Genomic DNA, 71,855 nt, shown 5'->3' with positions numbered 1-71,855 from the left:
AGATAACCCAGTCTTTGTTGATGTTCTAGCCACTGCTCCACACTGTCTTTCAATGATGATTCATTTTATCCTCTCTCCATGTGAACGGCAGGGCTCTGGGTTCTTTCCAGCATCAGGGCACTGAGTCTTAGCTGGCTCCTCTCAGTGCTTGTAGACTCACCATCTGAGTGTCTGGCTCCCTCCATTGTGAGCTTGGGCTGTGCTGCCCTGGCTCATCCCTGACTCTGTGCCTGTACATCACCAGCAAACAACATGTCACTCGTCATATAGTATGTGCTTGTTAAATTCTTGCTGATTGAGCAAACATATACTGTAAAATTTGTGGGACCATTGCCTATGGCTTATGGGCATGCAGTCAAAAAGTCATCTACCATTCTAAAGTCCAAGGCAGAACTAATTATCTTTCTCCCCAACCCTCTATTCCCACCCTCATCATGACTGCTGAAGGCACTTTCATCCTCCGAGTCCCCCAAGATGGCAGCCTCAGGGTCATCCTTGTCTTCCCCCTGGTATTCACCCCACATCTTTATTCTGTTGTCAATACTTGTCATTTCTACCTTTTCTACATCTCCTGCAGTCGCCTTCTCATTGATCTTTGTGCCTCAAGTCTCTCCCCACTACATTCCATCCTTCACACAAGTTCTACCCAGTTAATTCTGAGTAGCTAGGTGTGAGGGGTGATGACTACTTGTCAGTGGGTTCTATTTGGGATTCTTCTTCAAGTTTGGCTTTTCTGTGTGGTAATTGAGGCACCTTCTAAATCTCAAAATCTATGATTCTATAAAAGGAAGAGTGAGCCTGGGCAGTCCTGTTTATAGAGAAGTGCCCTTGTGGAAGGTCTGGTGTCCCAGGATATTCCTTGATGGTTTCCCCTATGGGTCTATACTTGTGATCCCTTACTTTTTGTACATCCTAGAATAGTCTCCTCAACCAGTGCATGTTTCATGTTGCCTGAGTTCTGTGTCAGAGGTCCGAGAAGAGGGAGAACTGGCCTAGAAAAGAGAGAATGTTTCTGGGAAGGCTAATTAGAATAAAGGTTTTAACAGAACCTTCAGAGCTCTTCCCTATTTATTATCCAGGGTATGCCTTTGTTAGATAGAGTTCATCAGACTTTTCCATTCATTGATCAGAGTAAGTAGACATTTCATGTCCTGAAGAAATTGCCCTTGATTAATTCTTTGAATTTTTATAGGTAGTATCACAGTTAACTTTGCAGTTATTTTAACCATTTAAAAACTGTGAAATATTTCTTTCCTAATAGCTCCTCTAAGACAAAGGCTGACCAGATATCCTTCTTCTATTGTATCCCTCACATTAGCTATCTTGGACTTGGGTGCAACATTAGTGATAAAGAAATATTGGAATGCAACAGGCAGACTTCAGCAAAACCTGGAAAGACTTATTTGAACTGATGCTGAATGAAATGAGCAGAACCAGGACAACATTGTCCATAGTAACAGCCACAGTGTGCATTGACTGATTTTGATAGACTTAGCTCTTCTTAGTAATGTAAGAACCTAAAACAGTCCCAAAGGACTCATGATGGAAAATGCCATCCACATCTAGAGAAAGAAATATGGAGAAAGAAATATGCAAGGCAAAGCAGACTATTTCCTTTCTTTGTTATTTTTTGCTTTCTTTCTCATGGTTTCTCCCATTCATTATAATTCTTCTCTACAACATGACTAATGTGAAAATATGTTTAATAGAGACCAATATGAAGATCACATGCCATCTTGGGGAGGGAGGGAGAAAATTCAAAGCTTATGGAAGTGAATGTTGAAAACTAAAAATAAGTAAATTTACCAATTTAAAAAAATATTGGGTTAATGTATGATAACAAGGCTCAGGGAGAGTCAGTGACCTAAACCAAGACTTCGAGTTCATGGAGTTTGTTTCTATACTTCTTCAGACTGAAATTTTCTCACCTCAAGTTACAAATTCAGTATTACTTTGGGGAGAGTGATGGATTCTTCATGCAAAGTAGGGAAAGAGGAAGAGGTGGATGGTTAGAGGGGGAGGAAGTAGAATAGTTTAAGGTTTATTTCTACTCCTATATTCTCCCCCCTGCTAAAATACATAGAAAAGTCCTTATGATAATCAAAGAAATTACTTTGTTTCTTCAATTTCAATTGTTCCCTTTACTAATGTGGAATCTCAGAAACAGAACCAAACACTGGCCAAATATTAGTGTTGAATAAAAATGTGGGCAAGTGACAACTAGGGGAAAGATTCCCAAGTTTATTAATGTGTTGGGAGAATAACAAGGTGAGACATACATTTTGATCCTTGCCACACAAGCTCCAAAATTCCTACAGAATCACTGAATTAAAAATATGAGAAAGAGGGGTGGCCATGTAGCACAATGAGTAAGATCACTGGCCCCAGAGTTGGGATGACCTGGGATCGAATCCGGGCTCAGATACTTAGCACCACACCCAGAAATAACTGGCCGTGTAACCTTGAGCTAGTTACTTAACCCCAGTTGCTTTAAAAAAAAATATGAGAAAGAATCTTGAACAGCTTAGAAGAAAAGAGAATAGTATATTTATCTCAATTATATAAAACCAATTCCTTTTAAATTGTTAGACATTACAGGAGATTAAAAGCTGGGGAGCTTACTGTATAAAATTACAAACTTTTTCAAAACAACCAATAATTATCACTATCAGATTTGAAAAAGGTGCATCAAATCTAAAAGATAAATGCTGAACATAAAAAATTTATAAGGATCATAGCTGAATATTTGTGTCTAATACCTAATTACCACTGTAAAACTCTAGGATGGGTGAACAGTTTGCATACAAGAACCCTAAGAAAGCATAGCAATATGTTGATCACAACTATTCTTTAATAATGAAGGGTTTGTGGTTTGATTTGTGGGGGGGAATTTCACTGACCCAGAGCACCATGTCTCAGTGAATTAATATGTAATTTACTTGTGCAACTGGACAACCTGGTAGTGAATCTTTATGAATTGAGTGAGGTTGGTTTTGGGACAACAGCCATCTCATCCCACAAATATACTTTCTCGAGCTTGGGAGGACCTGCCAGTGTTTCTGCTCTACTGGCAAAGCTTGGAGAAGCCTAGGTCACCAATGCTACAATGGGGCATCAGTAGAGGACATTAGTGGAGGGGGACAACAGCAGCAAAGGAAAAAATGCAAACCTAGATAAAAAACATGAAAAGTACTTTGTAGGAATTTTTCATTTAATCTTGCACGTATATTTTATTTCCCCCTCCCCAATGGAAAGTAAGAATCTTGAAGACAAGGAATTTCCTTTTTTCTATTCATTTTCCAGATACCTAGTGCATAGTAGGAATGTAATAAATAACAATTTTAATAATAGCTAGTACTTATTAAACACTTCAAAGTTTTTAAAGCACTTCAAAAACAGATGATTTTATCCTCACAATAACCTGGGAGGCAGGTGCCATTGTTACCTCCATGTCACAATGAAAGAAAATGTGGCAAAAGTGTCAGGGGCTGGATTTGAACTCAGTTGTTCTTGACTCCAGGACTAATGCTCTGTCAATTGAGCTACATGGGGGCCTTTAAAATGCTTGTGGAATGGAATTGAATCAATAATAAACTAATGCGTTGTTATAGGCATATTATAGAAATGGATTTCTAATTAATCATAAATGGTGGTAAGTGCAGGTTTGTGCTTGCTATTTAAAATGAAATGCAAGTGATGTTTCAAAATGAGATATTTATAACCCATTTCTTTACAAAGTATTCTCCCTTGGCCCCCGAGAAAAGACAGAAATCTTTGTGGTAGAGAGAGATCATTCAGGGACAGCATTAAGAGTAATGTTCAGGGAACCCCAAAGACGATGATTGACTTGTCTAGAGTCTTGCCCTTGGTATGTTCCTCTAGGGCAGAGGAGTAGGAGAAGCAGCAGAAAGAAAAGCTCCTTCTAGCTGACCTGTTGAACCTGTCAACAAAGTAACCTTTAGTGGAAGAAAAGAATTTCTTACTCATAGATAAAACCATATGTTCTTGCTGCTTCCCAAAAAAGTTAATTTTAATAGATTTTCACCCTTCCATCCCATCCCATGCCCTTCCCCACTCTCTTCTATATTGTAGTTCATACATTCTTCCAAACAATTATAGAAATTTCCAGAGGATGCACAGTCTGTTGAAGTACTTGAGAAGCCATTTCATTTGGCTTTCTGTCTCCAAGTAGGGCCACCTCCGACCTCAGAACCTGAGCTCCTAAATCTGAGCAGGCTTCCTCTGGCTTGGAGACCCGCTAGACTTATATGCTTTTCCTGTCACTGAGGGCAATACCCGATAAACTCTCCCTTAAACACTTTCCTAAAAGGGTCCTTTGCCCCCAAATTTCTCATAACAATGATAACAAAAACAATAATAATGGAAGACAGAAGGATAGTGATTTGGCCCAAGACCATTTCTCTCTGAGCCCCATTAGAAAAGATGAGAATAACAAGAAAACCACCCAGGATGGAACCATCAGAATCTCTCTCTTTTGCATGAACAGACAAATGATAAATCTATATACTGGAAGTGCAGACTTCAAAATATTCTTTGAAACTGTAATGGGAATGTAAATTTTAAAGATCTTCCCTGCCCCTAGGCTAAAGTGCACCTGGAGCCTGGGGAGGGAGGCTTGTTTTCAGTAGATACTTTTTGATTGGCCAGTGGGTCCAGAAGGTTGTTACATTCTCTGAGCCAGGAGAAGGCTATATAAGCCCTGATGTGTAGCTTTGTTTTGGGACTCACTTTGAGAAGTGTTCTGTGATTTGATCTGGATTTTGGGAAGCCGTTGACCAGAGCCCCCCGGCTTTGAAAAACAGAGATGTTGAAACCCAGATGTTGATTTGGTATGGATGTAATGGTTGGACAGTTTGGAAAGCTGTCTACTTGATCTGTTTCTGTCTTGATAATTCTTCCTGTATACTTTGAAGTTCAGGGTGCTGACCTTTTTCCCCTGAACGAGGTAAACGATATATGTTTGACTGATTAAAGTAAGCTTGTTAACCCATTTTGAGTTGCTTTCCTTTAACAAAGCAGATCTAAGAACCTGTGTTGGCAGACACCCTGAGGATGCTTGGGGTGCTTGCCGCTGCAGAAAGTCAACCAAGAAATGTTAATAGAATGATCATAGCAAGACCACAGATCAAATGATTGGTCATAATTGCCTGGAAGTAACATTGATGAATAAAATTTTAAATAATCTCTTTAATAGAAGTCAATGTGCCACACCATAGCTTCTGAGCTATATGGAGTGAGAAGCATGAAAATATAGAGACCTAGGTGAGGAAGTAGAAATTTTGTGAGACCACGATCAGGTGCCTGTCATTTCTGACATGTTGTTTGTTATTGGAGTCATATAAGTATTCACTCAGTGAACCTCCCAGGGATGAGCTGACACCCTGATAACTTCATTCAACTGTGAGATGTAGTTATTTTAGTCACTTGTGTACTTCCACAGAGTGCTCAGTATAAAAGAATAATCTTTTCTTGCTGATGATAGTTCCCAACATTATTTATATAAAATCTTCAATGAAGAAGACAAGAAAAAATAACAACATTCCCTTAAGTCAAAAGGGAAGTCTCTCCACTGATGCAGAGGACAGTCTCCCTGCCCTTGTAGATGGACTTTTAAAGAATTGCTCAGGCCAGGGGAAATCATCACCGGGTCTCTTGCTGATGAGACATTCTACCTTTATCTAGAATGGAAATTAAAGAACAGAAGCACAGCATGCTATGGGGCCATACTTGGGACTTTTTAACTGGGTCGAATCAGGCAGAGCTTTCACCCATCTTCAATAATTTCTAGGAACTTCAGGTCACCTCCAGATCCCAGTGTGACATGAGAACAGGACTTTTAAAGAAAAATAATATTAGTTGCCTTTATGTAGAACCTTATGGTCCCATATAAGTATAATAAGGCTCAGTTAGTGCATGATGTCAATCACACCATGGCTTGAGGTGTAAGCTCTACATAGGATAGTTTATTAACACCAAGATGTACTCATCCAGAAACTGAAGACTCCCCCGGGTCTTTGTACTAATGGAATATTAGGACTTGAAGGGACCAGAGGGACCATCTACTTCAACCCTTATGTGCCCTGGATTTCTCTTGAAAAAACTCCTGCCAAGCAGTTATGCAACTTCTTCTCTGAGACCTCTGTCATGCCGAACTCACTGTTTCCTGAGTCAACCCACTTCTCTTTTGAATAGCTCCAATTTTAGAAGATTTCCTTATGAGGAACCGAAATGTGCACCTCTGTAACTTTGACCCTTTGCTCCTACTCCTTTCTGGAGACAAGAACAGATCCTGTTTCTGTGTGTTATGCACATAAACAATATCAAGTCCTACTTAAACCTTCTTTCCTCTAGGATAAACACCTCTGATTTTTCTTAGTGATGCAATCTTTAGCATTTTCATTGCTACTTCTTAATAAAAGAAATAATAGAATAAAATTTGTATTCCTTGCTACCGCAAGGAATGGTGAGCTGAGCTGAGAGCAGGAATGATGAGCTGCCTGCATCGGGACCTGGGCAGGAGACAGGAGCAGCTGCCACCTGCGGGAGGAGAAGGAATCCAGGAGTTCAGAATTCAGCCACAGGAAAAGATAAGAACTGAACAGCAAAGCAGGGGCACTGAGTGTGTTTCCTGGCTGCATCCCACAGTTTGGGACCCAGAGGGAGGATGGACTTGTGACTATGGTGGGTGGGATGAAGTGCCTTGGATCCCCAGGCACCCCACCTTGTTGGTTTTGTTGCCCAGCCCCCTCTCTGTGCTTGGAGGCAGAGGCTGGAGCTGTGTGAGAGGAAGGATACCCCTCCCCCCTCCCCCAGAGAACTTTATTTGAACTCTTGTTTTGAATTGAGGTAATAATGCTATGTACTTTGTGTTTGTTTAAGGCCCAGTGGCCACTTTGGTAACTTTAGTTCTGTACCTTGAAAATGTGACCTAAGAGATGTTTAGTGCTAATTCAAAAGTAAATTGTCTATGCTATGGGCATGAAAGATCTTGGGGCCGAATGTAATGGGAATGCAAATTTGGAAGATCTTCCCTGCCCCTAGGCTAAAGTGCACCTGAAGCCTGGGATGGGAGGCTTGTTTTTCAGTAAATACTTCTTGATTGGCCAGTGAGTCAATAAGGTTGTTACATTTTCTGAGCCAGGAGAAGGCTATATAAGCCCTGATGTGTACCTTTGTTTTGGAGGCTCACTTTGAGAAGTGTTATGTGATTTGATCTGTATTCTGGGAAGCTGTTGTCCAGGGCCCCCCCGGCTTTGAAAAACCCAGATGTTGATTGAGTATGGATGTAATAGTTGTACAGTTTGAAATCTGTCTACTTGATCTGTTTCTGTCTTGATAATTCTGCCTGTATACTTTGAAGTTCAGGGTGCTGACCTTTTTCCCCTGAACAAGGTAAACGATATATGTCTGACTGATTAAAGTAAGCTTGTTAACCCATTTTGAGTTGCTTTCCTTTATCAAAGCAGATCCAAGAACCTGTATGGGCAGCAAACCCTGAGGACGTGCTTGGGGTGCTTGCTGCTACACCAACCCAGTCCATGCCAGCCAACAAGAATCATCAGACTCTAGTTGGCTTCATTCTTTGATGCTTCCTCAACATTTTCTATGACACCTGGCTAATTATCATCCTCTTTGTCAATGTCTTCAGGCTTGGGTGCTTTACTATGCCACACTTGCCTTGGGAACTGTTCAGCTAACTCTGTAAAACTTGTTAAACTGTCAACTCCAAATTGACTTAATATTCTAGGAAGCATTTCTGTTATTGGCTTTGCTTCTGCATGGCAAGTGATTGCAAAGGTGTTGATGGAGAGAGAAGCCTGGACTTTGGCATTGAAATGAATAATCACCCCATCATTTTAAATCATGCTCATCTCTTCAATAGCAGTAATATTATTCATAGTCAACTTTTTGAGAGAAATCTGAACTTTCTTCTCTTCTGCTGTGGCTGTTCTGTGCACCATCTTGTCTTTTCTGCATGTGGTGCCCTTGCCTCCTATCTGGACCTGAGCCTGAAACTTGACCAATTTCCTCTTGATTCATGCTGCTGGTGGATATGGAATTGAGGTGGGGGCTTCTTCTGTTGGCAACATGCAGCAAATATAATTATAATTTCAAATGATATGAAAATGTTTCTGTTATCTCTATGAAGATAAAAAGGTGTTAGAACATGGAGATAAGGCACAAAATGGTTAAGAAACAGCGAAAGCCTATGTAAGATGGTGAATAGAGAGCTTCTTAGTATCTTAATCAAATTAAGTTACCAGACTTATATTAAAAATATCCCAACACACCTTGAATACTTATTGCCAATCCACTGGCAGTGATCTCTGAAAAATAATGGTCAATGAGAGAGGACTGCAGGTCTGGAAATGGACATATGAACCAATTTTTAAAGGGAAGGTCATGGATACTTTGTACCAATGTAATGCGAATGTAAATTTTAAAGATCTTCCCTGCCCCTAGGCTAAAGTGCACCAGAAGCCTGGGGAGGGAGGCTTGTTTTTCAGTAGATACTTTTTGATTGGCCAGTGGGTCCAGAAGGTTGTTACATTCTCTGAGCCAGGAGAAGGCTATATAAGCCCTGATGTGTAGCTTTGTTTTGGGACTCACTTTGAGAAGTGTTCTGTGATTTCATCTGAATTCTGGGAAGCCATTGTTGAGAGTCCCCTGGCTTTGAAAAACCCAGAATGTGGAAACCCAGATGTTGACTGGGTATGGATGTAATGGTTGGACAGTTTGAAAATCTGTCTACTTGATGTTTCTGTCTTGATAATTATGCCTGTATACTTTGAGGTTCAGGGTGCTGACCTTTTCTCCTGAACAAGGTAAAAGATATATGTCTGACTGATTAAAGTAAGCTTGTTAACCCATTTTGAGTTGCTTTCCTTTAACAAAGCAGATCCAAGAACCTGTGGTAGCTGCAAACCCTGAGGACGCTTGGGGTGCTTGCTGCTACAACCATAAGCCAATGAACTGAACTTGAACTACCAACACAATTCTATCAAACATTACTAAAGTGCCTCCTCGCCTCTCCCCCCTTTATTCTGTACCACCCAAGCTATCCTGGGTGTAGGAAAATCACAGTGAGGAACTCTCTCTACCAGTGAAGATTTGAACTCTACATTTATATCTTAGAGAGCTTCATGGGAATCTGAGAGTGACTTGTTCAGGATCATGCAGACAGTATGAGACTTTTTTTTTGAGACATAAATATTTGTTTTATTTCCTAATGGGGGCAGAGTGAGAATCAGTAGAACTATTATCCAATTTGCTCTCTACTGTACACACCCACCCACTTTCTCATACACCCACACACAACACATTTGTGAACACACAAAAACCCTCAAAGCTGAACCAATACTTCTTATTTTGACCAAAAGAGTAGATCCTGGGAGTAGTTCAAAGAGCAAAATTAACTGACAGAAAAATGCTGAACAAACAATATCATTATTATACAAAATATTTATATTGCTGAAGTATTAACATGAGATGTTCTTACATGGGATACTTGAATCCAGATCTTCCTAACTTCAAGACAGGGCCTCCTCTGTTAACTATAAGAAGCTACCTCTTACTTTGATAATGACAGGTATTTAATATATATTTGTGGTAATTAGTTGAAAGGGATTAGTGACTGATTTGTGAGCATCTAGCAAGGGCAGATTGATCACTAAGAGCCACCATGGTTTGTGATGAGTTGGATGAAACCATATATGGCATGTTCAACAAATATAGAGATCATTCAAAGCCAGGAAGGATAGCTAATGCCATTGGATGACTATAAATAAAGCAAATGACCCAATCAGATGCCAAAAGATGTTCAAAGGGCAGAGCAACAGGCAGAATATGATAAGATGAAATTTCATAGGAGTTTTGCATGTTGTGTCACTCAATAGAAGGAAAGTTTAATGAGAGCAGGGAATATTTTTTCTTCTGTTTGTGTTACAAGTATCTAGCAATACACTAATCAGTCCTTGACAAATGTTTGTATAATTGGATTGGATCAGATTTTAATACAAGTAAATGTTTTCTCATAGTTGAATAAAAAATGGTAATAAGTATAAGACATTAATATGTACATACACACAATGTTTTCTGGAGAAAAAAAGACAGGGCATTTAGTAGAGAGAAAGTCCAATATAGGTCAACAATGTGACTTGGCCAGGGAGACAGAGAAAAAGGCCAAAGTAGTCTCCAACTGTACTATAATTAATTAATTGTTGATCAATAATCATATTATATCCACAATTAATAAAAATAATTGACAACATATACATAGCACTCCAAAGTTTGACTGGCCATTTATACGCTTCATATTACTGTGAGATAAGTGCTATTATTATTCCCCTTTTACAGATGAACATACTGAGTCTTGGAGAAGTTGACTTGCCCAGTACATTATTGAGAAGTTTTTTGATCAGGTATACTTTGGACTCCATAGCATCTGTGTCCCACTTTGACCCTGAGATTCTGGAATTCTCTTCTCAAACATTTTCACGCAACCAGTTACTGAGGTTGCTATAACAGCATCTCCTGGTCTCTCGAGGGCTCCCCATCCAATATCTTTCTGTCATCTCTCTCTTATTACATGCATACCTGCCTTCCTCTTCCTCCATGCTATGAAGGCCCCAGCACAGCTTAGCAGTAGGATGACAGCCAATACAATGCCCAGTGCCAGGTCCCAAGGCTTCTCCATTGTGGGCTTTTCAGGGACTATAGGGAGAAAGGATAGAATGTAAGTGTGGGTACATTCAATGGAAGAAGGAGGAAAGGAATGGAACTACACTCTGGGGATGTGATGAGAGTGTCTGGCTGAAGCACTTGCCTGGATACACAGCAGGGGTCTTCAGCGCAATGTGTTCCACCACACAGGTATAACCTCTACCTGAGTCGTCTGGTGAGAGCTCTAAGGTAACTTGGAGGTAGAAGGTGTTATCCATATTGGGCAGGATGCCACTGGAAGTCTCCTTTCCCCATATACCAAGCTTCCCATCCTTCTCCCAACGCAGCAGGATGGACTGAGGGTAGAAGTCTCTGGCTGTGCAAGAGAGAATGATGCTGCCTCCTTGGTTGACATGGCGAGATACAGTCACCTCAGGGGGCGCTGGGAGCAGAGATCAAGAAAGAAGGCATCATGTCACTATCTAAGTGAATGTTTCGTGCTTCCCTAGTTTCTACCTTTATTGACGTCCCTGGTCTCCACAATGTAGCATCCATTTTCCTATTGGACCCAATGGATCCATCAGTCCCTTGAGAGTAGCATGATACTTTATACCCATTTGTATCTCCTTGCACACCCAGGAGAGTGCTAGATAAACACTAGTTACAGAGTCAGCATCTGATGTCATTGATGACCACATCACCAGCAGCTTTCTAAACCATCTTCAAGTAGTTTGATCTGCTATGATGGATTAAGAATAGAGTCTTCTACAACAGGTCAATATTCCACATGATCCATGATTTCATCAGTGTGGGTCCTTCTAATGGTGAACATATCAAACAGTTTATGTTTACTAGGTTATCTTTCATGAGTTTCTTTTACTGCCCTCTTAAACCCCAACAAAATAAAAAACATTATTTTGTGCCCAAATTCCTGGTCATGATGTTCTAAATTTGTCTAGATGACTCACTAGACAGCACACACAAAGCCCATCATTCTTGGGGCTATACATAAAGTTTTTCCAGCTTGGCAGGACACAGCAGAATTCTATTCAACTTCCATAGCCTTTGAGCTCCTAGGATATCACTCGTGCCTTTATGAGGCAGGTGGGAGGAGATGAACTTAAACAAAAGAAATAAAGAAAGATGGAAAGAAAGACAGAAAGAAGAAGGAAAGAAAGAGAATAAAGAAAAGGGGTGTAATGGGAATGTAAATTTTTAAGATCTTCCCTGCCCCTAGGCTAAAGTGCACCTGGAGCCTGGGGTGGGAGGCTTGGTTTTCAATAGATACGTTTTGATTGGCCAGTGGGTCCAGAAGCTTGTTACATTCTCTGAGCCAGGAGAAGGCTATATAAACCCTGATTTGAGACTTTGCTTTGGGGCTCACTTTGAGAAGTGTTCTGTGATTTGATCAGATGAGACTCCGGGAAGCCGTTTTTGAGAGCCCCCCAGCTTTGAAAAACCCAGATGTTGATTTGGTATGGATGCAATGGTTGGACAGTTTGGAAACCTGTCTACTTGATCTGTTTCTCTGTCTTGATAATTCTGTCTGTATACTCTGAAATTTGGGGTGCTGGCATTTTTTCCCTGAACTAGGTAAACGATATATGTCTGACTGATTAAAGTAAGCTTGTTAACCCATTTTGAGTTGCTTTCCTTTAACAAAGCAGATCCAAGAACCTGTGGTGGCAGCCACCCTGGGGACACTGGGGTGCTTGCTGCTACAAGGGGGAAAAGAGGAAAAGGGAAGAAAAGGGACAGAAAGAAATGAAAGGAGGTAAGAAAGAAGAAAAAGTAGAAAGGTAAAAGGAAGAAGGACAAAGAGATGGAAGGAAAGGAAGGTAAGTAGGAAAGAAAGAAGGATGGCATGTGAAAAAGTAAAAGAAAAAGAAGTAAATGAGAAAAGAAAGGAAGAACACAGAAAGCATGAAAAAGGGAATCTCAAAATTTCTCACATTCTCTGATTTACCCATTGTAAGTTGGAGCTAAGTTCAGAAACTATAGATAAAAGATGTTCCACTAGGGTTCCTGTTGACATACAGAAAGATGGGGGTGAATCCTGGGAGGAGATGGGAAGAAGCAAACACTCACCGTTATCCTTTAAGCTTTTGTACCCAATGATTTTCTTCATCATGTCAACACAATATTTATTCATGTAGCGTTTCCTTATATCTGTCCAGAAGGGGCTATCCAGAACATATTGGTATTTTTTGAATTCAGGCTTTAAATTTTCCCACTGCCCATCTTCTTCTTCTATCCTGTAATATTCCTCTCCATCCCAAATTAAATGGACATGGCTCTTTATCTTTATGTCGTTGTCTATTTCACAGTCTGCAAGGAGTTGCCCTGTGTGGTTTCCTGTGGAAAGACATTGGAGTGGGCTCTTCTGGGACTAGTATAGAGAGGGAGACCAGTAAGTAGGATCACCTACACCCCATCCCTAAACAGAGGGTCTAAACATGGCCATACACCCCCTAGCCTCAGAGTTCAGGTTAGGAGAGAATAGTGAAATTTCTTGGGATGGAAGGAGAGGTGTCATAGAAGAATTATAGAAAGAGATGGTGACCCAGGATGTAGGACCTCCTGAATGAAGCCTAAGGCTCAAGGATGTATTCCTTAATTCCTTTCTCCAGGTTAGTAAATAACAATGGACTGGGACAAGGACATCCATTTCAGTGGTATGATCTCCTGGGGATTCATCTAGTGGACTTGGAAGAGAAATAGACAAGGGATGATGAAAACAGGGTAGATGAATGGGTCTGACTTACTGTTATGGTTAGTGTCATTCTTTGCTAGGTAGTGCATTACCCAGCGGACATGCTGCTCATGGTACACCAATAAATCACGCATCTCAGTGATGTAATTGACTCCCACTGCTTTGGGGGTCCAGGGTATCTTGAAAAAAGTTTGCTGCTGTATAGTGTTGTAGGATACAATTTCAATATCATCAATGAAGCTAATTCCACTTAGTTCCAAGAGAGAGTAGGTTGTGCCCACTGCAGTGAACTGACCCACATGCTTGTGGTGAACTGAATTATTAGAAAAAAGAAAAAAAGAGAACATGGTATTTCAGGTAACCAGAGGACCAGTGTTTCCTCTAATTCATTTCTTTGCCCTTCTTCTGTCCCCCACCATCTGTAAGGGGAACTATACAAATGATTCCAAAATCTAAATTTCTAACTCTCTCTCTCTTCCTCTCTCTTTCTCTCCCAAAGGATCCCAGGTAGGTAGTGTAGTGGATAGAAGAGTGTGATTGTACTTAGGAAATCTGAAGTTGAAATCCAGCAAGACACACTTAAACTGTGCAACCCTGGGCAAGTCACTTAAGCTCTTCAGTTTGCTTTTCAATAAAATTAGCACAATTTTGACACCTAAGTCTCCAAGTTCTTGTGATGATCAGATGAAACATTTGTAAAGAGCTTACCACAGTGCATGGCAGGGAACAGGGGCTTAATATATGCTTATTTGAAAAAAACCCTTTCTTTTGGTCATCTCCAATTATATTGCCTATAGGTAGCTGAAACACAACATGTCAAAAACAGAACTCATTATTTTCCCTCCTAAACCCACTTGTCTACCTAACTTTCCATTTCTGTCAAAAACATAATGAATATTCCAGTGACTCAGGTTTGTAATCTCAGATTCATCCTTGAGTTTTCCCTTTTTCCCTTCTTTCCATAATATCTGACAAGTGGCCAAGTCCTACTGGTTCCACCTCTACAACTTCTCTCAAATTCAATTCTTTCTCTCCATTTACTCAACTGCTCCCCTAGTCCTTACCCTCATCCCCTGTCACCTGGACTTTTCCATTTTCCTCCTAAATGGTTTCCTTTCTTCAGTTCTCTTCCCTCTCCAATCAATCTTCCCTGACCTTCCCATTTTCTTTTTTTTTTTTAATTTTTTTTCCTTCCCATTTTCTTTTTCTAAAGCTCATCACTCTCTTTCTCTAAAGAAATCTAGTTACCCCCTAAGGCCTCTAGGATAAAATACAAACTTTTCCATTTAATAGCATTGAACACCAGTCATAGCCTGGGTCCAGTTTACCTTTGGAGAATTATTTTATAGTTCTCTCCTTAATGCATTTAACATTTCTGACTCCCTGGCCTTCTTACCGTTCTTCACACCCAGCATTCCTTCCCATCGTTTTCCTGAGACTGTCTGTGCAGCCTGGAATGTGACCTCTCCTCACTTCCCCCTTTGAGAATGCCCAACTTTTTCTGAACTACAGCTCTAGCTCCACCTCCCACAAGGTTTTTCCTAATCCCTGCAACTGAGAATGCCCTGCCCTAATCAGAAATTAATTTGTATTTACTTATATATGTAATAATTATTTATTTCCAATCATGCAAATTCTTGTCACACAGTAGGGAATTTATATGGAATAGCAGAAAAAACCTTGGCTTTGGAATCAGAAGAACTAAGTTTGAATCCCTTTTCCAAGACTAAATGTGTGACTTTAAGAAAGTCACATAACCTCTCTGGGTCTCAAGTCCAAGTTTGTAAAATGACCTTTCAGATCCCTTATTATTCTCCTCTATATTCCGTCTTCGTCACTCACACAGCCCTTACCCTAGTTTAGACCCTCATGCCTCTAATGTACAATAGCCTCTCACTGGTCTCCCTACCTCAAGCCTCTTCCCTCTGATTTTCCTAAAGCATTACTATCTCACTCTTCTGCTTAATGAACTCCAACATCTCTCTTTTATCTCCAGTGTAAAGTTCTTTGCTTGGCCTTTAACACCTTTCAGAACATGAATACTTCCTGCCATTCCAGCTGAGAGTCTTACACTTGACTCCCCTGCACTCATTTGTCTACCCAGGAGCAGCTTCCTGACTTCCCCTCACCTGCACTCTACCTTCCCCAAACCCCTTTGTCCCAACTGTTCCCTATGTCTGGAATGATCTCCATCCTTCCCTCCTCACTTCCCAGTATTCCTTTGAGTCTCAGATAAAACGCCATCTTCAGGAAGCCTTTCCTGGTGGCCAGAATTGCCAGAGTTCTCCTTTCTAAAATTACTTTTCATCTACTCTGTATGCATGCTGTAGGCATCTTTTATTTACTTGCTCTCTGCCCCTTTAGAGGGTGAGCTCCTTGGAGGCAGGGAAAAGGTTTTATTTTATTTATCTGTTGGTGTCTTTAGCATTTAGAATATAAGTACAGTGTACAAATTGTTTAGTAAATTGTTTACAAATTGCTTAGTAAATGCTTGTTGACTGAGTTCCTGCCTTTCCTGAAGCCTCTTGCATACAGTGAGTGACTTTCCCCATTAGACCTGAGTCTCCATGTTCTTTCTCTTCTCTACCTGATGTCTTTCCCCCTAGACTTACCTGCCTGGGTCATTCTAAAAGCAAATACCCCGAGAATGAGAAGCCAGGCTGAAGGGAACCATCTCCTTCTCCTCTGACACTCCATGATCTTCAGAAAATGACTACCTGCCTTCTTGTCAACCACACCTCAGCTGGGAGAGGCTTTAGACCCTTTTTCCTGTGTCCCAGGCAATACCTAAAAGGGAACTGAGGCCTCCTTTGAGTCTTTCAAGGTTCCTTTCTCTATCCCCACCCAGGCTGGGGTGGGTACTGCTGAGGCCCTCCCCTCCTCTCATTGTCACCCAAGAGATCTGTTACTAGATCAAAACTTTCCCTGCCTGGAGGATATGAGAGAGGAAGTGAAACAGAGTCTGTGGTGAGGCCAGAGCCCCTCAGAGCACAGTCATCATCAGTACTGTTCAAGAGACCCAGAGATTGGCTGGTTCAATGCCAACCATCAAGTTGTCTTTCCTAAATGTTTGTTGAATCTAGACACTTAGGTCTGACAAGATCACCAGAGAGACTTTATTCTGAGGGAAAGATATAGAGAAGAGATCCCATTCCCCCTTTCCTCACACTGCCCTCAGGGAGCCCCTGGTTTAATGGGAAGGCAGGATTCCTCCCCTTTGGGAGTTCCTGCATTTATGGGGCAGATTTTAATGGAGGTACCAGTCTGAAAGGATGCTACTGAGTATAATGAAGTGAATCTTACTCTTTAAAGTTAGCAAAGGCTTCATATATATGACTATCCCATTTGTCCCTCACAATCAGCTTTGAGGCAGGAACTATTATTATCCTTTTTTAGATAAGGAAACTGAGTCTGGGAGAGGTTAAATGCCTTTCCCAGGGTGACACCACTAGTATGGAAAGGTCACCCTGCCTTTGTTGATGTTCTTACCACTGCTCCACACTGTCTTTCAATGATGATTCATTTTATCCTCTGTCCATGTGAATGGCAGGGCTCTGGGTTCTTTCCAGGATTAGGGCACTGAGTCTTAGCTGGCTCCTCCAAGTGCTTGTAGACTCACCATCTGGGTGTCTGGCTCCCTCCATTGTGAGCATGGGCTGTGCTGCCCTGGGTCATCCCTGACTCTGAGTCTGTGCATCAATAACATACAGGACATCACTTGTCATACAGTAGGTGCTTATTAAATTCTTGCTGATTGAGTGAACATATACTATAAAATCTGTGGGATCATTGCCTATGGCTTATGGGCATGCAGGAAAAAGTCATCTACCATTCTAAAGTCCAAGCTGAGCTAATTATCTTTCTCCCCAAATCTTCTCTATTCCCACCCTCATCATTACTGCTGAAGTCACTTCCATCCTCCAAATTCCCCAAGATGGCAGCCTCAGGGTCATCTTTGACTCCTCCCTGGCATTCACCCCATATCTTTACTCTATTGTCAATACTTGCCATTTCTACCTTTTCTACATCTCATATTAATCCTCTTCTCCCCTCCATATGCCCACAACCCTTAAACAGTCCTTTATTATCTCTCACATACATCACTGCAGTCACCTTCTCATTGACCTTTCTTCCTCAAGTCTCTCCCCACTACATTCCATCCTTCCCACTAGTTCTACCCACTCAATTCTGAGTAGCTAGGAGTGAGGGGTGATGACTACTTGCAATGGGTTCCATTTGGGATTCTTCTTCAAGTTTGACTTGGTCCAGGTTGTAGTTTAGGCACCTTCTAAATTTCAAAATCTGATTCTATAAAAGGAGAAATGAGCCTGGGTAGTCCTGTTTATACATAAGTGCCCTTGTGGGAGCTCCGGTGTCCCAGAATATTCCTTCGATGTTTTCCCCTATGGGTCTATACTTGTGATCCCTTATTTTTTGTACATCCCTAGAAGAGCCTCCTGAACCAGTGCATGCTTCATGTTGCCTGAGTTCTACATCAGAGGGCCTAGAAGAGAGAGAATGTGTCTGGCAAGGCTAGTTAGAGTGGTTGATAGAGGTCATCAGACTTTTCCATTCATTGATCGGAGTAAGTAGACACTTTGTGTGCTGAAGTAATTGCCCTGGGTTAATTCTTTGAATAATTATAGGTAGTATCACAGTTAACTATGCAGTTATTTTAACCATTTAAAAATTGTGAAATATTTCATTTCTTATAGCTCCTCAAAGACAAAGACTGACCAGATATCCTTCTCCTCTTGTATCCCTCACATTAGTTAGCTTTGACCTGGGTGCACAATTAGTGCTAAAGAAATATTGGAATACAACAGGCAGACTTCAGCAAAACCTGGAAAGACTTATTTGAACTGATGCTGAATGAAATGAGCAGAACCAGGAGAACATTGTACATAGTAACAGCCACAGTATACATTAACTGATTTTGATAGACTTAGCTCTTCTTAGCAATGTAAGAACCTAAAACAATTCCATAGTACAGCATGACTAACGTGAAAATATCTTTATTAGGGACCTATATGTACAGCCTATATCAGATTGCATACCACCTGGGTGGGGGTAGAGAAGTTAAAACTTACAGAAGTGAACATTGAAAACTAAAAATTAATTAATTAATTAATTAAAAAAATAAATATTGGATTAATGTGTGATCACAAGACTCGGGGAGAATCACTGACATAAACCAAGACTTAGAGTCCATGCAGTTTGTTTCTATACTTCTTTAGACTGAAGTTTTCTCACCTCAAGTCACAAACCCAGTATGATTTGGGGGAGAGTGATGGATGCTTCATGAGAAGTGGGGGAGAAGGGAGACATGGTTGGTGAGAGGGCAAGGAAAGAAATCAGACTAAGGTTTATTTCTACTCCAATATCCTCCACCTGCTAAAATACATAGAAAAGTCCTTATGATAACCAAAGAAAGGACTTTGTTCCTTCAATTTCAATTGTTGTCTTTACTAACATGGAATATCAGAAACAGAACCAAACACTGGTAAAATATTAGTGTTGAATAAAAATGTAGACAAGTGAAAACTAGAGGAAAGATTCCCGAGTTTATTAGTGTTGTTGGGAGAATAATATGGTGAGACATAAATTTTAATCCTTGCTTTCTTCTGGATCATTGAATTAAAAATATGAGAAAGAATCTTGAACAGCTTAGAAGAAAAGAGAATAGTATATTTATCTCAATTATACAAAACCAATTCCTTTTAAATTATTAGACATTAGAGCAGATTGAAAGCTGGAGAATTTATTGTATAAAATTACAAACTTTTTCAAAACAACCAACAATTATTAAGATCAGATTTGAAACAGGTGCATAAAATATAAAAGATAAATGCTGAACATATAAAATGTATAAGGAACATATGTGCATATTTGAGTCCCATGCCTAATCACCACTGTAAAACTCTAGGATGGGTGAATAGTTTACAAACAAGAACCCTAAGTAAGCATAGTAGAGTATGTTGATTAAAACTATTCTTAAATAATTGAAGGGTTTGTGATTTGCTTTTGTGGGTGGGCCCTTCACCGACACAAACCACTATGTCTCAGTGAATTAAGACGTAATTTGCTTATGCTACTGGACAACCTGGTAGTGAATATTTATGAATTCAGTTTGATTAGTGTTGGGAGAACAGTCATCTCGTCCCATAAATGGACCTTATTGAGCTTGGGAGGACCTGCCAGTGTTTCTGCTCTACTGGCAAAGCTTAGAGAAGCCTAGATCACCAATGCTACAATGAGGCATCAACAGAGGACATTAGCGGAGGGGGACAATGGCAGCTAAGGGAAAAATACAAACCTAGATAAAAAAACATGAAAAAGTACTTTGTATGAATTTTTCTTTTAGTATTGCATGTATACTTTGCTCCACCCTCCGTAATGCAAAGTAAGAGTCTTGAGGACAAGGAATTTCCTTTTTTGTATTTATTTTCTAGATACCTCGTGCATAGTAGGAATGCGATAAATAACAATCATAAGAATAGCTAGCATTTATAAAACACTTTAAAGTTTTCAAAGCACTTCACAAATAGATTTTTTGATCTTCACAATAACTTGGAGGCAGGTGCCATTATTATCTCCACTTCACAATGAAAGAAAATGAGGCAAAAGTGTCAAGGGCTGGATTTGAACTCATTTGTTCTTGACTCCAGGTCTAATGCTTTGTTAATTGAGCTACATGGGGGCCTTTAAAATGCTTGTGGAACAGAAATGAATCAAGAATAAACTAATGCATTTTATAGGCATATTATACAAATGAATTTCTTATTAAGTGTAAATGATTTTATTTTGTGCATGCTATTTAAAATGAAATGTATAATAATGTTTCAAAATTAGATGTTCATAACGTATTACATTTCGAAGAATTCTGCCTTGGCTGCCATGTAAAAAGACAATAATCATTCTGGTAGAGAGATGAACCAGGGAAAGCATTAAGACTATTGTGCAGGAAACTCCAAAGAAGATAGTGATTAACTTGCCTGGAGTCCTCTCCTTGGCATATTCCATTCCTCTACTGTGGTGGAAGAGTAGGAGAAGCAGTAGAAGGAAAAGATCCTTGCAGCTGACCTGTTGAACCTGTAAACAAAGACCTCGAGGTTGCTTTTCCCATCCAATTTCATTCCCTCCCCACTATCCTCTGCATTCCCATTGAAGTTCATACATTCTTCCAAACAAGTAGAGAAATTTTCAGAGGATGCACAGGCAGGTGAATCACTTGAGAAGTCATTTCATTTGTCTTCCTGTCTCCAAGCAGGGCCACCCTGACCTCAGAACCTGAACTCCTAAATCTGACCAGGGTTCCTCAGATTTAGAAACCCATTTGTCTTGTATGCTTTTCCTGTCACTGTGGGCAATGTCCAATAAACTCTCCCTTAAACACTTTCCTAAAAGTGCCCTTTGCCCCCAAATTTCTCACAATAATTATAATACCAATAACAGAAGCAACAATAATAATAATGGAAGATAATAGGATAGTGACTTGTCTCAAGACCATTTCTCCCTGAGCCCCACTCGAAAAGATGAGAACAAGAAAACCACAACACCAACAATGGGACCATCAGAATCTCCCTTTTTTCATGAACAGCCAAATGATAAAATCCACATACTGAAAGCAGAGATCTCAAAAGATCCTTGAGAACGCAACCTATAAATAGTATTCGAATGCATGACCACAGATTAAATGATTATCCACAATTGCCTGGAAATAACATTGATTCATAAACAACTAAATAATATTCCAATAGATGTCATTATGCCACATGGTAGTTTCTAAGGTATATGGAATGAGAAGCTAGGAAACTATAGAGGCCTTGAAAAGGAGATGGAAATTAAGTGGGAGCAGGATGAGGTGCCTGTCCTTCCTGTCGTATTACTTGTTGTTGGAGTCATGCTAAGTATACCCTCAGTGAACTTCCAGGAGATGAACTGATACCCTAATATCTTCATTCAACTATAAATTGTAGCTATTTTAGTCACTTCTGTAGTGTTCCACAGAGTGTTCATTATAAGAGAATAATATATTCTTGCTAATTGTTCCCAAGGTTATTTCTATATGGTTTTCATTGAAGACAAAAAAGTAACAATAACAATCCCTTATATCAAATGGGTACCCTCTACACTGATGCAGAGGACAGTCTCTCCCTGCCTTAGTAGATGGACTTTTCATGAATTGCTGAGGCCAAAGGAAATCATCACCAGTTCTCTTGGTGATGGGACACTCCACTTTTATCTAGAATAGAACTCAGAGAACAGAAGCACAGAATATTATGGGGGCCATACTTGGGGCTTTCCAGCTGGGTGGAACTTGGCAGAGCTTACACCCTTCTTTAATAACCTCTAGGAACTCCAGGTCACCTCCAGAACCCAATGTGACATGATAACAGGATTTCCATGGAAAAATAATAATAGCTCATTTTATGCCATATATGTATGATAAGGATTAGCTCATCAGTGCATGATATCAATAACACCATGGCTAGAGGTTTGAGATCTAGATAGAGTAGTTTATTAAGACCAAGACATACTCATCCAGAAACTGAAGACTCCATGGGTCTATGTGCTCATGGAATCTTAAATCTGGAAGTAACAATAGGGACTATCTAGTTCAGCCCTTACATGAACTGAATTTCTTTTGACAAAATTTTTGCCAAGCAGTTTTGCAACTTCTTCTTGGAGACCTCAGCAAAGCTGAACTCACTGCCTCCTGAGTTAGCCCACTCCCCTTTTAAACAGCTCTAATTTAGGAAGATTTCCTTATGAGGAAACTAAACTTGCATCTCTGTAACTTTTACTCATTGCTGCTACTTCTTTCTCTCTTCTGGAGAAAAGAACAAGTCAGATCCTCTCCTGTGTGTCATGAATAGGAATAATATCAAGTCCTACCTAACCCTTCTCTCCTCTAAGATAAACATCTCAGATTATCCTTAGTACACAAGCATTTTCATTTCTACTACTTGAGAAAAGAAACTGACAGTACAAGATTTGTATTTCTGGGTCTCATCTCTAGATATAGAAATAATGGGCTCTTGACTAAGAATGGATTATGTTTAAATAGGTCTGTGAAATGCAGTTGCTTGGAGTTTGGGGGATCAAATCAAAGGAACTTCAAGTGGAAATTGGAGTGGGAAGGAGAAAAATGCCAACATATATTTCCCCAATCATTCAGAAACTGCATAGTAGTAGATATGATCTAGTACATAGAATATACAATGTTTTATAGGAGACAACATTTAAGAAGAAAAGAAATAAAATCAGTGTTCTTATATGGCTGTGTTCGAGTGTGTTAAATATGACATAAACGATTAGAGATATTAATGTGTATCACTATGAGAGAAGAAGATACTTCTAGCTGACTTGTTAAACCTGTGGGAAAAGGTCTCTAGGTAATCCTCTTTTTATATTTCCATGACCAACCTAGCCATTCACCATCCTCATGGAAAAAGTAGAGACAAAGGAGATAAGAGTTCTGGAATTTCTTCTGTCAGGAAAACCATGTATTTACAAGGAAGCAAATTAGACCTTATCAACATTTTACTGTAAAGAACTCTGGATTTTGAGTAAAAAAATTGTCCTAATGCTAGACCTGTTATTTATTCCTTTTTTCCCCGGGTCAGTCACTTTCTCTTTCCAAGTTTACTCAATATTTAAATAGGGGTTATTTGGTCTTTTTTGGAGGGGGGAGGGCAGGGCATTTGGGGTTAAGTGACTTGCCCGAGGTCACAGGGCTAGTAAGTGTGTCAAGTTTTTGAGCCTGGATTTGAACTCAGGTCCTCCTGATTCCAGGGCTGGTGGTCTGTTCACTGTACCACCTAGCCACTCCCAATTTACTCAATATTTAAAATGCACTAGAGTATTCCTAAAATTTCTATGAATTCTAAATCTTATGAATATTGTGATATCACTGAGATTTGGAGGGATGTGGTTCATATCTGCACTAGAAGCTAAATCTAATTTAAAGAGAAAAAATAAAATTTATAACACACAGTCTTACGAAATTCACAATTGGGAGGGAGCTTGGGAGCATAAGGGTGATGGCTAATGGTGGGAGAAACACAGAGTATCACAGTGGGAAAATACTCTAGACCATACAGTCAGAAACAGTAAATAGGTAATGTATTTGAGAAATAGAATATGAATGTGATACACTGTCATGATATGCTACTGATGGGGGACTTTATCAGGAAAAATATTGGAGATCGTCTAAAATCACAGCACATAAGAATTTCTTGCCTTACTGACAAATTTTTTCTTTCTTTTTTGATGTTTCATTGCATCTGATATTCAGTGTAACTGTAGTCCCCAACTTGCTTAAGAAACGAGGCAAATATTTTTAATTATCTGCTCCCCCGAGCCAAGTTTGGTCATATTTTCAGCTTAACATAATTCTTTTTTTTTTTTTTACAAAAACTTATGTCATCAAAATCCTCGGACTCTTCTTTGTTGAATTATCATTATCATGACTGAAGCATTGAGGCCACAAGACTGTGGTTCTCTCTAAGCAAAAATGATTCTGGCATTTTAATCAAAAGAGCAATCATGTGTTGAATAATGATGATATACTTTGAAGGAGCTGTGATCTCTTTGATGTCAATGATTCCTTTAGTGATACCTCCTGCCACTCCTCCATGTATAACTTCTTTCAAAGGTCAAGGGAACCTGTTCTGTAGCCCTGATTCTGAGCAATAAATAAGAAATTGATTATTGAAGTAAAATTGATGAGGATCTTAAGAGGCAGTGACAACACCTTTCTCGCATTCATGATAGATAAAGAATTGAAAGTGAGACCATTTCTGATGGCATCATAGATTTTTAGATAGTGAATGTCAAAGCTTTTAGAGAAATAATAGCATCCCCTTGCCCCACAATTCTATTAGGAAAATTCAATCAAGATAGAAGAAATACACTCTAAAACATAATTATAATAAAGGAGAAAAGGAGAGAAGATGTTTAAAAGTTCAACATGGCTACACAGGTTAATCATCTCCCCATTTAGCTTTTCCAAAGACATTTATCAAAAATGGAAGAATCTGGCAACTAAAAGTAAATACAAAAAACCTATGTCAAATAAGGATAATTTTAGTGTCAGTGAGCTGAAACTGATGATGAATGCTCAGCACAAGCATAAAGAGCTTTCTACTTTTAAAAACCAATTTGACAAAGGGACCATTTCTCAGAATGAATGGAATGATAGTAAGAGAAAGCAGAACTACAGCTTGGTCCCAATTAGTGTGAATAAAGAATCCAGTGAAATGTCACGTTATTCAAATCTGTAGAGCATATTTCTATTGTGAACAAATGGCCATAAAAATGTAATTATAACTTCAAATGATATGAAAATGTTTCTGTTGGGTCTACCAAGAAAAATGGTATTAGAATAAGGAGATGAGGCACAGAAATGGCCTACAAAGAATGGAAGCCTATGTAAGATGGCAATTAAAGAGTTTCTGAGTATCTTAATAAACTTAAGTCACCAGACTTGGATTAAGAACATCTCATAGTACTAAAAACAAACAAAGTAATCTTGATGACTTGTTGCCAAGTCACTGACAGTGATCTCTTAAAAATAATGGTGAATAAAAGAGGACCTACTAGTCTTTAAATGGACATATTACCAATTTTTTTAAGGGAAGGCCATGGACACCTCATACGAGTGAAGTCAATGAACTGAACTTCAATTATCAATACAATTCTACTAAACATTAACAAAGGATGCAATCACTCCCTCTCTGCCTTTTTTCTTGTGTGTGGTCCAGACCCTTACCGTTAAGGGTGAAGGAAAATCCCAGTGAGGAACTCTCTCTACCAGTGAAAATTTGAACCCTCTACAATTATGTCTTAGAGTTTCCTGGGGATCTTAGAATGACTTGTTCAGGGTTACTCAATCAATATGCGTCACAGGTAAGACTTGAATCCAGATCTTCCTAAATTGAAGACAGGGTCTCTATCATGCTTCCTCTTACTTTGATAATAACAAGTACTTTAAAATATTTGTGGTAATGAGTTGAAGGTATGACTGACTGATTTGTGAGCATCTAGCAAAGGCAGTTTGATCACTAAGAGTCACCATGGTTTGTGATGCCTTGGATGGAGCAACAGATGGCATGTTAATCACTTTGGGAGATTGCTCAAAGCCAGGAGGGGTGGCTAACAGCATTGGATGACTATAAATAAAGCCAATGGCCAAATCAGATCCATAAAGGTCTCAAAAGGGCAGAACAAAAGACAGAATGTAATAAGATAAAATTTCATAGGAGTTTCACATAATTGTGTCATTGTAATAGAAGGAAATCTCCATGAGAGCAGGGACTATTTTTTCTTTTGTCTTTGTGTTACAAGGGTCTAGAAACCTGTAGCAGCAAGCACCCCAGCGTTCCCAGGGTGGCTGCTAGCACAGGTTCTTGCATCTACTTTGATAAAGGAAAGCAACTCAAAATGGGTTAACAAGCTTACTTTAATCAGTCAGACATATATCCTTTACCTTGTTCAGGGGGAAAAGGTCAGCACCCTGAATTTCAAAGTATACAGACAGAATTATGAAGACAGAAACAGATCAAGTAGACAGCTTTCCAAACTGTCCAACCACTACATCCATACCAAATCAACATCTGGGTTTCAACATCTGGGTTTTTCAAAGCCGGGGGGTTCTGGACAACGGCTTCCCAGAATCCAGATCAAATCACAGAACACTTCTCAAAGTGAGCCCCAAAACAAAGCTACACATCAGGGCTTATATAGCCTTCTCCTGGCTCAGAGAATGTAACAACCTTTTGGACCCACTGACCAATCAAAAAGTATCAACTGAAAAACAAGCCTCGCACCCCAGGCTGCAGGTGCACTTTAGCCTAGGGGCAGGGAAGATCTTTAAAATTTACATTCCCATTACACAACCCTTGTAGATCATCCCTTGACAAATGTTTATTAGATTGGATTGGATCAGATTGCAATATAAGTAAATGTCTAATAGTTGAATTAAAAATAGCAGTAACTATAAGACATATTAGTACACATATATACCCAGTGCTTTGTGGGGGAAAAAGATATAGGACATTTAGTATACTGAAAACTTAATATAACTCAACAATGTTACTTGGTCTTGTTATGACAGAAAAAAAAGGCCAAAGTAGTCTCCAACTATATTACTAATTAATTAAAGATCAGCAATAATAACTATGATCAATAATAATTACTGACATTTGCATAGCACTTCAAAATTTGACTGGCCCTTTATATGAATCATATTACTATGAGGTAAGTGCTATTATTACCCCCCTTTTACAGATGAGCAAACTGAGGCTTGGAGAAGTTGATTTGCCTAGGATGTTTGTTATTGAGGAGTTTTTTGACCAGGAATGGTTTAGACTGCATAGATTTTGTGTCTCACTGTGATCCTGAGATTCTGGGATTCTCTTCTCAAAACATTTTCCTAAGACAAGTTATTGAGGTTGCTATAATAGCATTTCCTGGCCCCTTGAGGGCTCCCCATCCAATACCTTTCTGTCACCTCTCTTTCATTACGTTCATACCTTCTTTCATCTTCTTCCATGCTATGAAGGCCCCAGCACAGCTTAGCAGTAGAATGACAGCCAATATAATGCCCAGTGTCAGGGTTGAAGGCTTCTGCATTGTGGGCTTTTCAGGGACTATAGGGAGAAAGGATAGAATGCAAGTGGGTTTGCATTCAGTGAAAGAAGGAGGAAAGGAATGAAACTACACTCTAGGACCTGGTCTCCTGGGAATGTGATGAGAATGCCTGGTTGAAGCACTGACCTGAATATACAGCAGGATTCTTCAGCTCAATGTGTTCCACCACACAAGTATAACCCATCCCCGAGTCCTCTGGTGGGAGCTCTAAGGTAACTTGGAGGTAGAAGGTGTTATCCATATTGGGCAGGATGCCACTGGAAGTCTCCTTTCCCCATACACCCAGCTTCCCATTCTTCTCCCAATGCAGCAGGATGGACTGAGGGTAGAAGCTTGTGGCTGTGCAGGAGAGAATGGTGCTGCCTTTTGGATTGACATGGTGGGCTACAGTCACCTCAGGGGGCACTGGGAGCAGAGATCAAGAAAGAAGACCTTATGTCACTATCTCAGTGAATGTTTGATGCTTCACTTTTCTCTACTTTCATTGATGTTCCAGTCTCCTTAATGTAGCATTCTCTGACCTGTTGGCCCTAATAGACCAAGTCATTGAGAGTAGCATGATATTTTATACCTCTTTTCATCTCCTTGGATAGCTATAAGAGTGCTAGGTAAACACTGGTTACAGAGTTTCTGAACTATCTTCAAGTCGTTTGGTCTGCTATGATGGATTAAGAACAGAATATTTTTCAACAGGTCAATATACATATGATTCATGATTTCATCAGTGGGGGTCCTTCTAATGATGAAGACTGCAGACCACCTATGCTTCTAGGCTATCCTTCATGTGTTTCTGTCATTGACCTCCCAAAACTAACAAATAAAAATGAAACAGTACCTCATGACCAAATTCCTGGTCATGATGTTCTAAATTTGGCTAGATCTCTCACTAGACAGCAGGAACAAAGACCATCATTTTGGGGGTTATACATAAAGTTTTTCCAGCTTGGTAGGACAAAGCAGAGTATTATTCAGCTGTCATAGCCTTTGAGCTTCTAGGATAATGCTAATGTCTTGATGAGGCAGGCAGGAGGAGCTTAACTGAAGCAAAAGAAATATAGAAAGATGCAAGGAAAGACAGAAAGATGAAGGAAGAAAGAGAAAAAAGAAAAGAGGAAAGTGAGGAAGGAGGGAAGAAAAAGGACAGGGTAAAGAGAAAGAAGGAAAGAGAAGAAAAAGTAGAAAAATAAAACAGAGGAAAGAAGGACAAAAAGATAGAGAAAAAAAGGAAGAAAAGTAGGAAAGAAAGAAGGATGGCAAGTGAAAAAGAAACAGAAAAAAGGAAAAGAGAAAAGAAAGGAAGAACAAAGAAAGAAGGAGAAAAAGAAAGAACCCCAAGCTTTTTCACATTCTCTGATTTCCCCATTGTAAGTTGGCACTTTGGTCAGACGCTATGGATCCTGCAGGTTTCTCTAGGGCTCCAGTTAATATACAGAATGGTGGGGGTGAGCTAGACTTCCTGGGAAGAGATGGGAAGAAGCAAACACTCACCATTATCCTTTATGCTTTTGTACCCAACGATTTTCCTCATCAGGTCAACACAATATTTGGTCATGTAGCGTTTTCTTTTATCTGTCCAGAAGGGGCTATCCAGAATATTCTGGTACTTCATGAATTCAGGCTTTAAGTTCTCCCAGTGCCCAGTTTCTTCATCTATCCTGTAATATTCCTCTCCATCCCAAATTAAATGGATGAAGCTTTTTACCTTGATGCCATTGTCTATTTCACATTCTGCAAAGAATTGCCCTGTGTGGTTTCCTGTGAAGAGACATTGGGGTGGGCTCTTCTGGGACTAGTGAAGAAAGGAAGACCAGTAACTAGGATCAACTGCAGCCCATCCCTAAACAGAAGGTCTAAACATGGGCATAAAACTGCAAGCCTCTGGGTTCAGGTTTACTGATTAAGAAAGTTTGGAGAATAGTGAAAGTTCTTGGGATGGAGGAAGAAGTGTGTCTTAGAAAGACTATAGAAAGATATGGTGACCCAGGATATTGAACCTAGTGAATAAAGCCTAAGGCTCAAGGATGGATTCTTTTTTTTTTTAAAGCAATCAGGGTTAAGTAACTTGCTCAAGGTTACATGGCCAGTTATTTCTGGGTGTGGTGCTGAGTGTCTGAGCCCAGATTTGATCCCCAGGTCATCCCGACACTGGATCCGGTGCTCTTACTCGCTGAGCCACCTGGCCTCCCCTAAGCAATCGGGGTTAAGTAACTTTCTCAAGGTTACACAGCCAGTTATTTCTGGGTGTGGTGCTAAGTGTCTGAGCCCGGATTTGATCCCCAGGTCATCCCAACACTGGAGCCGGAGCTCTTACTCACTGTGCTACCTGGCCACCCCAAGGATGGATTCTTTAATGCTCTTTCTCCAGGTCAGCAAATAACAATGGACTGGGACAAGGACATCCATTTCAGTGGTATGATCTACTGGGGATGGATCTATTGGACTTGGAAAAGGAATAGACAATGATGAAAAGAGGAACAGGGGAAATGAGTACATCTGACTTACTGTTATCATTAGTACCATTCTTTGCTAAGTGGTGCATCATCCAGTGGAGATATTGCTCATGGTCCACCAATAAATCACGCATCTCAGTGAAGTAATTGACTCCCAGTACTTTGGAGGCCCAGGGTATCTTTACAATAATTTGCTGCTGTACATTGTTGTAGGATACCAGTTCAACATCATCAATGAAGTTAATTCCACTTACTTCCAAGAGAGAGTAGGGTGTGTCCACAGCAGTGAACTGACCCACATATTTGTGGTGAGCTGAATCATTGGAAAAAAGTGAAGAAGAGAATATGGTGTTTCAGGTTACCAGAAGACCAGTGTTTCCTCTAATTCATTCCTTTGCCCTTCCTCTGCCCCCATCTTCTGTAAGGGGAACTATACAAATGATCCCAAAATTTAAATACTGAACTCTCTCTCTCTCTCTCTCTCTCTCTCTCTCTCTCTCTCTCTCTCTCTCTCGCAAAGCATCACCAGCTATATAATGCAGTGGATAGAATAGTGTGATTATACTCAGGAAGACTGGAGTTGAAATCCAGCAAGCACACACTTAGGCTGTGCAACCCTGGGCCAGTCACATAAACTCTTCCGTTTGCTTATCCATAAAATTGGCACAATTTTGAACCTGCCTCTCAGGGTTCTTGTGATGATAAAATGAAACATTTGTAAAGCACTTACCACAGTGCAAGGCAGAGAGTAGGAGCTTAATAAATGCTTATTTGAAAAAAAAAACGCCATTTCTTTTGGACATCTCCAATTAGATTTTGCCTATGGGTAGCTGAAACACATGTCATAAACTGAACTCATTATCTTTCCTCCTAAGCCAACTTGTCTTCCTAACTTTCCATTTCTGTCAAGAACGCCACTAATATTCCAACGACTCTGGTTTGTAATCTCAGATTCATCCTTCAGTTTTCCCTCTCTCCCTCCTCCCCAATGTCTGACCAGTGGCCAAATCCTACTGATTCCACCTCTACAACTTCTCTCAAATTCAATTCTTTCTCTCCATTTACTCAACTCCTACCCTAGTCCTAACCCTCATCCGCTCTCACCTGGACTTTTGCAGTTTCCTCCTAATTAGTTTCCCTTCTTTAGTTCTCTTCCTCTCCAGTCAGTCTCCCCCTGACCTTCCCATTTTCTATTCCTAAAACTCATCACTCTCTTTCCCTAAATAACTCTAGTGACCCCTTAAGGCCTCCAGGACAAAATACACATTTTTTCCAACTAATGACATTTAAAACCACTCATTGTCTAAGTCCAGTTCTCCTTTCGGGAAATATTTTATAGCCTTCCCCTTAATGCATTCAGCATCACAGTCAAACGCGCCTTCTGACCGATCTTCACATCGAATATTCCATCTTGTGGATTTTTGCTGACACTTGTCTGCCCAACCTGGAATGTGAGCCTTCATTGCTTCCAACTTTGAGAATGCCCAACTTTCTCTAAACTACAGCTCCAACTCCACCTCCTACAAGATTTTTCCTAGTCCCTGCAGCTGATAGTGCCCTGCCATAATAAGAATTAATTTGTATTTACTTATACATGTGATGACTATTTATTTCCAAGCATGCAAGTTCCTGTCACAGCGTAGAGAATTTATGTGGAATAGCAGAAAAAAAACATTGACTTTGGAATCAGAAGAAATAGGTTTGAATCCTATTTCTAATATTAATTGTGTAATTTTGGGAAAGTTATATAACCTCTCCAGGTCTCAGTTTCCAAATTTGTAAAAGGATAAGGTTGGACTCTGTAACCTTTCAGATCCCTCATTGTTCTCCTCTACATACCATCATCTTCACTCACACCACCTCGAACCTAGTTTGGACCCTCTTACTTTTCACCTACAATAGGCCCCTCACTGGTCTCCCTACCTCAAGCCTCTCCCTTCTTCCATCCACCTTCCCCTCAGCTGCCAACATGATTTTCCTAAAGCATTGTTCTATCTCACTCTCCTTGTTAATAAACTCTAAAATGTCTCTTTTATCTCCAGGATAAAGTTTTTTGCTTGTCCTTTAAACCTTTCAGAACATGTATACTTCCTGCCATTCCAGCTGAGAGTCTTACACTTGACTCCCCTCCACTCATTTTCCTACTCAAGATCAGCTTCCTGACTTCCCCACACCTGCACTCTACCTTCCCCCCACCCCCTTTGTTTCAACTGTTCCCTGTTCCTGGAATGTTCTCTATCCTTCTCTCCACATCCTGGCTTCCTTGGATTCCTTCAAGTCTCAGATAAAATGCCATCTTCAGGAAGCCTTTCTTGGTGACCAGAATTACCAGAGCTTTCCTCTCCAAAATTACCATCCTCTACTTCCTCTACTTTGCATGCATCCTGTAGGCATCTTTTTATTTACTTGCTATCTGCCCCATTAGAGTGTGAGCTCCTTGGAGGCAGGGACTGAGTTTTGTTTGTTGTATTTTTTAGTATCTTTAGCACATACAACATTAGTCAGAGTGTACAAATTGTTTAGTAAATACTTATTGACTGAATACCTAGCTTTCCTGAAGCCTCTTGAATATAGTGACTGACTTCCCCTATCACAATCAAGTCTCCATGGTCTCTCTCTCCTCTCTACCTGATGTCTTTCCCTCTAGACTTACCTGCCTGGGTCTGTCTCAAAGCAAATACCTCTAGAATGAGAAGCCAGGCTGAAGAGAACCATCTCCTTCTCCTCTGACACTCCATGATCTTCAGAAGGTGGCTACCTGTCTTCTTGTCACCCACACCTCAGCTGTGGGAGGGTTTAGACACCTTGTCCTGTGTCCCAGGCATGGCCTAAATGGGAACTCAGGCCTCTTGTGTATATATCATGGCTCCTTCCCTCTCTCTCCACCCATACTGGGGTTGGCTCTGCTGAAGCCCTGCCCTGTTCTTATTGTCACCTACAATGTCTGTTATGAGGTCTAAAGCTTTTCCTGCTTAGAAGGTATGAGAGGAAGTGAAACAGAGTCTGTGGTGAGGGCAGGGAACCTCAGAGCACCATCATCCTCAGGTATTGTCTAGGTGGCCCAGAAATGGGCTGGTTTCATGCCAAACACCTGTCTTCTTTCCTAAATGTTTGTTGAACCTAGAATTTTTAGGTCTGACAAAATAACCAGGGAGACTTCATTCTGGAGGAAAGATATGGGGAAGATCCCATTCCCCCTTTCCTCACATTCTTCTCAGGGAGCCCTTGATTTATTGGGAAGATAGTATTCCTTCCCTCAGGGAGTCCCTGAGTTTTGGGGGCAGATTTTAATGGAGTTACCAGTCTGAAAGTATGCTATTGAGTATAATAACAGTGAATATTACCTGTTAAGGTTGGCAAAGGCCTTCATATATATGATTATCCCATTTGTCCCTCACAACAACGTGTGAAGTGGGCTCCTTTTTCATATAAGGAAACTGAGGATGAGAGAGATTAAATACCTTTCCCAGGTATTATTCCTAGTGAAAGTCTAAGGAAGAATTGACAGAGAGGTCTCCCTGCCTTTGGTGATGTTATTGACAGTACTCCATACTACCTTTCAATGATGATTAGTTATGTCTCCTCTCCATGTGACCTGCAGAATGCTGAGTTCTGTTCCAGGATTAGGGCACTGAGTCTTGGCTGGTTCCTCCCAGTGTTTGTAGACTCACCATCTGGGTGTCTGGCTTCCTCCATTGTGACTGTAGGGTGTGCTGCCCTGGATCATCCCTATTTCTGAGTCTATGCATCTTTAGCATATAGCACATCACTTGTAATGAATATGTGCTTATTAAATTCTTGTTGACTGAGCGAACATATCCAGTGTAGAATCTGTGGGGTCATGCCTGATCACTTATAGGCATTTAGTCAAAAAGCTCATTACTGACTTTCCAAAGTCCAAGGTAGAAAAAAACTATCTTTCATCCCAAACCCTCCCCTGTTCTCACTCTCATTATTAGTGTTGATGCGACTTCTACCCTCTAAATCCCCCAATTTGTCAGCCTCAGGGTCACCCTAGACTCCTCTCTGGCATTCACCCCGTATCTCCAATATGTTTTCAATACTGGCCATTTTTCTGAGTTTTCTCTACATCTCATGTGAATCCTCTTCTCCCCTCCATATACCCAGAAACCTTAAACAATCCCTTATCACCTCTGACCTGGATCACTGCAGTAGCCTTCTCATTAACCTTCCAGCCTCAAGTCTCTCCCCACTACATTCCATCCTTCACACAGGTTCTACCTACTCAATTCTGAGTAGCTAGGAGTAAGGGGTGATGACCACTTGTTAGTGTGTTATAATTGGGGTTCTTCTTCAAGTCTGGCTTTCTCTAGGTGGTAATCAAGGTTCCCTCTTGATCTAAAAATCTATGATTATATAAAAGGAGGAGTGAATTTGGGGAGTTCTGTTTACAGCAGAACAGTGCACCTATGGAGGCTCTGGTGTTCAAGGATATTCCTGGATGGTTTCCCTATGGGTCTACACCAGTAATCCTTTATTTTTTATAAGTTCCTAGGAAGACCTCCTCAGCCAGTACATGCTCCATGTTGCCTGAGTTCTTCATCAGAGGACACCAATTGTCCTAGAAGATGGAGAATGACTCTGGCAAGCCTAGTTAGAGTGAAAGTTTTAACAAAACCTCTGGAACTCTTTCCTGTATATTATCTGGGGCCTGCCTTTGCCAGACAGAGGTCACAGAACTTTTTCATTTAGAGATCAGACTAAGTAGACACTTTTTGTACTGAAAAAAATTGCTCTAGGTTAATTCTTTGGATTTTATAGGCACTATCACAGTTTACCATGAAGGTATTTTAACCATTTACAAATGTTGTGAATCATTTCTTTCCTTATAGCTCCTCAAAGACAAAGGCTCACCAGGTCTCCTCCTCCTCTTGAATCCCTCACAGTAGCTAGGTTGGACCTGGGCACACAATGGGTGCTCAAGAAGGACTAGATTAATGTGTAGACACAATTCCCGGGAAGAATCAGTGATGGACAACAAATGGTAGAGCCCATGCAGTTTGTTTCTTTACTTCTCTAGACTGAAATGTTCTCACCTCAAGTCACAAGCCCACTATGGTTTTGGGGAGAGTGATGGATTCTTCATTCAGAGTAGGGGAAGAGGGAGAAATGACTGGTGAGAGGGGGAGGAAGTAGATCAGACTAAGATTTCCTTCTATTCCTATAAGCGCCCCACCCCCCCGCTAAAACTTGTAGAAAAGTCCCTAAGATCACCAAGGAAAGGACTTTGTCTTTTTTCTCAAGGGCTTCAATCCTAGAAACCATTCTTTTGACATTTGAGGCCATTTCTACTTCCCACTTCTTGGCCTTTGTGGTCCTTGGAATCCTGGTCACTTCTTCCAGTGGAAAGATGACACTAGAGCTGGTCACAATGTTTGAGAGTCAGCCAGTGACCACTGCAATCATCATCAGTGACCAAAGTCCTACATCAAGGAGGTGTCTGGGAGAGAATGTGGTCCAGAGTAAAGTCCAGTGTGGATTAAAGAATGTCAAGAAGGAGGAAGAAAATCCATGGAGCAAACCTCACCAGTTCCCCTGCCTTCCTCCCCAGCTCTTTAAATGATATGGAATCTCTGCCCAGCTGTGTTTCCAGCACCCAGTGCAAGGTTTGTTGGCCCAGATCTAGAGCTGAAGTTTCCCATAATGTTTGGTTCCAGTATCACCTTCTACATTAGACCTTTCTTGGTCTCTTCCATCTCTGCCATATTCTCTCTTGCCAAAACAAACAAACAAACAAAACACAAAACCTCACCCTGTATATCATTTAGATAAAGTTAGCATGATATAATAATTATAATGATAATAGCTATCTTTTATATAGGGTCTACTCTGTGCCAGGCACCACACTAAGTACTTTAGAAATATCCCATTTGATCCTCACAACCCTGGGAGGTAGGAGCTGTTATTATCCCCATTTCACAGGTGAAGAAACTGAAGCAAACAGAGGTTAAGTGACTTTCCGAAGGTCACATAGGTATAAAGTGTCTGAAACCAGATTTGAGCTCACGTCTTCCAGACTATTGACCCAGTCCTCTGCTCCCTGGGCCACCTAGCTCAAGTCAGAGATTTTTGGCTGTTATTTAGTTGTGTCTGTTTATTTGTGAACTCATTTGGGGTTTTCTTGCCAAAGAATGTTTTGCCATTTTCTTCTCCAGCTAATTTTACAGATGAGGGAATTGAGGCAAAAAGGGTGAAGTGACTTGTCCAGAGTCGAGCTAGTAAGTGTCTGAAACCAGATTTGAGATCTGGTCTTCCTGACTCTAGACCCAGAACTCTAACCACTGTGCAGTCCAGTTTCACTTAAACCAGAGAATCTGAGTTTAAATCCCACATCTGTATGACCTGGGCAAGTTATTCAAATTCCATGGATCTCATTTCCTCATCTTTAAAATGAGGGGGTTGAACCTGAGTATCACTGAAAGCCCTTCCATTTAAAAAAACAAACAACTTCTGATTCTAAACATATTCATGTTGCTTCCACAGGTAGAATATAAACTCTTTGAAATAAGGGATTGTTTCATTTTTTATCTTTGTATATCCCAGTAATTTGTAACCATTTAACACATGCAATACATTATTTGACCACTTTGGTTGGACTCAGTAAGGGGATAAACCTTAAATGGCCATTCTATCCTCACCAGTATGGACTGATAAGCAGTGCTGCAAAATGAACAGGCTCTCCCTATTTGTTTAATCAACAGACATTTAATGAGCACCTACTAAATATATACAAGGCAGCCTTCTAGATGTAGATGTTGATGTATACATCTTTGATCTCTCTCCACATGTGTTTATGTACATATATGTTTATATGTGCACACATATTTATATGTATATATCCCCCACCCCATAGTCACAAACTAATCTCAGGGGGATGTGAATTGCCCTTCAAGTCCCTTGGTTGAATGGAAATCAAGTTCATTGGTCCATCACATGAAGACTCTATTCTTCCTTTTTTGGAAACTCAGGGTGCAACATTTCCTCCATCTTTAGTCTCACAGAACCTGATGTTTGAAGATCACTGTAATTGGTTTCCAACAGAGTCTGCCATTTATTTCTGTACTAGAAGATGGCGTTCACCTGGGCCAGGTGACTTGATCATCAACCTCTTCCTCTCTCTTTACTGTGCTCCTTCAAGGAAACCAATTCTTCTAGTTACTGGGTACCAACCCAGGGCTTCTGACTCACCCTACTTGTGTCTTAGAGAGAAGAGAGAATTTGGCCCAGCCTCCAGAGTGACTATGTGCATCTGTTGCTTACCCCTCCTCCAGCTCAGCTGCTTTGGTTTCCTTCATGTGGTGACAGCACTGTTAATATGGGTGGATGCTACAGAATGTAGTCATAGAAAGGCAGCTAAGAGTCAGAGATCGCTATGAAGCATCTGACTGAAGCCCAAGATACAGCTCCTTCAGGCAGCATGGTTCAACCAGGTTGCTCACGCATGCACACACAGACACACGGACAATACATAATATAGATATACTCACTATATATTTACACATATACATATATAAACATGTAGGTATATATAAATGTGTAACACAAATGTGAATATGTATATCTATATCTATCTACCAAACTACCCATCTATTTATCCATTCACTTATCAGCTTACCTTCTTATGTATGTATGTATGTATGTATGTATGTACGTATGTATGTATCTATCTATCTTAATAATCTTAGTAGCCATCAGTCTATCACTTATCTATCATCTATCTACCCATCCATCCATTGATTTAGAGTTGGAACGGACCACTCATTATACAGATGAGGCTTCAGAGAAGTCGGGTGACTAGCCCAGGAATACATAGTAATTCAAGGTGTTGGAATTCAAACCTAGGTCCTCCGACTGAAAACCTCACAATTTTTCCAGCACATTTTACTGTTTTTTCCATCTTGGGAGACAGCAGGAAAACTTCTACAGGAGCTTCCAGTGAACTTCAAAGTCCTGACAATCAATCCATCATAGGAGCATGTCATGAAAATTGGTAAGGAGAGCAACATGACATAGGAAATCGAGTGCAGGACACGGAGTCAGGGAGACATGGGGTCAAATTTCACATGCACCATTTAGTCAAGTTGCTTAATTTCCGTGGGCTACAGATTCCTGATCCATAAACTGGGGACAAAAAGCTGGCTTAGAAGTCAGGATGACCTGGGCTCAAATTCTGAACCAGGCACCTCCTGGCTGTGTGACCCTGGCCAAGGCAGGTAGGTGAGAGATCTACCTTAAATGATCTTCCAACTGAATGTCAAGCATGTCCCAGATAACTGTATCTCCATATCTTCAGATATGCCAAAGCAAAGGTCAGTAGACATATATAGATGTGTTCAAGTAAGTCACTGTAGCCATAGGCATCCTGACGCTAGGACCTAGTCCCAGTCAAAAAAGCAACATGCTTTCAGTTTGCCCTCCTTTCTTTCATATAACTGGGCAAAATAAACATCTATTGCTTCTTTTTTAAAATGTTGTTTTCAATTTTTGGAATAAAACAAACATTTCCATAATAAAATACAATAAAAAAGATGAATGTTCATGAAAACTGCAAATCTGCTGTGGACAACTTGCTGTTCCTTTCAAATACATGACAAAATTATCATGTAAATTTCTTTTTCTTTTTTCTTCCCTCCCCCTCCTGCCCTTGATATTTCTACCATTAGATAAAAATGAATTATGCTACACATATTTCTATTTATCTCTGGATGCAGACAGCATCTTTCTTCATGTGTCCTTTATAGTTAATTTGGGTATTTATAATAGACAAAATAACTTATTCACTCAAAGCTGTTCTTCAACATTATCTCTGTTACTGTATCCAATATTCTCTTGGTTCTGATAATTTCACTCTTCATTATTTCATGTAAGTCTTTCCATGATTTTCTAAAAATCATTGAGCTCATTATTCCTTATAGCACAGTAGTATTCCATGAAAATCAAGATTGAATTCAGTTAAAGTAAATACAGAGCATGTGGGTGTTGAGACTTGGGATACAAAAAAAGAAAAAAAATCATAAGAAAGAGAACACAATTCTGACATTTACAGGAGTTTGGAGTCTGGAAATATGTGACAGATGAGGATGGGAAATAGAAGGACCACAGGGCATTTGAGAGTAAAGTAATAGGTCTGATAGGTTTCATAGAGGGCAAAGTCAGACCCTCAGAGAAGGGAGCATGTGCTTCAAGCCATGATCTGAGTCCAACCAGTGAGGGTCAGAGGAGGCTGAATGGAGTCCTGGTAGGTGGTGACTCTGTGTTGAGGGATGCTAAGGCAACTGCATATGGACAGAACAAGAACAATAGAGGGGACTCAAGTCTTGAATTCAATTTAATGAACAATTATAAAAGCAGGACCTTTGTGAATTTAGGAGCAATGGGGGAAGCAATTGGTGATAAGCTTGTAGGTTGCAGGGAGAGAGGCAGTTCAGGCTTCCTGAGAAATGTGGAGAACTGGGGAGATTGGGGAGGAAGGAGCTTACATTTGAAAAAAAATATTTGTGGGTCATGAGAAGGGAGATAGTTTGGATTCTCTCAGCTTAAGAGAGGAGGAGTTCTGAGGATTATGAGGGAGTGCTGGGGAGAGATGATGAACTTACATCTCTGCCTCTGTCATTGTTGGCTTTCTGAATAAAAACCTATGAATTCTGGAGAAAGCTCTAGGTTATGAAATTCCCCTCCCTCCCTGCTCCAAGACCTCCCACTTCCTCTGGCTCCCAATACTCAGTTATTTATGACCTCAGCAACTGGTTAAGAGAAGGAAGAACTGGGAGTCCTTGGTGCGAGAGCTCCAGACCCCTTGATTTTCTATGTAGGCTCAGCCCAGATGCTATCTCCCTCCCAGTTCTGACCTCTTGAGGCAGAATGCTGAGCTGCTGGCTCAGGGCAGCTCTCTGCCTTGTTCTTCCTATAGGACTAATTCAAAATGATTTCCCTTTGACATTATAGACTCTAAGATCAGCAACAGAGAGCTGGAAGAAACCTTGGAAATCATCTAGTTGAACCCTCTCATTTTGCAGGTGAGAAGACTGGGCAGAAGGAGGGTTAAATGCCCAGAGACATTGGCAAGCAGGTGATGGACATGGGTATGAAATGGCAAACCACTCCACTGCCTTCTCCAAGAAAACCCCAAATGTAGTCATAGAGAGTCCAACACAACTGAAAAATGACTGAAAAACAACAAAAACTGAAAGGTGATGGAGTCTGAAGTGAGGTGGTTGATAGGTGAGTAGAGGGAAGGAGGAAGATGCAGAAGATGTCTTGAAGGTAGCAAGAGCAACATTTGACTCATTTGACTGAACATGAAGTGAGGGGAAATTCAGAGATGAGGATAATCCCAGGGGTACAAATTCAGAAGACTGGAAGAATGGTGGTACCCTTGTAAAGTCTGGCTGAGGGCTAAGTTCTGAAGAAAGATGATGAGTTCTGTCTTGGATGTGTTGAGTTTGAGATATCACCTGAACATCCAGTTTGAAAGGTCGAATAGTCATTGATATGAGCCTGAATCTTGGCAGATGGACTAGAGGCTAAATATACAGCTTTGGGAGTCAGTTACCTTGCCTAGAGATGTAGCACCCCATCTCCAGTCACTTCCCCAATTGGATGCTCTCACTGACTCACAGGTTAGGGTCTCCATGGGATAAGTGACTATCAACCCCAACCCCCACCCCAGTTCTAGGAGTATCAGCTCCTGAGCACTCTCCTCTCCCCTCCTACCCAGTGTATTCCTTAATCATGTATGACTGGAAATAGGCTTCCAAAGTTCCATTATTGAATTGGAACCAGGCAGGAGATATTGCCTTATGCTCTGAGGAAAAGGAAGGGAAAATTGGAGTACACTCTAAAGAGTAGACCCTTATTGGCAAGTTTTCCCATGATCATTAAATCTATGGGAGAAAGTGCAGAGAAGGAGACCTAAGAGAGAGCTCTGGGGAACAACTGCCCATAGGGATCTTGATATGGATGGCAAGCCAGCAAAGGAAACTGAGGAGTGGTCAGACAGGATGGAAACCAAGAGAAAACAGTGAAAACCCAGTCATGAAAAGCCAGAGGACAAAGAATATCCCACAGGTGAGGGTGGTCAGCAGCGGTAAATGCTGCAGGAGATCAAGAAAGACCAAAGCTGAGATGGGACCATCAGATTTGGCGATTAAGACCTCACTAGAAACTTTGGAGAAAGCAGTTTTCAGTTAGTGCTGAAGCCACAGAGGGACATAGAGCTACAGCTGGGGGATCTCATTAGCCTTCTGATACAACCCCATCATTTCACAAATGAAGAAACTGATGCCAAAGGAGGCTAGGTGATTTGCCCAGTCACACAGGTGGTGGGCATCATAGTCAGAATGTGGAAGCAAGTCCTGAAGCCTGATCATAAAGAATTGAGGAGTGAGGGAGGGAGGGGAGAGGATTCGGAAGCACTGAGTGTAGATGGATTTGCTTCCTGTGATGATGACTTCAAGGGCTCATCTAGAAGCAGTGATCTGGGCCTAGGGGTCTGCCACCACCCCTGGGGCTCCCATGCCTATCTGTTAGTGACTGTTGGCCAGCAGCTGTTGCTGATAGTCATGAAGAAGTTAGGCTACTTCTCCATGGTGATCTTTCCCCTCGATAATGACTATTGGGGAATAACTGCATAGAGGTCAAGTGGCCTGGGGGACATTGCTATTCCTGGAGTTCCTGGATTCAGCATCCTGGGTTTTCTCCATTAGGATCTGAGGGAGAAGATCTAGATTGTGGTGATGGTCTTGCTTCCCAGGGAGGAAGATCCCTGTTTTCAGTCAGATTCTGAACTTACTGAGAAAAGGAGAATAATCCAAGGGCCAATAGACAGCAACCACCATGATGTATATAGGGTGAATTTCAAGGGAGTAATGGTGACAAAAAGTCTGGAAGTGGCAGGAGGGTGGAGGGCACTTTCAAACAGGCTAGGTTAAGAATGTTTTCAAAGGGAGATGGAAGGAAGATCAACACAGGATGAAATGGGGAATAGAGGGGTGCAAAAGAACACAGTCTCTCTGGAAAATGGAGAGGTGTCTGCCAAACTAAGAGGTGTTAGATTTACTCTGCCTGGCCTCAGAAGGCAGAACTAGAAATAATATGTGACTGTAGCAAAGAGGAAACACAATTAGCTTTAATGCCATGAAAAATTCTTTTTATAAAAAAATAGTTCAGAGATTTTATTCTAATAACTTTAATTACAGTACTTATTTATCAAAATGGAAACTGAAAACAAATACACAAAACAATCAATGACTAATTGTATATTGAAAGCAATAAGAGTTTCCACAATACCAATCAAACCAGTTCTGAGCTTTTCCTGAGATAAAGTTTAACAGCTCCAGATTCTTCAGTGTTTACCAAAATACAAAGGAAAAAAAAGTAAAGATCTTCTTTTCAGATGGCAAATCTGATCCTTGTAGTAATGAGGGGTAGTAAAGCACATTTCACACATATACAGATAGGGGGATTATTCCAAAATGGGACTGAATACTTCTAGAATGCAATGACACCCCAAGCTGTCATGCTCAATTTATTTTCTTTCAAAACCTAGACACCATAGAGAAATGCTTGGTGTTCTTGACTGTGTTTTTGAAATATCTCCAGGCAAGCTTTGGGTCTAACATATGCTGTACTTACTGTGGAGAAATTTCAAATAGAAACACCACACACACTTGACCAAAATTAAAAGACTGGTTTTTTTTGTTGTCCAAATATTTCAGAAAATTCTTCTCAATGTTTATAAGCAGGCATAATTGGGTCCATCCTAAGAGTTATTCAGGTGTGATGGAGAACTAATCACAACCTGACCTGAACCACCAGGGGGAAAAAGTCTAGTTAAAAACAGGTTATGATTGAAGATCTAATGTTCTCAGTGTGCAGCCTGCTCTGAACCCCAACCTCAAAGCTTTTTTTCCTAATAAGTATCCACATGAGCACAAATACAAACACAACCTCTATGAAATACATAAAAATTCAAAGACATAGCATTATATGGATCTCTATTTTAACTGTGCAAAATTGATCAAGAAGTTGATCACTTGTTTGATTTTTATAATAATTTCTCAAGTTTAATAGAAAAACTGCAGATAATTACAATGGTCCAGTATTCAAGTTGTTACTGGAAAAACTACACGAGGCTTATTTCTATGTTCTGTGTTTGAGAATTTTACTTGTCTTAATTTTTTTTTACTATTTAAAAAAATACGCCAAGTTCAGTTTAAAAACCAACCACCAAAATGGACTTAACAGAGATCTCACAAGCCAGTAGGAGTAGCATTCAACTCTGCTGTTGCACATTACCCCCCAGCAACTGAAGTGTCAACATGCTTAAAATCCCTTCCCAGCACTAAACAGAGAGCTGATATTTTTGCAATAAAAAAGCTGAGTCATATTGCATAGGAGTGCCAGAAACTGCCCCATTGGAAACAAAAACTATTTACAATAAATAAGAAACCTGTGTTTCAGGCCTCTATATGCCACATTTACAGCATGGTGTAATACATACAGTGCCAAGGGGTAGGAAAAAAAGAGCTTCTGGCACTCACTACCACAAAGTAGCACAGTTTGCCACATGAGAGCAAAGGGAAGAGCCAATAGGAGGAGATAGGAGGGAGAGTAGGGAAGAGGGAGGAGGAACTTCTGTTGATTCATTTCTGGTTTTGGAGCTGATTGGACAACCAGTCCAGTCCTTCATAGAGCTCATCCCCACTAGGGGCACAGGTAGCTTGGACATACCAGTTTCTGTGATGAAGAGAATGTAGTCCAAGTTGCTCTATGATTTCAGCTGCATTCATGGTATTGGAAAGATTCTGATTGTTAGCAAACTCGAATAAGACGGCATCTCTATGCTCATCCTCTGCGAACATTCTCATCAGTTCTTCTCAGTCCTCATTCACTTGTTCTCTGGTCACTATTGTCAGCCACAAAAATCAGTCCTTGTGTGTTCTGAATGTAATGGCGCCACAGGGGTCGGATCTTGTCCTGGCCACCTACATCCCACTCTGTGAAGCTAATGTATTTGTATTCTACAGTTTTTATGTTGCAACCCATGCTGGGAATAGTAGTTAGTATTTAACCCGGCTTCAGTTTGTACAAAATAGTTGTCTTTCTTGAAGTATTCAGACAGCCACTAGGATCTTCACTTCTTTTTTTGCGAAAGAGGCCCTTGAAGAGGTTAGCAAATATATTTCCCATGGTCCAAGTGTGATGTGAGCCTTGGGCTTCTCGTGTCCCTTGAAAAAATTTCATAATGATTATGGATTTAGAAAGTTGTTCCTCCGTGGTGCTTGGAATCTGGGCACTGTCCCCTCCCACTACAGGCCAGTCAATCGCTGGAAGGTGAGCTGCCGCAGGGGGCCCGGAGGCGGGCAGAGCTGCAGCAGTAGGAAAGCCGCTACCCCTCTCCTCTGCCTTTGGACCCAGGGCGAGCAGCAGCTGCAGCAGCCCCAGCTCGGCCTCCTCCGCCCATGTATGTGCCATGGAAGGGTCGGCAGCGGGGCCGGCACGGGGCCCCAGGGCTGTCTCCTGGTCACATTCTGGCTCCTGATGTTCTCGGTGCTGGCCATCTACTTCTCCTCTGTTCAGCTTCCCCCGATGCCCTGGACATACCTGCCGCCACCAGCCCTGTCACGCCAGGTCACCGTCCTGATGTGGTGGGAACCCTTCGGGGGCGGATCCTACGGTCCGGTCTCAGACTGCCAGCTCCTATTTAACCTGAGCATCTGCCGCCTGCTCACCGATCGGAGAGCCTATTGGGAAGCTCAGGCAGTTCTCTTCCACCACCGAGACCTTGTGTGGACCCAGGACTGGCCCCCGCCACCGAATGAGCCCAGAGACAAGCTGGAGCTGGACGCCGCAGCGGCTGAAGGGATAGACACAGCCTTGGTGAACGGCCAGCCGGCCAGGCCCCCTGGACAGAGGTGGGTGTGGATGAGCTTCGAGTCGCCTTCCAACTCCCCAAGACTAGAGAGCCTCGACTGCAGCCTCTTCAACTGGACGCTGTCCTACCCGGCCGATTCTGATATCTTTGTGCCCTACAGATATCTGTACCCCAGGAACAGCCCGCGGGACCAGCCTTCGGGGCTGTTCCCATCTCTAGCCCGAAAGCAGGGACTGGTGGCCTGGGTGGTCAGCCACTGGAACGAGGAGCAGGCCCGGGTCAGATACTACCTAGAGCTGCGCCACTACCTGAAAGTAGACGTGTACGGCCGGTGTGGTCCTGGACAGCCAGTGCCGGACTCTGGGCTCCTGCACACCGTGGCCGGTACAAATTCTACTTGGCTTTCGAACTCTCAGCACCTGGACTACATCACGGAGAAACCGTGGTGAAACTCCTTCCTGGCCGGGATGGTGCCGGTGGTTCTGGGGCCCAGCCGGGCCAAATAGGAGCGCTTTGTGCCTCGAAATGCCTTCATCCACGTGGACGACTTTCCCAAGGCTGCTGCCCTGGCCACCTACCTTCGCTTCCTGGATCGAAACCCGAAGGAGTACAAGCGCTATTTTGACTGGCGCCGGCGTTACGTGGTGCACATCTTGTCCTTCTGGGCTGAACCCTGGTGTCAGACCAGTCAGGCTTTGCAGATTGCTGGAGACCAACCCAAGTAAATTACCAACTTGGCTGCCTGGTTTCAGAGATGAGACTTTACTAGGCTAGGGTCCTGGGTTGCCAAATATTTTGCAAAGGATATTTATTGCATAGCTTGATAATTTTCGAAAAAAAAAAAAAAAAAACGGTACTGTTTGTAACAGGAAGACTCCTAAAAATTCTCAGATCAGGTACTTGCTGCCCAGCTTGCACAAACTGGTATTTTAGAGTGGAGTGGTTGAGCTTTTTTAAAATGCATGAGGGTGAAGAGAGAAACTTGTGTCTTCTGTTTCGCAAACTATATGTGACTTGTATGGGGTAAGCAATGCAGCTAGCTCACTGTGATAGTAATGGCAATTAAAGATTCCCCTGTATTGGCTTGGTTTTCAAATTGATTGTGTTAAAACCCAGAGTTTGTTAATCCCACCTGTGGGATGGGCTTGTTGATGTGAAAAGAAAGTCCTGAACTGGGAGGAGCTGGTGACGTAGATTTGGAGAGACACTAGAGAGAGAGAGGCGGAAGATCTTTTTGGAAGCAGCACCTCATGGAGAGAGAGAGAGACTAAGAGAATTGCTGGTGGCCGCTTTGAATTGCCCTGGACTTTTGAGACCTGCCCCCTGAGCTGCCAAGGACTGAGGAGACATGGCTGTTTTGCTGGTACTTTGTCTGTCTGTTTTGATGTTGTTTTGCCAGATTTGTCCACTGGTGAAAGACAGTCCTTTTGTTGAAGAAGTCCTGGAACCTGGCTGTTCGCTAAGAAACCCTGAGACTGTCCTGCAGACAGAAAGTGAATACTGTCCACTGGTGAGGGACAGTGCTGTTGTTGCAGGGGTCTGGAGACTGTCCTGCAGACAGAATGAATACTGTCCACTGGTGAAGGACAGTGCTGTTGTTGCAAGGGTCTGGGAGCCTTTCTGTTGGTTCAGAAGCCCTGAAGAAGGATTTTCTTGTTGTATGTTTACAGAAATCCTGGGAGAGGGCTTTGCTAATGTGTTCAGGGGTTCTAGGACTGTTCTACAGACAGAGGATAAATTCATGAAGGGACTGGCAATGTATCTTGTGGCTTTGCTAAGCCTTGTCTCCCCAGGAACTAAGATTGCTAAGAACTTGCCTCGTGTCAAGATGAAGAAAAGACCTTCATTTGGGTATTAAGTGCTGTGTTTAAACTTGATGTAACTCTGGGGTAGATTCAATTGTGATCCAGGGGTAGGGAACTTTTGACCTTATGTTTGGTAACTAATCTCCATTTAAGAAGAGGGGCTTTGTGGTGGACTTAATTAAGGTATAGCCTAGGGGTGGAGAAGTATTTAGAACAGAGACTTTGTAATTGATTGAATGATTGGAAGGTCCTGGGGTGGGGTAGTACTTGGAGATTATTTAATCACACTTAGTAAATGCTGTATTTTGAATGATGTCATGTTTTGATCTTCTCTGTTCTTGGTTTGTCACTGAATAAAATAGAGAGCACCTATGCTGGTATTTTGAACCTGGGAAGATTGCCTTTGCTTGGCATTACATTACACTCACTCACCCTTAGCAGTCCTTCTTTTAACTTGGGGCAAGCTACCAGCTTCCTCTGTAGTGACAAAGTGCCTTCTTACAATGGAAAGTCACCTCTTCACTAGGTGCCTTGAAGCTTCTAGCTGAGAGTCAGGATAGTGAAGCTCCTTCATTTCATGTCCTATGAGTATTTTTTAAGAAATTGAGAATATTTATTCTGGGGAGGAAAAGACTCAAGATGAACATGACAGTGGCTTTCAAGTATTTGAAGGGTTTACCTAGTAGAAAGATTAAACTTATTCTTAGGTCTTAGTGACCGTGATGGGGTACCTGGGGTCTAAATCAATTTGTAATAACATCAGTCTGTAAAACCAATTTGTAATTTGTAAACTCAGTCTGTAAAATCACTTTTCCCTTTCCCCGCCTCAAACTCTGCCCCTTCCCCGGATCTGCACTCTGCCTAGGCAACAACTTGTGACTCCTTTGTCCTACCTTAATCTCCTCATGTCTCCTCCTGTCTGGCCCAAATCTCATCTCCAAGTTAAACTATCTATGCACTGAAGTCACAAGTTCCTCTCAGTCAGCCCTAACTTTTATCTATGCACTGAGGTCCCTTACGTCCATCGGGTCAGCCCTGACAATGGCAGCCCTACCCTTTAAAAGTAAAAGTCTGTACCCCTCTCACTTGCAGGTCCCCTAAGGACTCTTGCCTGCTTCTGTAGAAGCATAAAAACAAACTTCTATAACTCTCACTCCAATTAAGCCTGAGACCTTGAATTCTTTCCAGATGCTATTGCAGGTTTTCTGGTCTTAGATAAGATCAGAGTTCCTGCTGAACCTAGAGGGAATCACCTTTACAATGTGAAATATGACGTATCTTTTGTAAATGCAGATTTTCTTCTCTGTATATTTAATTTTCTGAAAGCAGACTAGAAGAAAAGTTGTGAAACAAGACCCCTGCCCCCAGTAACTGTTTACAAAAGTCCTTCTTATGAAGAAATATTCTTCTGAAGGAAAGGGAAGAAAACCTTGTTAGCAGTCTCTGCATAAATATTTATTTAGTGTTTTAATATATTTAAATTTTAGAATTTCTATCTTCCTGTGGGGCTTGCTATGCCTTAAAATTGCTTCACCCACAAGGCTTCATCATACTAACATCATATAGCACTTTAGCATTTGCAAAGTGCTTTATATATAGGATCCATTTGACTGTGGGGAATTAAGAAATTAAGTAGAAAAGGAAGTTTTCTTATATTTTTGTATGCTTGTTATTTGTAATTACCCTAGTGTATAGTTCCCCCATGTGTTTGTTTGAAAAAGTCAATTTACCAAGGATTACTTAGTGCTTACAGTTATTTACTGTTCCAGTTTTGCTGGTCAACTTTTTACTACCATAAGATCTTGTGTGTTATAGTTAGTAAGTGGGCTTGCATTTATCTTCTGCATTAAAAATGTACTGTGGGGCCCGGAAGGTGCGGCCGGCAGAGGCAGGCCCAGAAGGGGCCTGATCAACTCTGACAGCAAGTCTTCCCACCAACCAAAAGGTCAACTACCAGGCCTATCACCAAAGGGCTGGGACTGAAAAGAGCAAGGTAAGAAGCAAATATAGGGGCCCTGTCCTGGACAGCAAACACTCCTGGGGATACCACTTCATAGCCCAGAAATTAAAAAAAAAAAGCCCCTTTCAGGACCTCCAAATACCAGGATGACAGAGTGAACCTCACTTGCTCCAAACCCCATCTCTGACCCTGAAAACATAGTAGTAACACTTGCCCCAGGACAAAACCCTCTACAGTAAAGGCTTGGGATCCTAGAGGAAGGACGTGGCTAGGACCCTGCCTCAAAATGGGTAGAAAGCAGACCACAAAGACAAAGACTCTGGAGTCCTACTATCCTCAGAGGGAGGAACCAAACTCAGAGGGAGACAATGTGGACTCCACACCCAAAGCTGAAACTTCAACAGGGAATAGGTCCCAAGCACAGAAGGCTCTCCTAGATGAGATCAAAAGGAACTTTGAAAACAAAATGAGAGAGATAGAAGACAAAATGAATAATTCTCTCAAAACAAAAATAGCAGAATTAGAAAAACATTATAATGAGGAAAACATCTCTTTAAAAAGAAAAGTGTATGATATGGAAAAGTAGCTCCAAAAATTAACCAAGGAAAATGATTTGCTAAAAACTAGAATTAACCAAATGGAAACAAATAACTCTATGAGGAACCAAGAATTAGTCAAGCAAAACAACAAGAATGAAAAATTAGAAAAAGAGGTAAAATACCTCAAAGAAAAAATAACTGACCTGGAAAACAGATCCAGGAGAGATAATCTGAGAATCATAGGCCTACCAGAAAATTATGATGAAAAAATGAGCCTGGACAACATTCTCCAAGAGCTCATTAAGGAAAACTGCCCTGAGATACTAGAACCTGAGGGTAAAATAGAAATCGAGAGAATCCACCAGACACCTGCTGAAAGAGATCCTAAACTGAAAAGTCCTCGAAATGTTGTGGCCAAACTCCAGAACTACCAGAAAAAAGAGAAAATACTTCAAGCATCCAGAAAGAAACAATTCAAATATCGAGGGTCCACAGTGAGGATTGCACAGGATTTGGCAGTATCTACACTGAACGATTGGAGGCAGTAGAATACAATTTTCCAGAGGGCAAAAGAACTCGGGTTACAACCAAGGATCACATACCCAGCGAGACTGAGCATATTCTTCCAGGCAAAGAGATGGTCATTCAACAATATAAGAGAGTTCCAGACCTTCTTGATAAAAAAGCCAGAACTCAATGGAAAATTCAACCTCCAATTATGAGATGCAACAGCGACTTAGAAAGGTAAACAAGGAGAACACACACCCTGATATTTGATAAGAGCAAACTGGTTATAGACAAATAGAGGGTATGCGTATAAAATCCACAAAATGACGATTTTAAAAAATCTTATTAAGGGCTACAAAGGGACTGCAATGGAAGAAAGGGAATGGATGAAATGGAAAAGGATAAATTATGCCACACATAGAGGCATAAAAACTGTATAGCAGAGGAAAAAAAGGGAGGGAGTTGGGAAGCATATTAGCTATTCCCTCATTGGTTCTGGTACAAGGAGGGAATAACAACCAGTTAAGCATAGGACTCTATGGAGAAGAAACACAAAAAGTATCATTTTAGAGGGAAAGAGGGGAGGGAGAGGAGCTTTGCATGAGATTTGTTCCTGTCACTCTTGGTGCAAAGAAGAAATAACATACCTCATTAAGTATAAAAATATCCTACAGGCAGTAGGAGTGGGAAAGGGTTATGAAAGGAGGGTGGGAGTGGTTTGTAGGGAGGGAAGAAGTAAGGGGAAAGAGGAGGAAAAGGGAGGGGGGCTGATAAGGGAACACTGAGGGAGGTGGTGGTCAAAAGGGAGACTATTAAGGGGGAGAAGGGAGAAGGGAGGGAAAATATGAACATTAACAGGGGTAGGAATAGGATGGAGGGAAAGAAACAGATAACAATCATAACTGTAAATGTGAATGTAATGAACTCTCCCATAAAACGGAGATGGATAGCAGAATGGATTAGAAATCATAATCGTACAATATGCTGTTTACAAGAAACACATCTGAAACAGAGGGATACACACAAGATAAAGGTAAAAGGTTGGAGTAAAATATATCATGCCTCAGCTAAAGTAAAATAAGCAGGGGTAGCAATCCTTATCTCAGATAAAGCAAATGCAAAAATTGACCTAATTAAAAGAGATAAGGAAGGAAACTATATCCTGTTAAAAGGCACCATCGGGAATGAAGCAATATCATTACTTAACATGAATGCACCAAGTGGTGTAGCATCCAAATTCCTAGAGGAGAAGGTAAAGGATTTAGAGAAAGAAATAGATAGCAAAACTATACTAGTGGGAGACCTTAATCTCCCCCTCTCTGAACTTGATAAATCCAACCTCAAAATAAACAAGAAGGAAGTTAAGGAGGTGAACAGGATTTTAGAGAGGATAGGTATGATAGATCTCTGGAGAAAACTGAATGGGGATAAAAAGGAATATACTTTCTTCCCAGCAGTTCATGGCACATACTCAAAAATCGACCACGTTCTAGGGCATAAAAACCTCACAATTCTATGCATTAAGGCAGAAATATTAAAAGCATCCTTCTCAGATCATGATGCAATAAAATTTATATGCAATAAAGAGCAAGGGAAAGACAGACTAAAAACTAATTGGAAATTAAACAATTTAATCCTAAAGAATTAGTGGGTCAAACAAGAAAATATAGAAACAATCAGTAATTTCATTCAAGAAAATGATCATAATGAGACAACATACCAAAATTTGCGGGATACATTAAAGGCAGTTCTTAGGGGAAGTTTTATATCCCTGAGTGCATACAAGATTAATTTAGAGAAATGGGAGCTCAACGAATCAGGTATGCAATTAAAAAACCTAGAAAAAGAAAAAATTCAAAATCCCCAATTAAATACTAAATTAGAAATATTGAAAACCAAAGGAGAGATTAATAAAATTGAAATTAAGAAAATTATTGAATTAATAAATAAAACCAAGAGCTGGTTTTATGAAAACACCAACAAAATTGATAGACCCTTAGTCAATATGATAAAAAAAAAAAGAAAGAAGAAAACCAAATTATGAGTATCAAAAATGGAAAGGGTGAATCTATCTGCAATGAAGAGGAAATCAAAACAATAATTTGGAATTATTTTTCCCAATTGTATGAACATAAATTTGACAATCTTAGGGAAATGGATGAATATTTACAAAAATACAAGTTGCCCAGATTAACTGAAGAGGAAGTAAATTACTTAAATAGTCCAATCTCAGAAAAAGAAATTGAACAAGTCACCAGGCAACTCCCTAGGAAAAAATCTCCAGGGCCAGATGGATTCACTAGTGAATTCTATCAAACATTTAAAGAACAATAGATTCCAATACTCTACAAACTATTTGGGAAAATTAGTGAAGAAGGAGTCCTACCAAATTCTTTTTATGACACAAATATGGTACTGATACCTAAATCAGGAAGAGATAAAACAGATAGAGAAAATTATAGACCAATCTCCCTCATGAATATAGACACAAAAATTCTAAATAAAATACTAGCAAATGACTACAGCAACTTATCTCAAGAATAATACACTTTGATTAGGTAGGATTTATTCCAGGAATGCAAGGATGGTTTAATATTAGGAAAACCATCAGTATAATTGATCATATCAACAATAAAACTAGCAGAAACCACATGATCATCTCAATAGATGCAGAAAAGTCTTTTGACAAAATACAACATCCATTCCTATTAAAAACATTAGAAAATATAGGAATAAATGGATCCTTCCTTAAAATAATAGGTAGCATCTATTTAAAGCCATCAGCAAGTATTATATTTAATGGGGAAAAGTTAGAAGCATTTCCTATAAGATCAGGGGTGAAACAAGGGTGTCCACTATCACCCCTCATATTCTATCTGGTACTAGAAATGTTAGCAGTAGCAATTAGAGAAGAAAAAGAAATCAAAGGAATCAAATTAGGCAAAGAAGAGACCGAGCTATCACTCTTTGCAGATGATATGATGATATACTTAGAGAATCCAGTAAAAAACTACTTGAGACAATAAATAAATTTGACAAAGTTGCAGGATATAAAATAAACCCACATAAATCCTCAGCATTCCTATATATTTCCAATGAAATTCAACAGCAAGAGATAGAAAGAGAAATCCCATTTAAAGTTACTGTAGACATTATAAAATATTTGGGAATCTACCTGCTGAAACAAACCCAGGACCTATATGACCACAACTACAAAACACTTTTCACACAAATAAAGTCAGATCTAACTAATTGGAAAAATATCAATTGCTCATGGCTGGGTTGAGCTAATATAATAAAAATGATAATTTTCCCTAAATTTAATTATATATTTAGTGCCATACCAATTAATTTACCAAAAAACTACTTTATAGAGCTAGAAAAAATACTAACAAAATTCATTTGGAAGAATAAACGGTCCAGAATATCAAGGGAATTAATGAAAAGAAGTGCTAGGGAAGGTGGACTAGCTATACCGGATTTCAATCTGTATTATAAAGCAGCAGTCATCAAAACTACTTGGTGCTGGCTGAGGAATAGAGGAGTGGATCAATGGAATAGATTAGGCACATGAGATTCAGAAGTCAATGAGTATAGTAATCTATTGTTTGATAAACCCCCAGACCTTGGTTTTTGGGATAAGAACTCACTATTTGACAAACCTGCTGGGAAAACTGGAATACAGTATGGCAGAAACTGGGTATAGACCATTATCTAACACCATATACCAAAATCAAGTCTAAAGGGGTTCATGATCTAGGTATAAAGGTTGATACTGTAAGCAGTCTCCTAAAACAAGGAATAGTTTACCTATCAGACTTGTGGAGAGGGAAAGACTTTATGACTAAACAAAAATTAGAGAACATTATAAAATGTAATATAGATAATTTTAACTACATGAAATTAAAAAGCTTCTGTACAAACAAAGCCAAGGTAACCAAGATTAAGAGGGAGGTGGGAAATTGGGAAAGAATCTTTACAACCTATGTCTCTGACAAAGGACTCATTTCTAAAATATACAGAGAACTGAGCCAAATTTATAAGAATATAAGTCATTCCCCAATTGATAAATGGTCAAAGGATATTAACAGGCAGTTTTCAGAGAAAGAAATTAAAGATATCTATAAGCACACAAAGAAATGCTCTAATTCACTATTGATTAGAGAAATGCAAATCAAAACAACTCTGAGGTACCACATCTCACCAGTCAGATTGGCTAAGATGACAAAACAGGAAAATGACAAATGCTGGAGAGGATGTGGGCAAATTGGAACACTAATGCATTGCTGGTGGAGTTGTGAAGATCCAGCCTTTCTGCAGAGCAATCTGGAATTATGCCCAAAGGGCTATTAATACTTTCATACCCTTTGATACAGCAATAATGATGGGGGACAGGATCCCAATAGGTTCAGCAGGAATTCTGATCTTATCTAAGACCAGAAAACCTGCAATATCGTCTTGAAAGAATTCAAGGTCTCAGGCTTAATTGGAGTGAGAGCTGTAGAAGTTTATTGTTACATTTCTATGAGAGTGGGCAAGAGTCCTTTAGGGGACCTGCAAGTGAGAGGGGTACATGCTTTTACCTTTAAAGGATAGGGCTGCCATTGTCATGGCTGACCAGACGGGAGGGGCCTCAATGCATAGACAAAGGTCAGAGCTGACCAAGAGGAGCATGTGAATAGATAGTTTGGATAAGATTTGGGCCAGGTTGAAGGAGACAAAAGGCAAGGATAAAGGAGGGTGTGGGCCAGGCCCAGAAGAAATGAAGAGATTCAGTAAGAACAAAGGGGTCACAGGGTGTTGCCTAGGTGGAGTGTGGGATAGGGAGAAGGGGCAGATCTCAAGGGTGGGAAAGGACAAATTGCAGTTACAATTGAACAGTTTTACAAGCTGGTTTCACAAATTGATCTAGATCCCAGGTACCCCATCAATACCACTCCTAGGGTTATATCCCAAAGAGATCATAGAAATGGGAGAAAGACACATATGTACAAAAATGTTTATAGCAGCTCTTTTTGTGGTAGCAAAGAATGGGAAATTAAGGGGGTGCCCATCAATTGGGGAATGGCTGAACAAGTTGTGGTATATGCATGTTATGGAATACTATTGTGCTACAAGAAACGAGGAGCAGACGGTCTTCATATTTACCTGGAGAGGCTTATACAAACTGATGCTGAGTGAGAAGAGCAGAACCAGGAGAAATTTGTACACAATTACAGATGCAACGTATGTGTGACGACCAACTTTGATTGACTGGACTCTTCTCAGCAATGCAGGGTTATAAGTCAATCCCAAAAGACTCATGATGGAGAGAAATATGTGTATCCAGAGAAAGAACTAGGAAGAACTAAGTTTATATCCAGGTGGAAGCAAAATACCTGATCCTTTTCCTTATCTTATTTGGTTTTATGTCCTCTTTACCATTTTTTGTTCCAGCTGATACAATCCATCTTTATAACATGACTAATGTATAATGTGAAAGTATTTACAGATCCTATACTTGACTATATGCTGCCATGGGGGGAAGGGGAAAAAGGGGGACAAAATGTGAAACTCAAGGAATTGTGGAATTGAATCCTGTAAACCAAAAGGAAACAAATTAATTTAAAAAAAGAAAAAAATGTACTGTGGTTTACTATTAAAAAAAAAAAAAAGAAAGTTGCTCCTCTGCAAGAAGGTTCCCAGCATGTTCAGTGACCCACTGGGGGAGGGTCTACCAGAGGACAGAGCCAGGAGTCACACAGAATGAGTAAAAATGGATGCATTGTAATCTGATCCATGGGAAGAATCACTCACATGGATGATATTACATATTCATCAATATAGCAAAGTAGTCATTGTTACAAAACTGTGGCTCTTTTCTCCCTAACTAGAGGCAAACAAGCCTAGACAGTGAGAACTAGACAGTGAGAGAGTACACAAGGGGTTTGATCAGAAGAATTAGCTATGGGCTTAGTTTCAGAAAAAAGTTTATTGATAACTAGAGTAATCCTTCAATGGAATGGGATGTCTCAGAACACAGGGAACATCAGAATATATTGCTAGATATCTTCAAGCTGAGGTTGGGTGAGCACACATTGAGGAGGGTGTAGAAGGGATTGCGGGTCAGGGCTGGGTTGAATATGTTCACCACAGAGATCTCTTTCCCTGTTGATCTTCTCTGCCTTCAGGAGAAATGTGAACAAGTAAGCCTTGTTGGTTGAAAAGGAGGAAACACACACACACACACACACACACACACACACACACACACACCCCTTAATGAGCCCATGATTCCATAGTGAAAGTCCTCTGGGAAGGGTCTTTGTATCCATCATGAGACATAGCACTTTGTAAGTTCAAACAGCAGTTACAAATGACATATTTCCATGGTTCTGTGTCACCACACCCCCTCCTCATGCTTCCCAGCAACACCTGATGGTGACTCTGTTCTACAGTTTCCTGTTTTCAGCACAGACTCCATTTCATTTCTACTTTCAAGGTTGTTAGACATGCTCAGGTTCATCCCAGCCAGCAATGATAGGAGGGCTACTCTTGGGCAGGGCCAATCTAAGATAGGCTGGGGATGAGGGGTGGGACCACCAATGTTTGTAGAGATGTCTTATTTCTCTTTTGGATACTACTGGGGTAGAGTTGGGAGAGTTGAGCCTCCTCTAACTAGAGTGTGATTGCAGATGCCAGACAGTTACCTGTGGAAAAGGATGGCCAGTCAAAGGAGAAGGAAGAGGAGGAGGAGAGGGTCTTTCTTATCCTTTCTGATCATTCTGAGGGTACTTTCTCTAACAGGAATCCAGGCAGGTGAGTCTAGGGAAGCACATGGAAGGAAGGATGGAAGGATCATGGTCTGGATCTGATGGGAATCTCCCTTATCTCCTGCCCTAGTGGAAGAGTCCTGATATTGGCAAAGTAATGGGCAAACAAAACTAGAACCATAAGGGCAGAGGATGATTCTGATGAGACACTTCCCTTCTGCCTAGCCAAGTAGTGGTTCAGGGAAGTCTTCCATGAAAAAGCACGATTTGATCTCAGAGACTGAATATGGCTCTACTTTGTGTCTATTTCTGTGTAAGAATCAAAAGGATTTAGGGTTAGATGGGGACCTTAGCTATAAGGGCAATGTAAAGAAGAAAGGGATGGGAGTTAACAGTCTTTGTTTAAAGTACTGGAATCTCAAAGACCCAAAGAGTCATTTCTTTTTTCTTTCTTTTTTTTTTTTGCCTTTTGGAGGGCAATTGGGGTTAAATAACTTGCCTAAGGTTGCACAGCTAGTTTTTTTGTGTGGGTGTTAAGTGTCTGAGGCTGGAACCGAATTCAGGTCCTCCTGACTCCGGGGCTGGTGCTTTACTCACTGCGCCACCTAGCCACCCCACCAAAGAGTCATTTCTAAGCCATTATCTAGAGAAGAGAGCAAGAAGGGAGCTCCCAGCCTGCCAGATCAGGGAGGGGGGTTGATAAAAATGGGAAAAGTTAATCAACAATGAGGGGATTTAAAAAGAGGGAGGAAGAGGAACAGGCAAAGACATAGGGGTGATATCTCACACGTATGGGCCACATTTCTCTTATGCCCACTTGGAGTTTTATGGAAAATAATTTTATTTGATTTTTTTGTTTGGTTCACCTTGTGTTGAGTTGACTATTCCTTTTTGAATCAAAAGCATCTCCATTGGTCAACTAGTACCCGCTCTACAGGGTTGTGGGAGAGGTTCAAAGGAGATGATTCAAGTAAAGCATTTTTTGTTCTTTAAAGCACCATAGAAATGTCATTGTCTGCTGTTACTATTGTTCTAGATATGTGATTTCATTGCTCTAGAACTCCCAAGGAGGAATCGCCCACTGTCAATTCAGATCAGCACCTGTTCTGAAGCTTAGTCTCAGGAAGTTGTTGCCTTGGCCATTGAAAAGTCAAATGACTTAAACAGTGTCACACAGTCAGTATGTGTCATTGACAGAGCTTGAACCCAGATCCTCTTGACTACAAGTTTGACTCTGCATTAGACCACACTGCCTCTATTAGTATTATCATGACTACTGACATTTCTGCTCCTGCTCTTGCTGATGTTACCACCAACAGGATATGGTCCCATCTGCTCCTGCCACCATATTGAAGTACAGTGAGCCTACAATGGATGAGTTTACATAACAATAATTTTATTCATGTACAAAACAATTATTTTATCCATGTGTGTAATAGTCCCCAGCATGTTAAATACAAAGAAATGTGAGTCAGCTAGCTGCTTGTCTCAGGATGATTTCTATCTGAGCCTCGTTGAAAAAATGGAGAAAGTTGAGATGATGATGATGATGAAAGTGAATGTAAAGAAAATGCTTTCCCTAGGCCTTGAATAAGCCAGTGACAGATTGGTGACTGCATAAAGGGAAACTAGCATATTACTAGGTAAGCTGATGCTAATGGGGCAGGTCTAAGGTCTTCTAACTATGGTCCTTGCTAACCAAAGCATAGGAATGATTACAGTTATTTTTTACAGACAATGACAAGATGTCCCCACTGATCTTTGGGTTGTAGAGGCTGATGGTGGGGGGGGGGCGCAGTCTCCTGCCCTCCTCCTGCCCCAATCAGAGAAATGTGAATTTCCCTTAAGAAGCAATGCTGGGATTTTAATATTTGCTGCAGGTAGACCAGAGGCTTCACCCAGGATCCAAAGATCCTAGACTTAATTTTTGGAGCTTGAAAAGACTCAAGGTTATCTAGTCTAGCTTCTTCATTTTGAAGATAAGGAAACTGAAGTCCCAAGAGGTAAAATGACTTGTTAAAGTCACATCTCAAGTTCTCTGTTTCATTATAGTAGTAGTTGCTAAATCTTTTATAATCCTGACTAGGTCTCCATGATATTTGAATTACTTCTTTATGGCTTTATTTTATTTATTATTTATTATTCTCTTTCTTCCTTTCTTTTTTCTTTCATTCTTTTCCTCTGCCCATCTAAGATATTACATGCTCACCTGAGGGTGTTCTGCCCCAAAGCAATGAACATTTTTACCCCAAAAAACTCTGGTTCTCTTTGGTCAATAATAGGTACCAGTCCAAGGCTAACTTGATCATTGTTTGGGCCCTGATTGGCTCAGAACGAATGTAAATAGCAATTGTTTATGTTTTGGCCAGAAACCATGAGGATATTCCCCTCTCACATCTATTTTATTTTAAAGAAGCCATTCTTTCCTTCCTTTCTTTTTAAGCCTTAATTACTGAATAGGCTTTGCCTCAGTCAGTCTGAGATCTGATAAGGACCTTAGCTTGAAAAGGTCAAGGATCTCTCCTGGGTCAACTCCAGGTGTCCCAATCTATATTTGCTCATTGGAACAAGATGGTTTGGGAGGTGAAAGTGAGGCTGGTGACTTTTCACAGCCCTCTCTCACTTAAATCCAATTCACTTGCATGTCAGGGCATCACCTTCCTGATGTCCTGGTCCTCTTCAAGAACAAAGGACAAACAGTAGCAGCAATTTCTTTCTGACTACTTTCATTATTTTCTTCTTGACCTGAGAGTCCTAGATTTGGGCTATAATATTTTTTGCAATTTTTATTTTGGGATTTCATTTAGGAGTGATTAGTGGATCCTTTCAGTTTTTACTTTTTCCTCTGATTCTAAGATATCTGGATAACTTTCCTTTGTGATTTCTTTAAACATATCTAGGCTCTTATTTGTTTATGGATTTGGTTAGTTCAATAATTGTTAAATTCTCTCTCCTAGATCCATTTTCCAGGATAATTTTTTTTTCTATGAAACATTTCATATTTTCTTCTACTTTTTTAATCTTTTTGATGAGGTTTAGTACCTCTTTTAATGTTTGCCCAAGTTTGATTTTTTTTGGTCACTACATGGCTCTTTATTCTACCATAACAAGAGGAACCCTATGACCCTCATAGCTATGGTGTTATTTAGCCTGCACTTGGCAACTTGCTCCTTTCCCCCTCTTTCAGTTCCTCCCTTTTCTACCTCACCCATTGTCCCATACAAGATACACCCTTTTTTTCTTGAGAGATTATGACTTATTTTCCTTCATTGTTAAATTTTAACTTATTAGAGTATATCACATATTCCCCTCTTTCTTCTACCTTCCATCTCTTCTTTTGTGTACCTTCCTATCCTGCTATTTAGTGACATACACCAAAAAAAAATGATTCACTTGTAGGAGAGTTTTTGTGAGGTTTAGACTATGATGTTTCAAACCTCCCTATTCACTTCTATTACTTTTGTCATTGTTTGTACTCAAGAATTTGGTCCCAGCATGTGAGACTTCCCTATGAATACACAGTGAAGAAAGAGAGATAAACACAGACCTAAGAGAAATAGGAATTTCCTATCCTTAGAGATACCAGAACACCACAATTGCCAGGAAGATGTCTCACCTTCTTTTCTTTCTCTCTGAGGATAACCTCTCCAAAAGCTTCAGTGTAAGAGGTTAGCCTAGAACACCAGCTCCAGAGAAAGCAGGAGCAATTGTGGTAAAGTCTGTGATATTTAGAGAGGGCAAGCTAGGGGACTTTCAAGGGGAAGGAGGAGGGACTTCCATGATGATGTCATCCAGAGACTAGGCTCCTAATCCAATTAGCTTGTTACAGTTCTGATGATGAGAAGAGTACTTTGCCTGGTTGGAAGACACAGGACCACAGGTGTGTTATAGAATCCTGTAATAGGTTGTGTTGTGTTTCTCCTTTGTTCTCTATGAGGACCATGACATCAGGGAGGTGATGCCATGACTCGAAGTTGACTTTGATTTGAGTGAAGGAGGGCTGTGCAAGGTCACCAGCCTCACTTTCTCCTCCAGGGCCATCCACAGGATCAGTGGTATGTTCCAGAATGCTTAAATAAGGGGTGGAGCCAAGAAGGCCCAGTAAAATCAGGAACTTGTGTGAGCTCTTGCCCCAACCTCCTCCAATACCTATAAACATAACTCTAAAAAAATTTTAGAGCTACAGAAACCACAAAGTGGCAGAGAGAAACAAATCTCCTGCTGAAAGCAACCTGGAAGGCTGAAAGGAAGGGTCTATCACATCAGGCAGAGTAGAGCACAGTCCCCCAATGGCTGCACCTGTACAGACTGGCAACACAGATGGCTTGAGCAGACCTCAGTGGACTGAATCACTGGCAGATGGGGTGGTTTCCAGACTTTTCAACCCATAAACACCAAAGAGAAATTAAAAGGTCAGTGGGGAACTCTATTGAAGCTGGGTGAGAGAAAAGTGAGGTCCAGCCCCTGCCCCCAGGGCTGAGGATGGGGCTGGCTGCAGTTGCTGAAAGTGGCAGCTGCTGTTTCCAGGGCTCCAGGTTGACAGTGGGGGGACCAAGCAGCTGACCAGAGGGCAATTGCAGGAATCTCTTTGCTGGCACTGAGGCAGGATTCTCTGGCTTTGCCCTCCTTGTATCTGGGTCACAGTCTTGGGCAGCAGTCCTAGGATGAGGAGGGCTAGCATGGCAGAGCTTGTGGAGACTGTGGAGATGCAGTCCTTCTCACAATTCTAAAGCAGATGCCTAGAAGAGGCTCTGACAACAGTTGTGTAAAGCCCCAGAAATTTGGGACATAGAACTCCACTAATAAAATAATGGATCATATATAAATTGAAGAAGATTCCTTCAAAAATTGGAGCAAGTGGAAAGTAATGACTTTTTGAGAAATCAAGATATTATAAAACAGATCCAAAAGAATTTTTAAAAATAGAAGGTAATGTGAAATATCTCATTGGAAAAACCACTGACCTGGAAAATAGACCCAGGAGAGATAATTTTAAAATTATTGAACTATCTGAAAGCCATGATCAAAAAAAGAGCCTAGACATCATCTTTCAAGAAATTATCAAGGAAAACTGCCCTGATATTCTAGATCCAGAGGGTAAAATAGAAATGGAAAGAATTCACCAACCTCCTCTTGAAAAAGATCCCAAAAAGAAATCTCCTAGGAATATTATAGACAAATTCCAGAATTCCCAGCTCAAGGAGAAAATTTTATAAGCAGTCAGGGAAAAACAATTTGAGTATTGTGAAAACATAATCAAGATAACACAAAATTTAGCAGCTTCTCCATTAAGTGATTGAAGGGCTCTCATTAGTGGAGTTCCTTCTAATGATCAATACTGCAGACCCACTCTGACTACTACACCACCTATGCCCCCCCACTTCTAACAAAATAAAAGTAAAACATTATCTGGTGACATCTTTGTGTTGGGTTTTTTTTTTTGCCTAGAGAGCAGAGAGAAAGTCCATCATTCTTGGAGCTGTAAATAAAGTTTTTCCAGGTTGGTAGGACATGGCAGAGTATGCATTCAGCTGTCACAGCTTTTGAGCTCTTAGGTTCATCCCCATGCCTTGATGAGGCAGATAAAAATTTAACTTAAGTAAAAGAATTTTAAAAATGAAGGAAAGAAAGAAAAAAGAAGGAAGGAAAGAGAAAGAAATGAGGAAGGAAGAAAAAGTAGAAAGAGAAAAAGGAAAGGACAAAATGAGACAAGGAAAGGAAGGTAAGTAGGAAAGAAAGAAGGAAGGATGGAAAGTGAAAAAAAGGAAAAGAAAGAAGGAAATGAGAAAGGAAAGGAAGAAAAAAAGCAAGGAAAAAAAAGAACCTCAAACTTTCTCACATTTCTCTGATTTTCCCATTGTAAGTTGGAGCTATATTCAGAATTCAAGGATCCTGCCTGTTTCTCAAGGGCTCTAGTTACTGCAAAGAATGATGGAGATGACCTGGGCCTCCTGGGAGGAAATAGGAAGAAGCGAGCACTCACCATTATCCCTTACATTTTTGTACCCAACAATTTTCTTCATAAAGTCAGCACAAAATTGATTCATGTAGTCCTTAGATCAGTCCAGAAGGGATTGTCCAGAACATGCTGGTATGTCTTGACTTCAGGCTTTAAGGTCCCAGTGCCCAAATTCTTCATCTATCCTGTAATATTCCTCTTCATCCCAAATTAAATGGATGTGGCCCTTTACCTTGATGTCATTGTCTATTTCACAGTCTGCAAGGAGCTGCGCTGTATGGTTTCCTGTGGAAGGACATTGGGGTGGGCTCTTCTGGGATTCATGCAGAGAGGGACACCAGTAACTAAGATCAACTACAGCCCATTCTGAAACTGAGGGCCTAAACAAGGGAACAGAGCCCCCAGCCTCTGAGTTCAAGTTTATTGATTAAGAAAGTTTGGAAAGTAGTGAAAATATTTGGGTTGAAGGCAGAGGTGTCTCAGAAGGATTATGGAAAGGTCAGCCAGGATGTTGAACCCACTGGGTGAGACCTAAGGCTCAGGGATGAATTCTTTAAATCTCTTTCTCCAGGCAAACAAATAGCAATGGACTTGGATCAAGGATACCCATTTCAGTGGTATGATCTCCTGGGGATGGAGCTATTGAACTGGGAAGAGAAATAGACAAGGGATGATGAACAGAGGAGATGAATGGGTCTGACTTACTGTTAGGGTTAGTTTCATTCTTTGCTAAGTAGTGCATCATCCAGCAAAAATGTTTCTCATGATCCACCAATAAATTACGACTCTGGGTAATGTAATCGACTCCCAGTGCTTCAGAGATCCAGGGTATCTTGATAATAATTTGCTGGTGTACTTTGTTATAGCATCCTATTTCAACATCATCCATGAAGCTAATTGCACGTAGTTCCAATAGAGAATGGATTGTGCCCACTGCAGTGAAGTGACCCATGTGCTTGTGGTGTGCTGAATTACAGGAAGGAAGGGAAGAAGAGAACATAGTGCTTTATGTTTGGGGTTACCAGAGGAGCAGTGTTTTCTCTCATTCATTTCTTTGCCCTTCCTCTGCACCCCCCATCATGGTCCTCTTTGAAAATGAAGGAGAAATAATAACAACCATCAGTAAGGGTAATTATACAAATGACTCCCCTCCCCAAATCTAAATATCCACCATTTAGTCTGTCTGTCTATCTGTCTGTCTCTCTCCAAGCATCACCAGCTAGGTGGTGCAGTAGATAGAGTGTTGTGCTTGTAGTCAGGAAGACTGAGTTCAAATCTAGCTTTAGTCACTTACACTGTGTGACCCTGGGCAAGTCACTTAATTTGTTTTAGCTTCAGTTTCCTGACCTATAAAACTGGCATAATAATGACACCTTCCTCTCAGGGTTCTTGGAATGATCACATGAAACATATTGTAGGGGCTTAATAAATGCTTATTTGAAAAAAAAAACCCTTTGTTTTGGACATCTCCAATTAGATTGCCTGTAGGTATCTGAAACTCAACATGTCTCAAACGGAACTCATTATCTTTCCCCCTAAGCCTGTTCCTCTTGCTAACTTTCTATTTCTGTCAAGAACATCACTAATATTTCAATGACTCAGGTTTGTAATCTCACATTCATCCTCCCTTTCCTCTTCTTCCCCAATATCTGACCAGTGGCCAAGTCTTACTGATTTCACCTTCAACTTCATTCAAATGCATTTCTTTCTCTCCATTTACACATTCCTGCATCCTAGTTCTAACCTTCATCCCCTCTCACGTCCTCCTTCCTTTCTTCAGAGCTTTTCCCTTTTCAACCAATCCTCCTCAAGTTTCCCATTTTTTTAAAGCAATTGGGGTTAAGTAACTTGCTCAAGGTTACACGGCCAGTTATTTCTGGGTGTGGTGCTGAGTGTCTGAGCCCGGATTTGATCCAGGTCATCCCGACACTGGAGCCGGTGCTCTTACTCGCTGAGCCACCTGGCCGCCCCTAAGCAATCAGGGTTAAGTAACTTGCTCAAGGTTACACAGCCAGTTATTTCTGGGCATGGTGCTGAGTATCTGAGCCCAGATTTGATCCAGGTCGTCCCAACACTGGAGCCGGTGCTCTTACTCGCTGAGCCACCTGGCCACCCCTAAGCAATTGGGGTTAAGTAACTTGCTCAAGGTTACAAGGCCAGGTGTTTCTGGGTGGGTGCTAAGTGTCAGAGCCCGGATTCGATCCCCAGGTCATCCCGACACTGGAGCTGGTGTTCTTACTCAATGAGCTACCTGGCTACCCCTGAGTTTCCCATTTTCCTATTGCTAAAGCATATTACTCCCTTTCTCTAAACAGCTCTAGTGGCCTCCTACTGCCTCTAAGATAAAGTACAAATGTTCTCAGCTAATGGCATTGAGCACTCTTCATAGCCTGGGTCCACTCTGCCTTTGGAGGCTTATTTCCTAGTCCTACCCTTCATGCATTGAACATTTCCACCAAACTCATCCACTTACCATTCTTCACACCCAACATTCTGATCAGCAGATCTTTAATGAGACTGTTCATCAAACCTGGAATGTGACCCCTCAACACCTCCAGCTTTGAGAATGTCCAGCTTTCTCTAAATTATAGCTCTAGGTCCACCTCCTACAAGGTTTCTCCTAATTCTTGCAGCTGCTAGTGCCCTGCTCCAATCAGAATTTAATTTGTATTTACTTATACATGTAATGATTATTTATGTCCAATCATATGCAAGTTCCTTAGGAGAAGGGAGTGCTTATTATAAAACCTCGCACATGGCTTGGAATTTATGTGCAATGATGGAAAGATCATTAACTTTGGAATCAGGAGAATTATGTTTGAATCCCATTTCTTTTTTTTTTTAAATCATTTGGGGTTAAGTAACTTTCCCAAGGTTACACGGCCAGTTTTTGTGTGTGTGTGTTAAGTATCTGAGGCTGGAACCGATCCCAGGTCCTCCTGACTCTGGGGCTGGTACTCTTACTCATTGTGCCACCTACCTGACTCTTGAATCTCATTTCTAATACTAATTGTGTGACTTTGGGAAAGTCACATAATCTCTCTGGGCCTCAGTTTCCAAATTTGTAAAAGGACAAGGCTGTACTATATGACCTTTCCAATCCCTCATTGTTCTCCTCTATGTTACATCCTCTTCACTCCCACAGCCCTGACCCTCGGTTGGGCTCTCTTACCTCTCACCTAGAATAACCCCCTCACTGGTCTCACCACCTCTAGCCTCTTCTCTCTTCCATCCACCTTCCCCTCAGCTGCCAACATGATTTTTCTAAAGCATTACTCTGACTATCTCACTCTCCTAATTAATAAACTCCAATATCTCTGTCTTACCTCCAGGATAAATTCTTTGATCAGCATGAATACTTCTAGCCTTTCCAGTTGGCTTACACTTTACTCTCCTCCACTCATTCAACCCAATAACACTTGCTTGCTGTTGCCCACACCTGCACTCTACCCTACTCCCTATCCCCCCACCTTTGTCCTGACTATCCCCTGTGTCTAGAATGTTCTCCATCCTTCCCTCCACCTCCTGGATTCCTTCAAGTTTCAGATAAAATGCCATCTTCAGGAAGCCTTTGCTGGTGCCCACAATTGCCAGAGGTTTTCTCTCCGAAGTCACCCCCCTTCATTTACTCTGTATGTGTCCTGTAGGCATCTTTTAATGTATATGTTGTCTCCCCCATTAGAGTGTGAGCTCCTTGAAGGCAGGGATTACATTTTGTTTTATTTATTTTTTTGGTATCCCTAGCACTTGGAACATTAGCTGGAGTATACAAATTATTCAACAAATGCTTATTGACTGATTGCCTGAACTACCTGAAGTTCCCTGAGTACAGCAACTGAGTTCCCGCCATCAGACCCGATGATCCATAGTCTCTCCCATCTCTTTCTCCATGGACTTACCTGCCTGGGTTTCTCTCAAAGCAAACAAGCCCAGAATGAGAAGCCAGGATGAATAGAACCCTCCCCACCTCCTCTTACATTCCATTATCTTCAGAAGATGGCTACTTGGCTATGTTGTCAACCACACCCAGTTGGCTGAGGCTTCAGGCAGTGCCTAAGTGAGAACTGAGGTCTCCTGTGCATATATCATGACTCCCTACCTCTATCCCCACCCAGGCTGGGGTTGGCTCTGCTGAGGCCCTGCCCTCCTCTCATTGTCACCTAAGATGTCTGTTTCAAGACTGAAACTTGTTGTGCCTAGAAGGTATGAGAAAGGAAATGAAAGAGTCTATGGTGAGGGCAGGGTGCCTCAGAGCACAGTCAGCATCAGGGATTGTCTGGGAGGCCCAGAGATGGGCTGCTTCAGTGACAGCCACCCAACTCTCTTTCCTTATTTTCACTGAACCTAGAAGTTGTTAGGTCTGAAAAGATAACCAGGGACACTTCATTCTGGAGGAGAGACAGAGGAAGAGATCCCATTATCCCTTTTCTGACACTGTCCCCAGGTTGTCTCTGATGTTATAGGGTGGATTTGAGTGGAGCTAACAGTTTGAAAGGATGCTACTAATATAACAGTGACTATCACCTGTTAAGGTTGGCAAAGAACTTCATGTATATGATTATCCCGCGTGATCCTCATAACAATCCTGTGAGGTAGATACTATTATTATCTTCATTTGTCAGACAGGGAAACTTTGGCTGAGAGAGATTTCATAACTTTCCCAGGGAGACACCACCAGTGAAAGTCTAAGGAAGAATTGGCAGAGGTCACCCTGCCTTTCTTGATGTTCTTACCACTGCTCCACACACAGCCTTTCAGTGATGATTAGTTTTATCCCCTCTCCATGTGACCTGCAGAGCGCTGGGTTCTGTTCCAGGTTTAGGCCACTGAATCTTAGCTGGCTCCTCCCAGTGTTTGTAGACTGACCATCTATCTGGCTCCCTCCATTGTGACCACGGGCTGTGCCGCCCTGGCTCATCTCTGACTCTGAGTCTGTGTATCACCAGCATACAGCACATCTCTTGTCATATGGTATGTGTTCGTTAAATTCTTGTTGACTGAGAGAACATACACAGTGTAAACTCTGTGGGGTCATTGCAGATCGTTTATGGCCATGCAGTCAGAAAGTAACCTACTGACTTTCCAAAGTCCAAGGCAGAACTAATTATCTTTCTCCCCAAACCCTTCTCTCTTCCCACCCTCATGATTACTACTGTAGACACTTTCATCCTCCAAGTCCTCCAAGCAGGCAGCCTCCCCCCTGGCATTCGCCCAACATCTCCAATCTGTTGTCAATACTGGCCATTTCTACCTCCTCTATATCTCACAAGAATCCTCTTCTCCCCTCCATACACCCCAACCCTTACACAGTCCCTTATCGCTTACCTAGATCACTTCAGTAGCCTTCTCATTGACCTTTCTGCCTTAAGTCTGTATTATATTACATCCTTCGCACAAGTTTTACTCACTTCTGGGTAGCTAGGAGTGAGGGGTGATGGTCACTTGTCAGTGGATTACATTTGGGATTTTTCTTTAAGTGTGTATTGGACTAGGTGGTAATCAAGGCTCCTTTTAAGTCTGAAAGTCTGATTCTATAAAAGAAGGAGTGATTGATCTGGTGTCCCAGGATATTCCTGGATGGTGCCATGTTGCCTGAGTTTTTCATCAGGGGACACTGATTCTCCTAGAAGAGAAAAAAATGACTCTGGCAAGGTTAGAGTGAAGGTTTTAATAGAACCTTTGGAACTCTTCTCTATATGTCATCTAGGGAATGCCTTTGTCAGACAGAGGTCACAGGACTTTTCCATTCCAAGATCAGAGTAGACACTTTGTGTGCTCAAGAAGTTGCCCTGAGTTAATTCTTTGAATTTTTATAGGTAGTATCACAGATAGCTGTGGAGTTATTTTAACCACTGAAAATTGTGAATCATTTCTTTCCTTATAGCTCCTCAAGGACAAAGGATGACCAGGTCTTCTCCTTCTGCATCCTTCACAGTAGTTAGCTTTGGTCTGGGTACATAATGGGTGTTCAAGAAATATTGGATATATGTCTGGTCACAATGCTTAGGGAGAATTGGTGATGTACAGCAAGAGTTAGAACTCAGGGAGTTTGTTTCTATACTTTCCTACATGGAAATTTCTCACCTTGAGTGACAAATCCAGTATGGTTTTGGGGAGAGTGATGGATGCTTCGTGCAAAGTGGGGAAAGAGGGAGAAATGACTGGTGAGAGGGGGAGGAAGTAGATCAGACTAAGGTTTCCTTCTGTTCCTATATCCTCCACCTGCTAGAACACATAGAAAAGTCCCTAAGATCACCAAAGAAAGGGCTTTGTTCTTTCAAATTTTTTTCTCAAGGCCTCAATCACAGAAGCCATTCTCCTGACATTTGAGGTCATTTTGATTTCCCACTTCTTGGCCTTTCTAGTCCCTGGAATCCTGGTCACTTCCCCCAGGGGAGAGGTGGCCCCAGAGCTGGTTACATGTGTGAGAGCCAACCAGTGACCACTGTCATCATCATCAGGGAACAAAGTCTTATGTCAAGGAGGTGTCTGGGAGAGAACCTGACCACAGAGTAAAGTCCAGTGAGGGATTAAAGAACATCAAGGAGGAGGAATAAAATCCATGGATCAAATCTTACTGGTTCCTCTGCCTTCCTCCCCAGACCTTTAGGTGATATGGAATCTGTCCAGCTGTGTTTCCAGCCCCCAGTGCAAGGTTTGTTGGCCCAGATCTAGAGCTGCAGTTTCCTATAACGTTTGGTTCCAGTATCACCTTCTTCATTAGGCCTTTCTTGGTCTCTCCTATCTCCTTCACATTCTCCCCTTGCATAAAGTTTAGATAGTCAGCATGATATAATAATAATAATAATAGCTGTCATTTATATAGAGCCTACTATGTGCCAGGCACCATACTAAGTACTTTACAAATATCTTATTTGAGCCTCACAACCCTGGGAGGTAGGAGCTGTTATTACCCGCATTTTACAGGTGAAGAAACTGCGGCAAACAGAGGTTAAGTGACTTACCCAGGTTCACATAGCTAGAAAATGTTTGAAACCAGATTTGAGCTCAGGTCTTCCTGACTACTGACCCAGTCCTCTGCTCCCTGGGCCACCTAGCTCAAGTCAGAGATTTTTGGTTGTGTCTGTTTATTTGTGAACTCATTTGGGGTTTTCTTGCCAAAGAATGTTTTGCCATTTTCTTCTCCAGCTAATTTTACAGATGAGCGAATTGAGGCAAACAGGGTAAAGTGACTTGTCCAGGGTCATACAGCTAGTGAGTGTCTGAAACCAGATTTGAGCTCTGGTCTTCCTGACCAAGCCCAGACCTCTAACCATTGTGCTACTTACTTGCCATCAGGTAAGAGAATCTGAGTTCAACCACATTTGTATGACCTGGGCAAGTAATTCAAATTCCCTGGACCTCAGTTTTCCTCATCTGTAAAATGAGGGGGTTGGACTTGAGGATCATTGACATCCTTTCCATTAAAAAAGACAACAACCTTGATTCTAAACATATTCATATTATTTCCACAGGTAGAATAAAACTCTCTGAAATCAGGGACTGTTTCATTTTTTGTCTTTGTATATCCTGGTAATTTGCAAGCATTTAATACATGAAATACATTCATTGACCACCTTTGTTGACCCCAGTAAGGGAATAAACCCTAAATTGTCATTTTGTTCTTACCAGGATGGACAGATAAGCAATGCTTTAAGATGAATAAGTTTTTCCCATTTTTTTCATCACTAAACATTTAATGAGCACCTATTACATGCAAGGCAGCCTTCTAGATGTAGATATAAATGTATACATCTTTGATCTCTCTCTATATGCATATATATCTACATGCATGTATATATTTATATGTATATATACCCCACCCACAAACTCACAGAATAATCTCAGGGGAATGTGAGTTGCCCCTCCAGTCCCTTAGTTGAATTGAGGTCAAGCTCATTGGCCCATCACATGAAGACTATCTATCCTTCCCCTCTTTTAGAAACTGGGGCAGCATTTCACCATCTTTAGTCCCACAGAACCTGATGTTTGAAGATCACTGTTAATGATTCCCAATAGAGTTTGTCATTTCTTTCTGTGCTAGAAGATGGCATTCATCTTGGCCAGGTGATTTGAATTCATCAAGCTCTTCCTCTGTCTTTACTGTGGACATCACAGACACCAACCCAGGCTTCTGATTCACCCTACTTGTGTCTCAGAGAGGAGAGAATTTGGCCCAGCCTCCAGAGTGACTGTGTGCAACTACTTCTTACCCCTCCTCCAGCTCAGCTGCTTTGTTTTCCTTCATGTGGTGACAGCATTGTTAGCATGGGCTGATGCCATAGAGTATAGTCATAGAAAGGCAGCTAAAATTCTGCAATTGCTGTGAAGCATCTGATTGAAGCCAAAGATAGAACTCCTTGAGGCAGCATGGTTCAAGTGCCTAAAAGTGGGCAGAGAAGAGGTATCAGACTGACTACCAACCTGAAGGTCTACAGAGCCATGGAGCTGACCTCATTGTTGTATGCCTGTGGAACCTGGACAATCTACCAGTGCCATGCCAGGAAACTGAATCGTTTCCATTGGAATTGTCTGAGGAAGATTCTAAAGATCACCTGGCAGGATAAGGTACCAGACACTGAGGTCATTTCTCAAACTAAACTGCCAGACATTTAAACTCTGCTGCAGAGAATGCAACTCTGCTGGGCTGGCCATGTTGTTTGAATGCCAAACATACATTCCCCTATAAGACTATTTTATATAGAATTCACATAAGGCAAATGCTCACATGGAGGTCAGAAGAAGTGACACAAGGGCACTCTGAAGGTTTCTCTGAAGAACTTTGGAACTGATCATATGACATGGGAGAGACTGGTAAAAGACCGTTCAGCATGGTGTACCCACATCAAGGAAGGTGCTGTACTGTATGAGTAAAACAGCATTGCAGTGTCTCAAAAGAAATGTAAGATGTGCAAATTTAGAGCCATCTGCACTCCAAGTGTTCATGTGGACTATTTGTACCCAACTGGTGGCATTTTGAACTCATGTTGGTCTGAGAGACCAATTGGAACAAAGAGTTCCTTATATTGATGAAATCATGAGTCCAAGAAAGAAAATTGTACTTACCTAATAGACAAGATGGTTATGATGATGAGAAATGATAATGTATGTAAAGTCTTTTTAAAATAGTATTTTTTCAATTACATATAAAGACAATTTTCAACATTCATTTTTTGAAAGATTTTGAATTCCTTTTTTTCTCTCTCTCCCTTTTCTCAGCCCAAGAGGGCAAGTAGTCTGATATAGCATATACATGTGTAATAATGTAACAATATTTCCACATTAGTAATGTTGTGAATGAGGAAACAGAACAAAAAGAAACAAAAATGACTCCCCATGTAAAAATAATATGCTTCAGTCTGCATTCTGATTCCATCAGCTCTGGAGGTATATAGCATTTTATATCATGAGTCTTTTGAAATTGTCTTGGATCATTGCATCGCTGAGAAGATCTAAGTCTGTCATAGTTGATCATTGCACAATGTTGCTGTTACCATGTACAGTGTTCTCCTGGTTCTGCACTAAACCTATGATCGTGCTTTGGTGAATGACAATGTCACAAAATTATCTAATCATTAAACATTTACTAAATGTCAATTATATACTGGCTTCTGTGTTTGGTACTGGGATACAAAGATATATATATATATATATATGAAAGAGTCTGTGCTCTCAAGGAACTTACATTCAGAATGAGTACAAGGCAATTGTGGAGTAATTATATAACTCATATATCTCCTCTATTCTTGTCCCTCTACTGGCTTATTAAGGGTAGAGGTTGCATTTTCCCATAGTCAACAGATAACTGAAATGAATATTTAAAAGACTGATCATTCTCCAAAGTAACTCTGTAGCTTGGTGGAATATCTACTCTTCCCACTACTTGGTATGGAGTGACCCTCTAGCAATGCGCCATCCTGGGCTTCCACAGTGCA

The 71,855-nt window shown here is 40.9% G+C and overlaps 2 protein-coding genes and 4 pseudogenes across 2 annotated transcripts; 1 reads left to right on the top strand and 5 right to left on the bottom strand.

Annotated features, from left to right (window-relative positions):
• Positions 1-7,586: 7,586 nt before the first annotated feature.
• On the bottom strand, positions 7,587-7,886 carry LOC138146111 (transcription factor BTF3 homolog 4 pseudogene; annotated as a pseudogene).
• Positions 7,887-10,005: 2,119 nt separating this feature from the next.
• LOC138144793 (hereditary hemochromatosis protein homolog) lies at positions 10,006-16,277 on the bottom strand. The gene is made up of 5 exons (XM_069066226.1): positions 16,009-16,277; positions 13,449-13,709; positions 12,772-13,038; positions 10,847-11,125; positions 10,006-10,734 (listed from the first exon to the last, which is right to left on the bottom strand). The coding sequence occupies exons 1-5, from the start codon at positions 16,091-16,093 to the stop codon at positions 10,592-10,594; spliced, it is 1,035 nt and encodes a 344-aa protein (XP_068922327.1). The 5' UTR covers positions 16,094-16,277; the 3' UTR covers positions 10,006-10,591.
• Positions 16,278-19,111: 2,834 nt separating this feature from the next.
• On the bottom strand, positions 19,112-32,326 carry LOC138144786 (zinc-alpha-2-glycoprotein-like). The gene is made up of 6 exons (XM_069066213.1): positions 32,156-32,326; positions 29,555-29,815; positions 28,541-28,807; positions 27,179-27,457; positions 26,935-27,051; positions 19,112-20,488 (listed from the first exon to the last, which is right to left on the bottom strand). Exons 1-6 carry the CDS (start codon positions 32,238-32,240, stop codon positions 20,424-20,426), a joined length of 1,074 nt encoding a protein of 357 aa, XP_068922314.1. The 5' UTR covers positions 32,241-32,326; the 3' UTR covers positions 19,112-20,423.
• Positions 32,327-42,921: 10,595 nt separating this feature from the next.
• LOC138144801 (ADP-ribosylation factor 1 pseudogene) lies at positions 42,922-43,713 on the bottom strand (annotated as a pseudogene).
• Positions 43,712-45,156, top strand: LOC138145655 (alpha-(1,3)-fucosyltransferase 4-like; annotated as a pseudogene).
• A 16,717-nt stretch (positions 45,157-61,873) lies between these two features.
• LOC138145643 (uncharacterized) lies at positions 61,874-65,904 on the bottom strand (annotated as a pseudogene).
• Between the last annotated feature and the right edge of the window lie 5,951 nt (positions 65,905-71,855).

Source organism: Petaurus breviceps, unplaced genomic scaffold, assembly GCF_028583685.1.
Source record: "Petaurus breviceps papuanus isolate PSGF00001 unplaced genomic scaffold, PetGlider_PUasm1.0 139, whole genome shotgun sequence".
NCBI classification, from domain to species: domain Eukaryota; kingdom Metazoa; phylum Chordata; class Mammalia; order Diprotodontia; family Petauridae; genus Petaurus; species Petaurus breviceps.
Note: the sequence above shows the minus strand (reverse complement) of the source record. Positions and strands in the feature narration are given on the sequence as shown.

What these genes read in the sequence shown, in the direction of transcription:
- LOC138144793 (XM_069066226.1), bottom strand. Translation starts at nt 16,093, where the DNA reads ATGGAGTGTCAGAGGAGAAGGAGATGGTTCCCTTCAGCCTGGCTTCTC. An exon ending in TTTTAGAATGACCCAGGCAG is followed by an intron (nt 13,710 to 16,008) that starts GTAAGTCTAGGG and finishes CTAATAATTCAG; the next exon opens with TTCACCACAAGCATGTGGGT. An exon ending in CAAAAGCTTAAAGGATAACG is followed by an intron (nt 11,126 to 12,771) that starts GTGAGTGTTTGC and finishes CTCTGCTCCCAG; the next exon opens with CGCCCCCTGAGGTGACTGTA.
- LOC138144786 (XM_069066213.1), bottom strand. Translation starts at nt 32,240, where the DNA reads ATGGAGTGTCAGAGGAGAAGGAGATGGTTCTCTTCAGCCTGGCTTCTC. An exon ending in GAATGGTACTAATGATAACA is followed by an intron (nt 28,808 to 29,554) that starts GTAAGTCAGATG and finishes GTCTCTTCACAG; the next exon opens with GAAACCACACAGGGCAATTC. An exon ending in GAATCCTGCTGTATATTCAG is followed by an intron (nt 27,052 to 27,178) that starts GTCAGTGCTTCA and finishes TTCTCCCTATAG; the next exon opens with TCCCTGAAAAGCCCACAATG.